Source organism: Nicotiana tabacum, chromosome 1 (genome assembly GCF_000715075.1).
Source record: "Nicotiana tabacum cultivar K326 chromosome 1, ASM71507v2, whole genome shotgun sequence".
Taxonomy (NCBI): domain Eukaryota; kingdom Viridiplantae; phylum Streptophyta; class Magnoliopsida; order Solanales; family Solanaceae; genus Nicotiana; species Nicotiana tabacum.
Genome location: NC_134080.1, coordinates 126,574,775 through 126,646,863, shown reverse-complemented (window position 1 = coordinate 126,646,863; position 72,089 = coordinate 126,574,775). Strand labels below are relative to the sequence as shown.

The following is a 72,089-nucleotide window of genomic DNA, read 5'->3' as shown; positions in this document are numbered from 1 at the left end:
TAGGGAGAGAGCTTAGCTAGGGAAGAAGAAGGAAGATGATTAATAAGATGAACAACAGTAAGAAAAGCTTCAACCCATAAAGAAAGAAGGGAATGAGCATGAAAAAGTATAGTGCGAGCAACATTAGTGATGTGACAGTGCTGACGCTCAGCTACACCATTTTGCTGAGGTGTGTGAGGATAAGATAATTGATGATGAATGTCATGCGAGCGGAGAAAAGAGATAAAGGAAGAACTTTGATACTCGCCCCCGCCATCTAAACGAAATGTCTTAATAGACCCACCAAATTGATTTTCAAGAAGAAGTTTAAAATGGGTATAACAAGATATGACATTACTTTTATGACGAAGAGGATAAATCCATGTGTAACGAGTGAAATCATCAATAAAAAAAACATAATCATGAAAACCACTAACTGAGGGCACATGGGACTGCCAAACATCAGAATGAATTAACTCTAAAACATAAGAAGTAGTTGAAGTACTTAAAGAAAACGACAAAGCCGAATGTTTAGGGCTTAAAAAACAAGAATTACCAAAAAAAAAGAACTAGAAAAAGGCCTAGACGATGAAATTAACTTTCTAGATCTAAGTAAATCTGAGACAACATGACTTGGATGCCCCAAACGCGCATGCTAAATAGAACTAGATCCATGTAGAGCAGCAAAGGTTGATGGCTGAGCAGACGATGACAATGCAGAGGAAGACTGAAAAGGATAGAGAGGCCCATCAGTACGGGAGTGATGCAGAACTTTCTCCGTCGCCAAATCCTTAACATCAAAACCCCAAGGAAGAAAGTTAATACCACAATTATTTTCTTTGATAAATTGATGAACAGATAATAAATTCTTGCAAAGATGCAGAACATACAAAATAGGGGGACAAAGTAAAGGATCAAGAAGGAGTAGAAAGAGAAGAACACCGTTAACAGGAATACGAGTACCATTACCAACCAAGATGGAATCATTTGAAACAGGAGAAAAGGAAGAGAGATTACCCAAATCATTAGTCATGTGTGTGGTTGCACCAGAATCCAAGTACCAATTCTTGTCTGGAGGGGACTGCAATGAGAGTGCTTTCATATTCGCCTGAAGACTAGGAGTAGTATAAACATGGTTATGGTGCTGGACAAGCAAGTGCCGTATGACCAGAAAGATCACAAATCTGACAAATCATAGTAGTAGAAGTAGGAGTAGGAGCCACAAATGAAGGCAAGTGATAAGGTGAAGGAGCCAAGACACCACGACCAGAGGTAGAATGTTAGAAAGGACCACCACAAGAAACTGGGGAAAGTGACGGACTATAATGAATTTGTGAAATATTGCCACGACCATAATCTTGAGCGCGACCTCGGCCACGACCACGACCACCTCTACAATATCCCGAGGAAGCGGAGGAAAGAGGATTAGCTACTGTAGCAACCAACGCCGTAGTAGGTGATACTAGATCAGAAGAAGGGAAAGTACGAGCCTCATGAGTAAGAAGCGTCGTCCATAACTTAAAAAATCGAGGAGCAGGACGCATGTGCGAGGCCATGATCACAAAAGAGTCATAAGACAACGAAAGCCCATTCAGAGAAGACATAAGTAACAGAGAAGGAAAAAACGTGGAGAACACAAGAGATGCTTCAGCTGTGAATTTTATCCACGGTCGGTGCTAAGTAGGGTTAGGGTAGGATCTTTAGGCTTCTGATACCATGAAATAATAATGCCCCATAGTAATGTTTGGGGTTATCATTATATTTATAAAGCAGTACATAAGTATAAGAGACAAGAATACCTTTATTTAGAAGGGTAGTATACAACAATTTCTAGGCTAACATGGTAAAAGATACATGTAGATTATTAATCACATCATATATAAATAGTATCAACTTTTAACTCAAACACTAATCCCGAGATACAATCTTAAAATTGTAGTAAAGAAATCATAATTACTGAAAATCTCTAATGATAGGTTAAGACTTTGTAAATATTCGCATCATTTATTCAAAACATGTAGAGCATATTCGGAAAACTACCTAAGTATTGGATTTTGGGTGCAATTATACAGTTTGATATGTTGTCTGGCCAAGTAATTACTTGGTCAGTATGAAATTGGGTGTAATTGAAGGGGTGTAATCACACTCTCTAATTTTCAAGAGGAGGTAAGAATTGGTGGTAATTACACTGTGTAATTACAAGCTAATGGAACTTTTAGTATTTCTCGTTTTTTTTAAAAACTATATTAAGTATTATTCTTTTTAAACTATTTCTCCTTCATTTATCTTATCCTCCTTTTCCAACATTCCAGTATTGTTTCTTATGGGGTGCTTTCATATAATTTTGCATCTTCTCAGATTTTGCTTTATTTTTCTTAGTTAATAAACACAATTTTCTATTTTACTAGCTTTATTTTTTACTATTCATTAATATAAATAATTAATAAAAAATACCTTCTAAACTCATATCTATCTTTTGTTATTTTAAAAAGGCAAAAAATCTTAAATTTCATATTATATTCATATGAGTTGGTAACAAATTTAAATTCACCATTGAAGCTTTTATTGATTACTTTAAATTAAGATATTGATTATTTAGTCAAGTTACCTATTCTTCTTTACTGTATTAGTTACCAACTAATAATTATTTAATACTTTTATTTTAAAGAAAAGTAATTTAAATACCTAGTTTATATATATATATATACATACTCTTTTGTATTTACTAGTTTAATAGCATTAGTATAAATATTTGTTATAAAAATTACTTTCTAAGCTAATGTCTAATTTTCCTATATTAACATGAATTGGTGAAAAAATTAGATTTGATATTGAAATTTTAATTAATTTACTTAAATAACAATATTAATTATTTGTAAGATACCAACTATTATTATAATATTATTTATCAATTTATAATTATCTAATATATTTTTATAGGAAAATATTAATTTTAAATACCTATTAGTTAAGTAAGTGTTGATATATATTTACAGGAAAATATTAATTTTAAAATACCTCTTAGTTAAATAATTGTTGATATATATATAAATATATATGTCATGCGGTAAAACTATTCACATGTTAATTTGATTTTTTTTATTTAACTATGCAATTACACTTATTCAACTAAACTTGACACTGAAAATTATATTATAATTATGTTGTGACAAACGAACAGATCATTATAATTACTATATTGTGAAATTTACACTATCAGGGAATTACACATGGTTGTTCAAATAAATCCGCATTTCAATAATATACCCATGGAAGACAATAGATATGACGGATTCAAGGATGAAGAATCTAGGGATGACAATGGGGCAGTGCAGGAGGGTGTGTGTTATTAGTGTTGGCTAAGGATACTGTGTAATTACCAGAGAAATTGGGATATGTCATTAGTGTTGGCTAAGGATAACGAATGTATTTGTGTATTGGCTAGGGCGACTCAACGATTTTTGTGGCTTAAAAGTGTTGGCTAAGGATACTGTGTAATTACGAGAGAAACTGGGATGTGTCATTAATGTTGGCTAAGGATAATGAATGTATTTGTGTATTGGCAAGGGCGGAGCTCAATAATTTTTGTGGCCTAAAGCCAAATTTCAATGAGGGGCCTTAAGATTTTTGTTACAAGAAGAAGATAATATAATTTTATTTAAAATTTATTTTTCTAGCTTTTAGAATGTAAATAATTAATAATTTATTTATAACCAATTTCTATTAATTTATTTAAAGTTCATTGACTAGGATCATATGTTTCTAAGAATACAAGTATTCAATTTATTTAGAATTTCCGGATGTTCTTGAGGATCTATATTAGATTTATCGCCAACTTGTTCTCCTTTGATTTTATTGTCGTCTAGCTCAATATATATTGGTGATTTATTCATCCACCATAAATTCTTCCATAGTTTTGATTTAGAATTTTTACCGATCCGCGAGACTCTACTAAATTGGCTCTCACGACTCCAAATCCCCCGGTCGTGATGGCGCCTACCACAGTACTAGGCAAGCCAACCCAACAAGTAACCACAATAAATTCTTTTTATAAAATCATTTTCTAGAACTGATTAAGTCTCAAATTCTCATAAGAAATATATAAATCAACTGACATGTGCGGAGACAATACGAAGTATACCAACACAGCCCAACAATCCAGTGTCACAAGTCAAGAGCCTCTAAATACATCCCAAACTGACTGAATAATACATCATAAGTCTATAAATAGCATAAAACTAAGATAGGAAGGAGGAAAGCAGGGTTGCGAACGTCGTGCAACTACCTTGCAGCCTACGGTAAGCTCTGAGAGTGCTGATAATCCTCACTCTGCTGCTCGGGCACATGGATCTACACACAAGGTGTAGGGAGTAACGTGAGTACGCCAACTCAGTAAGTAACTAAAGTAAATAAGGTCTAAGTGCAGTGATGAGTAATTAAAAAAATCATATAAGAGTGTTCAACATAATATCAAGTCAAATTCAACAGTTTAATAGCCAGTTACTTCGTAAAAACTTTAGTTTCAATTGAAATACTTGAAATCATTTATTCAATATCTTTCAACAGAGGCTCAGTATAAAAGAAGAGTGAAAACAACAAAAATGTCATAAACGGACCCCTCGGGCAAGGTATCACTCACAGTATAGCCTCTCGGGCAAGCCTCTCAGTCACTCATGACTCAGCTCTCATCACATCTTACTAACACTCAGTAGTCCAACTCAATAATATCTCATAATAATAGTAATCATAATAACCGCTGCGACATGCAGCCCGATCCATAGTTTATAGTCGACTACGCTCACTGGGGGTGTACAGACTCCGAAGGGGCTCCTACAGCCAAAGTGCCATAATCCGCACGGACAACACACGTGCTGCACGGATAACTCACCTGCTGCACGGAAAACTCACGTGCCATAATATCAATATCTGAAATCGCACGGACAACTCACGTGCTATAGTAAGGCAATCTGACCCGCTGCGGCGTGCAGCCCGATCCCATAATCATCCTCAGTCATTAACCTCACGGCTACTCGTGCGTATCAGTAAAATTAGGGAAACTCAGCCCAAACAGTTTCATATATAGTGATTGAGTGATAAAACCGGTTTTAAATAAATAACAGGTAAAACATGACTGAGGATATGTTTTCAAATCAAACAGAGTGAGAAAAATAGTAAAAATACCCTTAAAGGCCTAAGCAGGTCGGCACAAGGCCCCAAACATGGCATACAACCCAAAATACAGTATCATTCTCTAAAATACGGGATATCATACGATTTCAATTCAAATACGCGGCTTAATAGTCGCTATGAGACGGACCAAGTCACCATCCCTACCGGTGTACGCCCACACGCTTGTCACCTAGCATGTGTGTCACCTCATTTATCAAAACAATATAAAATACCGGGGTTTCATACCCTCAGGTCCAGATTTACAATGGTTACTTACCTCAAACTGGATGAATCACTACTCCACAACGCCCTTGCCTCTCGATTCGGCCTTAACTTGCGTCGAATCTACTCAAAATCAGAATCATAACATTAGAATATGCTAAGGGAACGAAGCCCATACAAAAATAATCATTTTACAAAACAAATCCCGAAATTGACCAAACCCGACCCCCGGGTCCACGTCTCGGAATCCGACAAAATTTACATCAATGGAATCCTTATTCTCCCACGAGTTCATTCATACTAAAAATACAAAAATCCGACCACAAATAACCCTCAAATCCCCAAGTTTAGGTCTCCAATTTTCCAAGCCCTAACCCCCGATTAGCTACTGATTTTCCCATAGATTTCAAGCTTACAACCTTAAAAATCATCATAGAAATAAGTTTAGGGTCCAAAAACCTTACCTCCACGAAATTCCCTTGAAATCTCTCTTCAATTTGCTCCCTCAAGCTCAAACCCGTATGATAAAAATAATGAAATAACCAAAAATTCATGAAGGAAACCTTATATACTTTCTGCGGTCCCTACACCACACCTGCGGTACCGCTTCTATGGCCAAAGCACCGCATCTGCGGTTTTCACCTAAAATCAAAACTCCACACCTGCGCCTCACCATCCGCACCTACGGTCTCGCAGGTGCGACCAATCATCCGAACCTACACTTCAGCCCTTCACGACAACTTCAGTATATGCGGGTAGCCTTCCGCTTCTGCGGTCCCGCACCTGTGGTCCTCAAGCCACAGGTGCGGTTATGACAGTGGTTCAGCAGCTTCAGCTGCAAATCTAAAACTCCAAATCTCCCGTCAACCATACGATATCACCCCGAGGACCCCGGGACCTCAACCAAAAGTAAGAACAAGCCATATACTACTATCCGAACTTATACCAAACTTCGAATCACCTAAAACAACAACAAATCAACAAAATAACATCGAATTCAAGCCTAAAGTTCCAAAAACTTCCGAATTTCGCTTTTGATCAAAAAGTCTATCAAACCTCATCCGAATGACCTGAAATTTTTCACACACATCACAAATGACACAACAGACCTACTACAACTTCTGGAATTCCATTCCGACTCCTACATCAAAATCTTACCTATCCACCAGAAAATGCCAAAATTCCACTTTCGCCAATTTAAGCCTAAATCTACTCCGGACCTCCAAAAAATATTCCGATCATGCTCCTAAGTCTTAAATCACCTCCCGAAGCTATCCGAATCATAAAAGCCAAATTTCGAGGTTGAATGCTCACAAGTCAACTTCCAGTTGACTTTCTAACTCAAAGGCTAACTTTAGAGACTAAGTGTCTCAAACCTTACCAAAACCATTTTGGATTCGAACTGACTAACCCGATACTATATAAAATAGATAAACAAAGCAATAAGAAGCAGAAATGAGGGAAAACAGAGCGGTAACTCATGAAACGACCGGCCGGGTCGTTACATCCTCCCCCTCTTAAACAAGCGTTCGTCCTCGAACGAGTCAAGAAACATACCTGAAGCCTCAAACAAGTGAGGATATCTGCTCAGCAGCTCCCGCTCGGTCTCCCAGGTAGCCTCCTCCACGGGCCGACCTCTCCACTACACTTTCACTAAAGCTATATCCTTTGATCTCAACTTTTGAACCTGACCCTCCAAAATAGCCACTGGCTCCACATCGTAAGTCAAATCATCATCTAGCTGAACCGTGCTGAAATCCAAAATATGAGACGGATCACCAATGTCTTCTGGAGCATAGAAACATGAAATACCGGATGCACACTCGATAAGCTGGGTGGCAAAACAAGCTTATAAGCCACATCCCCAATCCGCCGAAGCACCTCAAAATGCCCAATGAACTAAGGACTCAATTTACCCTTCTTCCCAAATCTCATAACACCCTTCATGGGTGAAACCTTCAATAGAACCTTCTCACCAACCATGTAGAATACATCCCGAACCTTCATGTCAGCATAACTCTTTTGTCTCGACTGTGTTGTACGAAGCCGCTCCTGGATCACCTTCACCTTGTCTAAAGCATCCTGCACCAAGTCTGTACCCAATAGCCTAGCCTCACCCGGCTCAAATCAACCAACTGGAGATCTGCACCGCCTCCCGTACAAAGCCTCATATAGAGCCATCTGAATACTCGACTGATAACTGTTGTTATAAGCAAACTCTGCGAGCGGTAGAAACTGATCCCATGACCCTCTAAAATCAATGACACAAGCGCGCAACATGTCCTCCAATATCTGAATAGTGCGCTCGGACTGCCCGTCCATCTAAGGGTGAAAAGCTATGCTTAACTCAACCTGAGTACCTAACTCTCTCTGCACAGCTCTCTAAAACTACGATGTAAACTGAGTACCCCTATCTAAAATGATGGAAACCGGGACATTATGCAAACGAACAATATCCTGGATATAGATCCCTACCAACCGCTCTGAAGAATAGGTAGTACAAACAGGAATGAAGTGCGCGGACTTGGTCAGCCGATCCACAATCACCCAAATAGCATCGAACTTCTTCAAAGTCCGTGGAAGCCCAACTACGAAGTCCATGGTAATTCTCTCCCACTTCCACTCTGGAATATCCATCTGCTGAAACAAGCCACCCGGTCTCTGATGCTCATATCCACCTGCTGACAATTGAGACACCGAGCTACAAATCCCACAATATCCTTCTTCATTCTTCTCCACCAATAATGCTGTCTCAGATCCTGATACATCTTTGCGGCACCCGGATGGATGGAATATCGCGAGATGTGGGCTTCCTCCAAGATCAACTCCCGAAGCCCATCCACTTTGGGCACACATATCCGGCCCTGCATCCTCAATACCCCATCATCACCAATAATCACATCTATGGCTGTAAGCACGTGATTTTTGCCCTATATGAGAATTACTCCCAAAAAATTCAAAAATAAAATAATTTTTCTTGGTGTGCAATTTTTGTGATATTTTGTGTAACTTTTTGTATGTTTGTCTATGCATGTTTATTTGTTAAATTAATAAAAAATACAAAATATATCGCATTTTGCATGTAGGATTTAATTCTACAATTGTTAGTAATTAAATTTGTTTACAAAAATTAAAAATTACAAAAATAGGCATCTTTTGCATTTTTAGCATTTAATGTCCAAATGAACAATTTTATTCTTAATTATTACTTAATTGTGCGTTAATTGTTATTGGAAGTTAATTTACACTTTTATAACTTAATTTAGTTCTTAATAATAATTTAAGTACTTTTATAATTTAGTTTTAGAAAAATAAAAGAAGAAAAGAGAACAAAAATACAAAGAAAAATCGAATTGGGCCACTTCTTCAATTTCAAACCACAGGCCCAAATAATTGCCCAACTTTCCCCCATGACCCGGTCCACTTCAAACCGGGTCGACCCGGTCCGCTCCATTAACCCAACACCCCTTCTTCATTTTTGTCCAACACAAAACAAAACCAAAAAAATAAAAAAATAAAAGGTGAATTATCACTATTAATAGTTTTATTTTTTGTTTTTTTATATATAAAAAATCCGAAAATATTTTATTTTATTTTTATTTTTATTTTATTTTTTTTGAAAAAAAATATAATAATTTCGGGAATGATTTTAAAAAAAAATAAGAAAAAGGGAAGTACTGAATAAAAAAATATATAAAAGTAAAAATAGGTGAAATTCTTTTTTTTTAAAAGTAAAAGAATGTAGAAAATTTAAAAAAATAAAAAGTTTTGTGGAAATTTTTAAAAAATTTAAAAGTAAAAGAAGGTTGGAATTAAAAAATAAATATAAAGGTATCTGAAAATTTAAAAAATTTAAAGTAATTGAAAGTAGCATTTTTGAAAGAAAAAGAAAAGATAGTGGTTTGTTTTTTAAAGAAAAGTTAAATAAAGTGAGATTCTCTTTTAAAAAAAATAAAAAGTGGGATTTTAAATAAGATAAAGTAATTAAAGTTGGAATTTTAAAAATAGAAGTAAATAAAAGTGGGATTTCTTTTTCTAAAAAAATAAAAGCAATTTGTAAGTGGGATTTCTTTTAATTAAAAAAATAATAAAATAATAAAAAACAAATCTGAAAATTTCGAAAACTTTGCTATAAATAGAAGAGAAAATTTAGGAAGAAGGGAGTTGAAAAAAGAGGAAAAACTAGATAGAGAGAAGAAGAAAAGAGGGGGCGGAGAGAGCAGTATACACTCGATATACACTCTGGATACATATAATATACAAGGACAGAGTTTATTTTTGAGAGAGTAAAAAAGATAGAAACAAATTTTCTGAAATATTGAGAGCGGAAGAACACCATAGAGAGTTCAAATCTAGAAAGAAAAAAATAAAGAGAGATTTTCGCACTATTTGTCTTCTCCATTTTTACTAGTTTTCTCCGTGTTGCTGGGATTTCTGGACTGAGGTGTTGAAGCTACTGTGTTGGGCTTTCTGCTGCTCTATGTTGCTGTGTTATATACTACTTTGCTGATCTTCTTCTTCTTGTACTGTCATTTCCAGGTACACATTTGTACACTCTCGGCTTGAAGCGAAATGAAATATTAATCAGGCTTTGTTCCTGTTGAATCCCTCCTGTTTAGATTTGTGTTTGAATATAATTTTCCTTTCTTTGTATAAAAATGTAGTCGATTAATTAATGAGTAATGGGCTTGCATATGTATGACTTCTTCATCTAATAATTTTAGTTTAAATTAATCAAATACTAGTTAATTTGTTTTTGATATTATGGTGTGTCAATCTCATGTTCCAGTATTATTGAATAATAGAATATAGAATGAAAGCAATTTTTCTTTGTACAAACTCGATCGCAATTTTCCATTCACATTAGCCGTAAACTAATAACTAATAAGTTATTTTTTTTCCAGCATGTAATTAATTGAGAAATTTTCTTTTATTTTTAGAGACAAACTTAATAGAAGAAATGTAGTCACTATAGGTTTATCTTTAAAAATAAGAATGAGATGAGCCTCGCCAAATAAAAATATAAAATTGCGGGGCCCTCAGTAAATATTTGCTTTATATTGCTTAGACTTCGGGATGGACCGTTTAGCAAAATTCCACGGCCCTACCCAAAGTAGATGATACGCTAGTCGCTTTAGGCGCGCCTTTAATAATTTAATTTTCTTAAACTCGGGTGCACATTGATGTGACCCAAATCCAAATCTCAACGGAGTCAAAGTGTGTCGACGACCACAGGTACATTGATTGTAACGCGGTTCGAGATACATTTTCATAACATTGCAATTCCTTGTAAAAAATAAAAATAATAATTATGAAAGCGGTAAAAAGTTAAAATTTGCACATAAGTTCATATTTGTATTAAATCAGATAATCAAGCCAAATATGACAGTTGAGCGACCGTGCTAGAACCACGGAACTCGGGAATGCCTAACACCTTCTCCCGGGTTAACAGAATTCCTTATCTGGATTTCTGGTGTGCAGACTGTAATATGGAGTCATTCTTTTCCTCGATTCGTGATTAAAATTGGTGACTTGGGACACCCTAAATCTCCCAAGTGGCGATTCTGAAATAAATAAACAAATCCCGTTTCGATTGTCCTTTAATTGGAAAAAACTCCCTTGTACCCTCACGGGGACGGAAAAAGGAGGTGCATCAAAAGAAAAGGAATTTTTACAAGTCTTTCTTTCTTTCAAAAAGAAATCAATCAAAAAAAATATATATACTTCCTTTCTTCTTTTGAAGCAGTTCTTTCACAAATTCCAATTAAAAAAAATGTTAGTTCATTTACTTATTCACGAGGCCCGAACTACGCGGGTTTGATTCTCACCGGATGTGAGATACGTAGGCAACCCTCATCGGGTCCAACTCTCCTTTTGCTAAAAAAGCCAAAAACAAATAAATAAATAAAAAAACATGTCAAAATTTTAACTCTGTCATAAAGAAGTCGAGTGACGCTGTTTTATCAAGTCATAGCCGAATGTTCCCGAAAGGGACGCCGGAAGGCTGACTTTGCATAAACAGCCACCTTTGGGTCATTTCTTAAGATTTGGTCCAGTTGACCCACACAGCCTTAAAAATCTTCGTCCCCGAGACGTTGAAAGGCCGTGTTTGCAATATTGAGTTTTCTAATTTGAAAAACGATAAAAAGAGTCATAAATAAGTCAGGTGATGTTGTTTTGTCATAAATAGCCGAATATTCCCGAAAGGACGCCGGAAGGCTGACTTTGCATAAACAGCCACCTTTTGGGTCATGTTTAGGATTTTTGGTCTAGTTGACCCACACAGCCCTATAAATCTTCGTCCCCGAGGCGCTGAAGGCCCGTGTTTGCAACACCAGGGTTTTATTGTAATTTGAAAAGAAGAAAAAAACAAAGAGTCGGCATTCAGGTGAATACCGTTTGAATGTTGTCATAATAAGCCGAGCCAACTTCGGCCGCGTCTTAAACCGTTCTTGCCGAAATAACCTTAGAGTATCTTTCAGTTGTCGAGAGGTTATTTTCGTAAAAGAATGGACAAGTTCGTAAAGTGTCAAAATAATCCTCCCCGGCCTCAAAATTCATGTGAGATTTGGAAGGGGCCACATTTGCAAAAATAGCCGTTTGGTTGCATTTGTCAAACGAGGAAAGAAACTGGCCATTTGTAAACCTTTTGATTAGAATATGTGGGTTGTTTGATTTTCCAGTTTGTAGGTCATCTTCAAACCTTTGAAACCCAGTTTATTTTAATATGAAAATTGAAAAAAAAATGTTTAGTATTGTTTATCTTTTATTGGGTCCGAACTACGCAGGGTCTGATTCATGCGGGGTCATGATACGTAGGCAATCTCCATAAGATTCGACCACAAAAAAAAAATGAAAAACAGAAAAATGAAAAAAGAGAGAAAAATGAAAAGAAAAAAAAGAAAAAAAAATCGAGAAAGGAAAAAAAAGAAAAAAAAAAGAAAGAAAGGATGTTGTTAATAATGGGGACCGACTGAGTCCATTCTAACCTGTTTGTTTTGCAAGAAAAGTTAAGGTGGTTGGTTTGTGGTAAGCCAGACAATGACACCCAGAATCCTTTACTTGCACCTCATGATACACACTCTGTTGGGATCAGGCCTGATAACAGAAGAACTCGAATCCTATTAGGGACTTGTTGACTAAGGTTGATGATATTGAAGTTGGTAATGGTCTAGGCAATACTGATGCGAAACTCGGTGGCTACGATGCCAAGTTTGATAAAATGGGAGGACGCTCCGTTCCTTGGTTAGCAAAAGAGAAGCTGGTGGTGGCTTATTTTGTTGTCATTTCTGTTGTCCGGATTATTCTTAGGGTTGTAATCCGAATATTTTCTTGTGTCAAACCTTCCTATCTTTCCATTTTGTTATATCAGTTTGTTTAAGTTTTGTCCAGGTTGTTTAGGATTTTATTCCGGTTTGTTTTGTTTTTTCGAACCATTTCACCGGTAGTCTAATACAAAATCCGGTCTTTTATTGTTTCCAGTCATCTTTTTGTTTAGTCCTTTTATCATTTTTGTTCAGCGCCGATTCTAGTGACATGACATGCGCACACAGTTTGGGCCTAACCTTAAAAGTTAATCATAAAACCCTGGAAAGGCGATCAGACCATTTAAAGGAAATAAGGACGGTTGAGATTATTCAGAGCTCGAGTCATATGGAACTGGGGCAAGTAAAATATAAAGAAAACTGTTAAAAGAAAGATTCGCCAAATTGGCATGAGAATGAGAGTGTAACCCAACGGTGCTTTAGAAATGACAAAGGAAAAATAAAATGTTTAACATAATTGTCAAAGTCCAGCACCATCGGAAGAGACTATAAATCTATTGTTTAATTGTGTTGTTTGCACTTGGCATGTTTTGAAGACTGGAATGACGAAGGCATTTTGTTCTGCTACCTAAACACTTTATCCTTCGTTACCCCTTTTGAGCCTTATTTATTTTCTTTCATACCCCTCGTTCGGAATCAGTAGCAACGAAAAAAAAGAGAAAGAAAGAAAACAACAAAACGAAGAAAAAAAATGGAAAAGAAAAGAAAAGAAAAATGATAAAAAAAAACAAAGGAAAGTCAAATGAAAACAGAGGAATTGGGAACTACGTTTGACCTGATTCCTCAAAGAGGATACGTAGGCGCTTCACAGCTCGGTCATAATTTTGAAAAATGAAAAAAAGATCAATCAATTAAAAAATCCCCAAGCAAGAAATTGGGGCAGATGTTGCGTTTGTTGTAAATAAATCTAGTTCCGAAGGTTGTAATTAACAACCCGAAATCGATGAATTTTTTAGCCTTCAATACCCTTTCTTTCTAACCCTATCCAAAACCCACATTACGGTCCCAAGAAAGACCTTCTGATCAGTCTTCAAAAGATGTCAAGTCAGACAAATGAAGAGTTTTACCGGCGAACATAACATTCTGTTCCACAGCAGAAAGGACTCTAATCTCCAGCAGAGAGAGTCATACCGGCAACACTCCAAATCCCCAGCTGGGAAGTGATACAAATGAGAGAAGTCTTATCGGTGAAAACCTTCACAGGCACCATAAGGCGATGAAAGCTGAGAGAAAACCAAAATGAGAGAGGCTTGATAGTGAAAACCCTTCGGGCACTACAAGTCGAAAAAGATTGGGAATCAGATAGGTAATCGTCAAGGGAAGGTCTTGAAAGACGATTGACGGCAGAAGATAGGCCACATGTGCATGTCATGACCAATAGAGTCGGTATCTGCGTTTGATAGATTTTTATTTATAGTTTCTTTTGTTAAAGAGTCATCATTTCCTTTGTCTTTTATTTTGTTTCTTTTATCTTTCTCCTTTCATAGAAAAATTCCCTAGTAGAGTCTGTTTGGTCAGAACAAGTGAGAATTGACTTCAAAATATGCCATAAGCTTTCCAATTATGCCAGATGAGATCTGACTAGTACATCCAAATGGTATAGTCAGCAAGGAACAAGCGCGAGACCAATGTCAAGAAAGATATCCCCAACAAAAGGGAATTGACAAAGGAGTGACGAGTGTCAAGAGGGATCCTTGCCAAAACCAAGGTTATAAACCTCAAGGCCAAGGCCCATGAACAGAGCAAGGAGAGTAGTGAGCATGATTTGGCGAAATCCATACTAGACTAAAAGGTCGGGGAAATGCCAGTTTCCGAGCTATGCCACAAAAGAAGAGGGATATCCCCAGCAGAAAGGGATTATCCCCAGCAAATAATATCATCCCCAACAAGTTGTGCAACGCAGAGCAAGGAAGGAAAAAGGGAAAACCATCCCAGCAGGAGTATCACAACCAACCACCATGTTTTAAACTAACAAATTCTGTTTGATTTGAAGCAGGTAAAGGAAATGACATTGAGGCCAGAAATGCATGCCACAAGGGATATTATCAAACTGGGCCAGAAAATTTTCCTTCCATTTAGAAGATTTTCTGGAAGTCAGGTACCCATTCGGGGAAGAATAAAGATAACGCCAGTCTCAAGGGAAGTGGTCTTTAAACCAATGTTGCCCCCAACATAATAAGTTTCAATGGAGGAAGTCGTTCCCCAGCAAATGGATGAAACTTGAGCTTAGAAAAAGAAAGAGGCCCGCATCATTCCTAACAGCCTTCCGAAGAGTGAAGCACTAGTTCTGAAGGAATCAGAATCCCCCAACAGTGTTATCCTCAACAGCGCTATCCCCAGCTGATAACATTTTATCCCCCAACAGGTAAGTAAATAATTCCTCAGCAGTGTTATCTCCAACAAGTTTTCGAGGTAAGACATTTTTCAAGTTTTTTTCTTTGGGTTCATCTGCCCTCGAATAGGATATGTCGGGTTCATCCGCCCTCGAACAGGATATGTCGGGTTCATCCGCCCTCAAATAGGATATGCCGGGTTCATCCGCCCTCAAATAGGATATGTCGGGTTCATCCGCCCTCAAATAGGATAGTTTGGGTTCATCCGCCCTCAAATAGGATAGTTTGGGTTCATCCGCCCTCAAATAGGATGTTATTTTCAAAGTTATTGATGAAGACAGGCGCCCACCTGAATAACGAGAGGAATACATTTATGTCTTTTCATTTCTGTTCTAGGTCACCCACCAGTATAATGCGGGCATATCATTTTTCATGTCTTTACCATTAGGCGCTCACCTGCATAACAAGGGAATACATTTCATGTCTTTACCAACAGGCGTCCACCTGAATAACGAGAGGAATATTTTTATGTCTTAGTTTAGACAGGCACCCACCTGAATAACGAGAGGAATACTTTTTGTCTGTGCATTTCATATTTTAGGCGCCCACCTGTATAACAAGGGAATACATTTTGTGTCTTTACCATTAGGCGCCCACCTGTATAACAAGGGAATACATTCCACGTCTTTACCCATAAGAGATGCATTTCCTCCTAAGTTTGTTTTAGTTTCACCCATAGGAGAAACATTTCCTCCTAAGTTTGTTTTTTACCCATAGGAAATGTATTTCCTCCTAAGTTATTTTTACCCATAGGAGAGGCATTTCCTCCTAAGTTTAGTTTTACCCATAGGAGATGCATTTCCTCCTAAGTTTGTTTTTTACCCATAGGAGATGTATTTCCTCCTAAAGTTTATTTTTACCCATAGGAGACGTACTTCCTAAGTTTAGTTTCACCCATAGGAGAGGCATTTCCTCCTAAGTTTAGTTTCAACCAATAGGAGACGCACTTCCTAAGTTAAGTTTCACCAATAGGAGACGCACTTCCTAAGTTAAGTTTCACCAATAGGAGACGCACTTCCTAAGTTAAGTTTCACCAACAGGAGACGCACATCCTAAGTTAGTTTCACCAACAGGAGACGCACTTCCTAAGTTAGCTTCACCAACAGGAGACGCACATCCTAAGTAAGTTTCACCAAGAGGAGACGCACATCCTAAGTTAGTTTCACCAACAGGAGACGCACATCCTAAGTAAGTTTCACCAACAGGAGACGCACATCCTAAGCAAGTTTCACCAACAGGAGACGCACATCCTAAGTTAAGTTTCACCAACAGGAGACGCACATCCTAAGTTAAGTTTCACCAACAGTAGACGCACATCCTAAGTTAGTTTCACCAACAGGAGACGCACTTCCTAAGTAAGTTTCACCAAGAGGAGACGCACATCTTAAGTAAGTTTCACCAAGAGGAGACGCACATCCTAAGTTAGTTTCACCAACAGGAGACGCACATCCTAAGTTAGTTTCACCAACAGGAGACGCACATCCTAAGTTAGTTTCACCAACAGGAAACACACATCCTAAGTAAGTTTCACCAACAGGAGACGCACATCCTAAGTTAAGTTTCACCAACAGGAGACGCACATCCTAAGTTAGTTTCACCAACAGGAGACGCACATCCTAAGTAAGTTTCACCAACAGGAGACGCACATCCTAAGTTAAGTTTCACCAAGAGGAGACGCACATCCTAAGTAAGTTTCACTAAGAGGAGACGCACTTCCTAAGTTAGTTTCCCCAAGAGGAGACGCACGTCCTAAGTAAGTTTTACCAATAGGAGACGCACTTCCTAAGAATAGTTTTACCAATAGGAGACACACTTCCTAAGTTTAGTTTTTCCCAATAGGAGACGCACTTCCTAAAGTTATTGTACCCAATAGGAGACGCACTTCCTTAAGTTTAGTTTTGCCCATAGGAGACGCACTTCCTAAGTTTACTTTTACCCCATAGGAGACGCACTTCCTAAATTAAGATTTCACGCATAGGAGACGCACTTCCTAAATTATTTTCATTCATAGGAGACGCACTTCCTAGTTCAAAATAATTAAGGTTTCACCCATAGGAGACGCACTTCCTAAGACTATTTTACCCCTAGGAGACGCACTTCCTAAGTTTAATTTCATGCATAGGAAACACACTTCCTGAATTAAGTTTTCATTATTAGGAGATGCACTTCCTAGTCTGGTTCACTCAGGTTATACTTTTGCTTTAGGAGACGCACTTCCTAGTCTGGTTCATTTAAGATTTCATTCGTAGGAGACGCATTTCCTAGTTTGAGTCATTGAGATTTTACCCATAAGAGGCACACTTCCTAATATTGATAGTCCATTTATAGGAGACGCACTTCCTAGTTTGGCTTTTTCAGATTATATTTTATTTCAGGAGACGCACTTCCGGAATTGAGATTTCACCCTTAGGAGATACACCTCCTAGTTTGATTCATTTTAAGTTCGACCATAGGAGACACACTTCCTAGTCTAGTTTATTGAACTTTTACCTGTAGGAGACGCACTTCCTAATCAAGGTCTTTCAAGTTTTTTTAGGAGATGCACTTCCTAAAATCGAGATTTTATTCATAGGAGACGCACTTCCTAGTTCTAGTCACTGAAGTTTTCACCCCAAGGAGACGCACTTCCTAGTTTAGTTCATTCCGATTCAACCATATAAGAAGCACTTTCTAGTTTGAGTCATCGAGGTTTTTATTTTAGCAGACACATTTGCTAGCAAGAGTTTTTGGTTTTACTCGTAGGAGATGCACATCCTAGTCTAGTCTTTAGTTTACTCTCATCATTGCATCAGTAGTATAAATAGGTTACAATTTTGCTAACGACTCACAAATCTTCCCAGTGCAAACTGAGGTTAGGAAATTTTCGTTTGTTTTGTTTGTTTTGGTGGTAGGATCCCGCCTGGAAAATAGAGGTTGTTAAATTCAAGATGATGAAGCCAAGCGCCCACCTGTATAACGAGAGGAATACTTTTCAGTCTTCACATTTCATGCGAGGCGCCCACCTGTATAACGGGAGGAATACATTCAGTCTTTACATTTCAAGCGTTGAAGTTAGGAGCCCGCCCAGATAACAGAGGCATACATTTCAGCATTAATTTTCAAGTATTGAAGTTGGGAGCCCGCCCATACAACAGTGGCACACATTTCAAGATCAAGTCAGACGACAATAAAACAGAGGGTTACAACAGGAATCCCCAGCAGGAAACAATAAAAATCCCCAGCACCGGGAAGCAAAAGGATGCAACAAGAGGTCCCAGCACAAACTCAAGTGCATGTGTCAAAAGGAAGAAAAACATATGAAGAAAAGCACCGGAGGAAACACAAGCCGACAAGAAAGCAAGGCAACAAGAACAAATTTTAGTCTATCCTAGCTTCTTGTTTTCTTTTAAACACGGTGTAACAAGGAGATCGGTAAGCAGTGATAACAGCATGCAACAGCAGTAACATTGCAGTCTCACGGTAGTCCCAGCTACCAAAACTTCCCGAACTACATTGACCTGATTCCTGTTTAGCCCAGAATATGTAGGAAACCTTTGAAGCAAAGGTTCGGTCAAATCTTTTTCAAAAAAAATGCTTCACACGGAGTACTCGGATGGGCAAAAATCGCTCGCTTTATCTTTGCACGAAAACCCTTCGTGTCTTCGGGCAAAGAGGGGCAACTGTAAGCACGTGATTTTTGCCCTATATGAGAATTACTCCCAAAAAATTCAAAAATAAAATAATTTTTCTTGGTGTGCAATTTTTGTGATATTTTGTGTAACTATTTGTATGTTTGTCTATGCATGTTTATTTGTTAAATTAATAAAAAATACAAAATATGTCGCATTTTGCATGTAGGATTTAATTCTACAATTGTTAGTAATTAAATTTGTTTACAAAAATTAAAAATTACAAAAATAGGCATCTTTTGCATTTTTAGCATTTAATGTCCAAATGAACAATTTTATGCTTAATTGTGCGTTAATTATTATTGGAAGTTAATTTGCGCTTTTATAACTTAATTTAGTTCTTAATAATAATTTAAGTACTTTTATAATTTAGTTTTAGAAAAATAAAAGAAGAAAAGAGAACAAAAATACAAAGAAAAATCGGATTGGGCCACTTCTTCAATTTCAAACCACAGGCCCAAATAATTGCCCAACTTTTCCCATGACCCGGTCCACTTCAAACCGGGTCGACCCGGTCCGCTCCATTAACCCAACACCCCTTCTTCATTTTTGTCCAACACAAAACAAAAACCAAAAAAATAAAAAAATAAAAGGTGAATTATCACTATTAATAGTTTTATTTTTTGTTTTTTTTATATATAAAAAAACCGAAAATATTTTTTTTTTATTTTTATTTTTATTTTTTTTTTAAAAAAATATAATAATTTCGGGAATGATTTTAAAAAAAAAATAAGAAAAAGGGAAGTACTGAATAAAAAAAATATATATAAAAGTAAAAATAGGTGAAATTCTTTTTCTTTTTTTTAAAAGTAAAAGAATGTAGAAAATTTAAAAAAATAAAAATTTTGTGGAAGTTTTTAAAAAATTTAAAAGTAAAAGAAGGTTGGAATTAAAAAATAAATATAAAGGTATCTGAAAATTTAAAAAATTTAAAGTAATTGAAAGTAGCATTTTTGAAAGAAAAAGAAAAGATAGTGGTTTGTTTTTTTAAAGAAAAGTTAAATAAAGTGAGATTCTCTTTTAAAAAAAATAAAAAGTAGGATATTAAATAAGATAAAGTAATTAAAGTTGGAATTTTAAAAATAAAAGTAAATAAAGGTGGGATTTCTTTTTCTAAAAAAATAAAAGCAATTTGTAAGTGAGATTTCTTTTAATTAAAAAAATAATAAAATAATAAAAAACAAATCTGAAAATTTCGAAAACTTTGCTATAAATAGAAGAGAAAATTTAGGAAGAAGGGAGTTGAAAAAAGAGGAAAAACTAGATAGAGAGAAGAAGAAAAGAGGGGGCGGAGAGGGCAGTATACACTCGTTATACCCTCTGGATACTAAGAATATACAAGGACAGAGTTCATTTTTGAGAGAGTAAAAAAGATAGAAACAAATTTTCTGAAATATTGAGAGCGGAAGAACACCATAGAGAGTTCAAATCTAGAAAGAAAAAAATAAAGAGAGATTTCCGCACTATTTGTCTTCTCCATTTTTACTAGTTTTCTCCGTGTTGCTGGGATTTCTGGACTGAGGTGTTGAAGCTACTGTGTTGGGCTTTCTGCTGCTGTATGTTGCTGTGTTACATACTACTTTGCTGATCTTCTTCTTCTTGTACTGTCATTTCCAGGTACACATTTGTACACTCTCGGCTTGAAGCGAAATGAAATATTAATCAGGCTTTGTTCCTGTTGAATCCCTCCTGTTTAGATTTGTGTTTGAATATAATTTTCCTTTCTTTGTATAAAAATGTAGTCGATTAATTAATGAGTAATGGGCTTGCATATGTATAACTTCTTCATCTAATAATTTTAGTTTAAATTAATCAAATACTAGTTAATTTGTTTTTGATATTATGGTGTGTCAATCTCATGTCCCAGTATTATTGAATAATAGAATATAGAATGAAAGCAATTTTTCTTTGTACAAACTCGATCGCAATTTTCCATTCACATTAGCCGTAAACTAATAACTAATAAGTTTTTTTTCAGCATGTAATTAATTGAGAAATTTTCTTTTATTTTTAGAGACAAACTTAATAGAAGAAATGTAGTCACTATAGGTTTATCTTTAAAAATAAGAATGAGATGAGCCTCGCCAAATAAAAATACAAAATTGCGGGGCCCTCAGTAAATATTTGCTTTATATTGCTTAGACTTCGGGATGGACCACTTAGCAAAATTCCACGGCCCTACCCAAAGTAGATGATACGCTAGTCGCTTTAGGCGCGCCTTTAATAATTTAATTTTCTTAAACTCGGGTGCACATTGATGTGACCCAAATCCAAATCTCAACGGAGTCAAAGTGTGTCGACGACCACGGGTACATTGATTGTAACGCGGTTCGAGATACATTTTCACAACGTTGCAATTCCTTGTAAAAAATAATAATAATAATTATGAAAGCGGTAAAAAGTTAAAATTTGCACATAAGTTCATATTTGTATTAAATCAGATAATCAAGCCAAATATGACAGTTGAGCGACCGTGCTAGAACCACGGAACTCGGGAATGCCTAACACCTTCTCCCGGGTTAACAGAATTCCTTATCCGGATTTCTGGTGCGCAGACTGTAATATGGAGTCATTCTTTTCCTCGATTCGGGATTAAAATTGGTGACTTGGGACACCCTAAATCTCCCAAGTGGCAACTCTGAAATAAATAAACAAATCCCGTTTCGATTGTCCTTTAATTGGAAAAAACTCCCTTGTACCCTCGTGGGGACGGAAAAAGGAGGTGCGACAATGGCATCATCGTGCTAAACTCTATCCTTAAGGACAAGCAAATGAGGATCATCATACTGGCGCTCTCTGATGCGATCAAATAAGGAAGACCGAGAAATCACACAAGCCAATACTCGACTAGGCTTTGAAATATCCATCCTCACGAACCGATTGGCCAAGGCCTGAACATCAACTACAAAAGGTCTCTCCCCAACAGGAATATACGCCAAACCCCCCATACTCACCGCCTTCCTACTCAAGGCATCGGCCACCACATTGGCCTTTCCCGGATGGTATAAGATAGTAATATTATAATCCTTTAGCAGCTCCAACCATCTCCGCTGCCTCAAATTGAGATCCTTCTATTTGAACAAGTGCTGGAGGCTACGATGATCAGTAAACACCTCACAAGACACACCATACAATAATGCCTCTGGATCTTCAACGCGTGTGGCATCCAACTCTAGATCATGAACGGGGTAGTTTTTCTCATGGGGCTTCAACTAACGAGAAGCATAAGCAATAACTCTACCATTTTTCATCAACACATACCCAATACCAACTCTCGAAGCATCACAATACACTGTATATGAACCTAAAGCTAATGGAAAAACCAATACTGGAGCTGTGGTCAAGGCAGTCTTGAGCTTCTGAAAGCTCGCCTCACACTCATCCGATCACCTGAATAAAGCACCCTTCTAAGTTAACTTGGTCAAGGGTGATGCTATAGATGAAAATCCCTAAATGAAACGGCGGTAATAACCCGCCAAACTAAGAAAACTGCAAATCTCTGTGCCTGAGGATAGTTTGGGCCAACTCTAAACCGCCTCTATCTTCTTCGGATCAACCTGAATACCCTCACTGGACACCACGTGACCTAAGAAAGCCACTGAACTAAGTCAAAACTCACATTTGGAGAACTTTGCATAAAGCTTCTCCTCTCTCAACCTCTGCAATACAACTCTCAAATGCTCCGCATACTCCTCTTGACTACACGAGTATACCAGAATATCATCAATGAAAACAATCACGAACGAGTCAAGATAACGCCGAAACACACTGTTCATTAAATGCATGAACACTGCTAGGGCATTGGTCAGCCCAAAAGACATAACAAGGAACTCATAATGACCATATCTAGTCCTGAAGGCTGTCTTAAGAATATCTGAGTCCCTGATCTTCAATTAGTGATAACCTGAACGGAGATCAAACTTGGAGAACACTCTCGCTCCCTGAAGCTGGTTAAATAAATTATCGATACGATGCAAAGGATATTTGTTCTTGATTGTTACTTTGTTCAACTGCCTGTAATCAATGCACATCTTCATCGTGCCATCCTTCTTGTTCACAAATAGAACAAGCGCACCCCAAGGTGACACACTAGGCCGAATGAACCCCTTATCAAGGAGTTCCTGAAGCTGCTCCTTCAACTCCTTCAGCTTTGCTGGTACCATACGATACGGTGGAATAGAAATGGACTGAGTGACCAACACCAGATCAATACCAAAATCAATATCCCTGTACTGTGGCATGCCTGACAGGTCTGCAGGAAAAACATTGGGAAAATCCCTCACAACAGGAACAAAATCAATACTAGGAGTCTCTACACTGAGATCCCTCACAAAGGCTAAGTATGAAAGACAACCCTTCCCAACCATCCGCTGGGCCTTCAAGAACGAAATCACCCTACTAGGAAAAAATTAGTAGAACCTTGCCACTTAATCCGTGGCAACCCTAGCATAGCCAATGTCACTATCTTAGCATGATCGTCCAATATAGCACGATACAGACATAACCAATCCATGCCCAATATCACATCAAAGTCCACCATACGAAGCAACAATAGATCCACTCGGGTCTCCAAACCCCCAATAGTCACCACACACAACCAGTATACACGCTCCACAACAATAGTATCGTCCACCGGAGTAGATACATGAATAGATAAAACAAAAAACTCACAAGGCGTATCCAAATAACGAGCAAAGTATGATGACACATATGAAAAAGTGGAACTAGGATCAAATAATACAGAGGCATATCTGTGGCAGACTGAGACAATACCTGTAATCACAGCATTTGAAGCAATAACATCTGGTCTGGCTGAAAGTGAATAGAAACGGGCCTGACCACCACCTGATCGACCTCCCCCTCTGGGGCGACCCCTAATTGATTAACCTCCACCCCTAGCTACCTGAGCGGGTGGTGAAATAACTGGAGCTGAAGTCGAGGGCTGACTCCTCTTCTAAGATGAACCCTGAAGAAGACGAGGACAAAGCCTCCTCATATGCCCAAACTCTGCATACTCGTAACAACTCATTAGTGCTGGAGATGGGGACTGAAGGGAACCCCTGACACCGGAATAACTAGTAGAAGGACCTGTCATGGAAGAACCCTGAATTGATGGAGCACAGGACGAACTCTAGGATGGAAGGGCACTAAGTGATGAATGGCCCTGATGAGAACTGTGAGAACCATGACACGATGATACCCCACGATAACCTAAGCGAGCTGACTGAGCATGCCTGAATAGACGACCTCTGCTGTGCTGAAACTAACCCCTCGAAGGAGCACCACCAAAACTACTAGATACCCGAGGCCTCTTGGCCTCCCTCTTATCTCTTTCCTGGTGACGAACTGACTCAATCTCGCGAGCGATATCAACAACCTGCTCCAAGAATAGCACCTGACACCCTCTCCCTGGTCATGAGAATCTGAAGCTGATATGTGAGGCCATCAACGAACCTCCTGATCATCTCTCAATCTCCGCATCTCATACTATGTCATAATCATATCTCCCTGATGCAACTGCTCGAACTGCCTGTGGAGCTTCTCTCTGCAAGACTATGGGGCATACATCTCCAAGAAGAGAGTGGAGAACTACTGCCAGGTAAGAGGCGCTGCATCAATAGGCCTACGCTTCTCATAAGCCTCCCACCAAGTAAAGGCAACTCCAAAAAACTGAAAAGTTTTAAATGCTACCCAGTAGTCTCCAGAATACTTGTTGTACGAAGAATCCTCTAACACTTATCCAAGAAACCCTAGGCATCATTGCCCTCTGTACTATTGAAAGTTGGAGGCTAAAGTCTACCAAACCACTCCAATCGACGTTGCTCATCGTTAGGCATAACTGGTACCACATAATCCTAGACTGGTGCAACCGACTGGGCTGGAGGTGCCCCCGGTGTCTGAAGTCCCTGCACAACCTGCTCAGGTGTGCGAGCAGGGGGAGTCTGAGTACCTCCCCTAGCCTAAGAAGTAGCTGCGGCCATAGTAACTAAGACTGCCTGAGCCAACCCAGTGCACACTGATAAAATCTGAGCTAGAGCCTCCTAAAGGCCTTGAATCACAATAGGCACAGTCGGTGCCTGAGCTGGTGCTGCTGGAGCATTCACAACTAGGACCTGATCCTGAACTGGGGCGGCTAGTGGACCCGCAGGTGCTGCTCTGGCTGTTGTGCGGGATACACCCCTGCCCCTACCATGACCTCGACCGCGTCCTCGGCCGATAGTGGCCCCAATTGGTGGTACTGGTGGTCGTCCGTCCTGACCAGTAGCACGTGTCCTCACCATCTGTGAGATAATAGAATAACAGAAGTTTAGTACTAGAATCAATAGGTTCGCACAAAAGGAATTCAAGAATGTGGAGTTTTTTATAAAGGTTATGCAACCTCCCGAGGTTAAATACAGACGTATCCGTGCCGATCTGCGAGACTCTACTAAACCGGCTCATGACTCGCGAGACCTATGTACCTAGGCTCTGATACCAACTTGTCACGACCCTAAATCCCCCGGCCGTGATGACGCCTATCACAATACTAGGAAACCCAACAAGTAACCACAATAAATTCTTTTTATAAAACCATTTTATAGAACTGATTAAGTCTCAAATTCTCATAAGAAATATATAAATCAACTGAAATGTGCGGAAACAATACGAAGTATACCAACACAGCCCAACAATACGGTGTCACAAGTCAAGAACCTCTAAATACATCCCAAACTGATTGAATAATACATCATAAGTCTAAAATAGCAGAAAACTAAGATAGGAAGGAGGAAAGCAGGGTTGCGAACATCGTACAACTACCTTGTAGTCTACGGTAAGCTCTGAGAGTGCTGGGAACCCTCACTTTGCTGCTCGAGCACATGGATCTACACACAAGGTGTAGGGAGTAACGTGAGTATGCCAACTCAGTAAGTAACTAAAGTAAATAAGGTCTGAGTGCAGTGATAAGCAGTTAAAAAAATCATATAAGAGTGTTCAACAGAATATCAAGTCAAATTCAATAGTTTAATAGCATTTACTTCATAAAAACTTTAGTTTCAATTGAAATACTTGAAATCATTTATTCAATATCTTTCGACAGAGGCTCTGTATAAAAGAAGAGTGAAAACAACAAAAATATCATAAACGGCCCCCTCGGGCAAGGTATCACTCACAGTATAGCCTCTCGGGCAAGCCTCTCAGTCACTCGTGACTCAGCTCTCATCATATCTTACTAACACTCAGCACTCCGACTCAATAATATCTCATAATAATAGTAATCATAATAATCGCTACGGCGTAAAGCCCGATCCATAGTTTATAGTCGACTACGCTCACTAGGGGTGTACAGACTCCGGAAGGGCTCCTACAGCCCAAGCGTCATATCGTTGCGGCGCGCAGCCTGATCCAATATATATCGCTGCGGCGTGCAGCCCGATCCATATATATATATATATATATATATATATATATATATATATACGGCATGCAACCCGATCCATAATAGATATATAATCCTCACCATTAGGTCCTAAACCTCTCTTAGTCATTAACCTCGCGGCTACTCTTGCATATCAGTAAAATTAGGGAAACTCAGCCCAAATAGTTTCATATATAGAGATAGAGTGATAAAACTGGTTGTAAACAAATAACAGGTAAAACATGACTGAGTATATGTTTTCAAATCAAACAGAGTGAGGAAAATAGTAAAAATACCCCTAAAGGTCTAAGCAGGTCGGCATAAGGCCCCAAATATGGCATACAACCCAAAATATAGTATCATTCTCTAAAATACGGGATATCATACGATTTCAAATCAAATACGCGGCTTAATAGTCGTTACGGGATGGACCAAGTCACAATCACTACCGGTGTACACCCACACGCTCGTCACCTAGCATGTGCGTCACCTCATTTATTAAAACAATATGAAATACAGGGGTTTCATACCCTCAGGTCCAGATTTACAATGGTTACTTACCTCAAACCGGATGAATCACTACTCCACAATGCCCTTGCCTCTCGATTCGGCCTCAACTCGCATCGAATCTACCCAAAACTAGAATCATAACATTAGAATATGCTAAGGGAATGAATCCCATGCGAAAATAATCAATTACAACACAAATCCCGAAATTGACCAAACCCGACCCCCGAGCACATGTTTCGGAATTCGACAAAATTTACATCAATGGAATCCTTATTCCCCTAGGAGTTCATTCATACCAAAAGTACCCAAATCCGACCACAAATGGTCCCTCAAATCCCTAATTTTGGGTCTCCAATTTTTCAAGCCCTAACCCCCGATTAACTACTGATTTTCCCATAGATTTCAAGCTTACAACCTTAAAAATCAGCATAGAAATAAGTTTAGGGTCCAAAAACCTTACATCCACGAAATCCCCTTGAAATCCCTCTTCAATTTGCTCCATCAAGCTCAAACCCGTATGAGAAAAATGATGAAATAACCAAAAATTTGCGAAGGAAATCTTATATACTTTCTGACCCAGGCTTTTCGCACCTGCAGTCCCTACACCGCACCTACGGTACTGCATCTGCGGCCAAAGCACCGCATCTGCGGTTTTCACTTAAAACCAAAACTCCGCACCTGCGCCTCACCATCCGCACCTGCGGTCTCGCAGGTGCGGCCAATCATTTGCACCTGCGCTTTAGCCCTTCACGCCAACTTCCGCATCTGCGGCTAGCCTTCCACTTGTACGGTCCCCAAGTCGCAAGTGCGGTTATGACAGTGGTTCATCAGCTTCAGTTGCAAATCTCAAACTCCAAATCTCCCGTCAACCATCCGAAATCACCCCGAGGCCCTCGGGACCTCAACCAAAAGTACTAACAAGCCATATACTATTATCCAAACTTATACTAAACTTCGAATCACCTAAAACAACATTAAATCAATGAAATAACATCGAATTCAAGCCTAAAGTTCCAAAAACTTTCGAATTTTGCTTTTTGATCAAAAAGTATATCAAACCTTGTCCGAATGACCTGAAATTTTGCACACAATACAGATGACACAACAGACCTACTCCAACTTCCGGAATTCCATTCCGACCCCTACATCAAAATCTCACCTATCCACTGGAAAACGCCAAAATTCCACTTTCGCCAATTTAAGCCTAAATCTACTCCGGACCTCCAAAACACATTCCGATCACGCTCCTAAGTCCCAAATCACCTCACGAAACTATCCGAATCATAAAAACCAAATTCTAAGTTCGAATGCTCACAAGTCAATTTCTAGTTGACTTTCCAACTCAAAAGCTAACTGTAGAGACTAAGTGTCTCAAACCTTACCAAAACCATTATGGATTCGACCCGACTAACTTGATATCATATAACACAGATAAACAAAGCAATAAGAAGCAGAAATAGGGAAAACGGAGCGGTAACTCATGAAACGATCAGCCGGATCGTTACAGGGTTCCTTTTTGAGATTATATTAAAGTTTCAACCCTTCTCCTTTTTGGCGTTGTAAACACCCAAATTTATTTTTTCTAGTTGATATATTAAAATTTTAATACAATAATTAAAAAGATAATCTATGCTCACAACGAAAAAGTATCAAAAAAGTAACTAATTTTAGATGTAAAATAATAATAATATAAAACAATCAAACCTAGTTCACCAAATAGATAACCAAAACGCATATACACTATCAATGCTTCAATACTCTTGATGCAACTCTAGAAAACTGGAAAACAAACAAAAGAGTTTGATAATTAATTTTTTACTCTCTTACATTTGAGAATAGTTTATGAGATAATGACTTAGTGTGACTTGAAATTTTCAGGTCAAATGAAATACAGGAGAGTAAAGTGATTATACTTTTGAAGGGAAAGGTAATACAAGATAAAATAATATGAGCCTATTAATAATGACGATTGTATATAAATAATAAATTTGCAACATAACTAAGAAAAAATAGAATATGGAGTAGAATTATTATATAAAGAAGTAAAATAAAGAATAAAATATAATTATTTAATAATAAAGAAGGACAAGATGAGAGGAAAAAAGCAAAGAAACGATGCCACCACACCAAATTCGTCATTTTATAAAATGTCACTTTTCGTCGTTACATAACGATACGATACAATAAAATTAAAGTAACAATCAAAACAAATATTATATTTAAAGTAACAATACGATACAATACGATACGTAACAACAATCCAAACAAGCTGTTAGTGAGACTTGGAATCTTCAGGTCAAATGAAATATAGGAGAGTAAAGTGATTATATTTTTGAAGAAAAAGGTAATAAGAAATAAAATTATGTGGGCCCATTAATAATGATGATTGTATATATAAATAAAGCAATGGTATGCTCACACGGGAGTGAATCCCAAAAATATTGTTCTTCTATCAATTTTTCTCCTATAGTCCCATCATTCCTCTCTTTTTTTTTCATGAAAATTGCACTCCTTTTTCCCAAACACTTAATATTCTTAAAGAAAAATTAATATTCACTTCGTTTCAGTTTATGTGAATCTATTATTTTTCGGTTCGTTCCAAAAAGAATGAACCCTTTCTAAATTTGGAAACAATTTAGTATAAACTTACAACTCTACCCTTAGTGAGAAACTTTTATAACCACACAAATACTCTGGGACCCTTTTTAACTTGTTTAAGACTACAAATTCCAAAAATCTTTATTTTTTCTTAAATTCCGTGTCCAGTCAAATAAGTTCACATAAATTGAAACGAAGGGAGTACTCAATATAGAAAATTTCGGGGTCCCATAGAATTGGGGCCCAAAACAGTGGCTTTAGCTACTTAATCATTGGGCGGCCCCTGTGTATCGGTGGGAATTTTGTTTTATAGAAGGAACAAATGCGTGTAAGATGAGGACTTAGGATCAAGATAAGAAGAATTTAAATGTTGACAAGACCGAATAATACCGTGAAGAAGAAGAGAAGCTTGTTGGGAGGAAAAAATCAATCATGTTGGGAAATTTGAAGAGATAGGCGGAGGATGAGTTGGAAACTTTTGATGAAATTGCATACGTATAAGGAAATAATCTCTAATCAAATAGTACACGGTGTGAGAAAGGAATTTGTTACTTGTCAGATCAAAACATTGAAAACCCTTGTAATTTTTTTTAAAGCGGTACTGTTGCATTCCTTCATGTAAAATTGCCACTTGGACCTAACCCTTCGTTGCAGTTGAGAACTTGTATTCAAGCTCTATGGATGTTTGTCAAAGAAGCTCTAACAGATTCCTACTGCAGTTACTAGCTACAAACATCATGGTGGCTCAAAGTGAATTTATGATGCTTTCATCTAAATGAAGCCACTTCCAGCTTATCCAGTTGAAGTAACCCTCTTATTTCCCTTGGTAATCCAGAAAAGTCATAGAAGATTGTTTGTTGCTTGTGAATGTGGTTGATGTTGCGGAAGCCAAATGTATATAGTGTGATCAAATGTATATAGTGTGAATGCGTCACAACTACTATATCAAAAATTATGATAGCCACCAAATAATAAATAAGACAATAAAACAATAATAAAAGGAAGACCAGAATTTACGAGGTTCGGCCAATTTAGTCTACTTCCTCGGACACAACCAATATTTTATTCCATTCCAAAATACAAGTGAAATAATACTAAAGAGAGAAGATACAAATGCCTTAAGAAGATAAGAAGGCAAATGAGAGGTGTGTTTAAATCCTAAACATTAGGCCTCATTTTATAGGGAAAAAATCCCAACCAAATATGTCACCCACCGATGTGGGACTTTTGACATTTTCAACAAATCTCCACCTTGGCAAAATTCCACATCTTCAATTTTCTCTCAATAACAAATTTTGGTTGTGTCTTCATCTTCAATCTTCAGTGTTCAACAATGTTGATCAAATCCAAACAATGTTGAAACTTGACCGCAGTCACCACCTTTGTCAACATATCAGCAGGATTCTCCATAGTATGAATTTTCTTCACTGTGACTCCACCTTCTTCTATGATTTCTCGTACGAAATGATACCGAACATCAATGTGCTTCGTCCTTGCATGATAAACTTGGTTATTCACTAATTGAATAGCACTTCGACTATTACAAAAAATTGTGATACTTTTTTGTCCAATGCCAAGCTCTTTTAGCAACCCCTGAAGCCAAATTGCCTCCTTTACAGCCTCTGTAATAGCCATGTACTCTGCCTCTGTTGCAGACAAAGAAACTATTGACTGCAAAGTAGACTTCCAACTAACTGGTGCCTTTGCAAAAGTAAAACATAACCAGTAGTTGATCTTTGTTTGTCAAGATCACCCGCAAAATCTGAGTCACAATATCCAACTACAGATTTGCCTTCCTGCTCAAAAACTAACCCAACATCTACAGTATTATGAATATACCGTAGAATCCACTTCATAGCTTGCCAATGCTCAGGTCTCGTACAGACCATTGCATACATCAAGCTACCAATAACATTTGCGTATGGTACCCTTGACATATACTCATGTTCAGCTTCATCTTTTGGCGACATAGTAGTACTTAGCTTAAAATGGGGAGCACGTGGAGTACTAACTGGCTTAGTCTTCTCATCTATGCCAAAACGTTGTAGTACTCTCTTCAAATATTCCTTTTGAGATAAACAGAGTTTCTTTGAACGTCTATCTCTTATTATCTCCATGCCAAGAATTTTCTTTGCCTCACCCAGATCCTTTATCTCGAACTCCTTCTTCAGTTGAATCTTCAACTTATCAATTTCTTCCGAATTCTTGGAAGCTATCAACATATCATCAACATATAGGAGAAGATATATAAAGGAACCATCTTTAAGCTTGCGCAAATACACACAATGATCGAACTTGCTTCTCTTGTACCCTTGCCGCAACATAAACTTGTAAAATTGTTTGTACCATTGTCTAGAAGATTGTTTCAATCCGTACAATGATTTTTCAAGTTTGCACATCATATTTTCCTTTTCAGCAACTTTGAATCCTTCTGGCTGAGTCATGTAGATTTTCTCCTCCAAGTTTCCATGTAAAAGCGTAGTTTTTACATCCATCTGAACTAGTTCTAAATCCAACTGTGCTATCAAAGCCAACATAATTCTAATGGAGGAATGTTTTACAACTGGAGAAAATACTTCATTGTAATCAATTCCCTCCTTTTGAGCATATCCTTTGGCCACCAATCTTGCTTTGTAGCGAACATCTTCTTGGTTAGGAAATCCTTCTTTCTTTGCAAATACCCATTTGCACCCAATTGCTTTCTTTCCCTTCGGGAGATTGGCCAATCTCCATGTATGATTCTGATGAAGGGACTGTATTTCATCATTCATGGCAATCCTCTACTTATCTTCTTCTGAACTTTGGACTGCGTCTTTATAAGTGGTAGGAACATCATCAGCTACAATTGAAGCGGCACACACAACCCTCTCTATAAGACAAACATGTTTTGTTATTGTCCTTTTTGGCCTGCTGATTGCTATTGATTCAAGTTGTTGATGAGGTTCCTGAGTTGAAATTTCCCTCTCTACCGGCTCTTCTTCCAGAGGATAATCTTCATTTATTTCCTCCTCTGCTTCTTGTGTAGGAAAAATAAATTTTCCCTCAAACTCCACCTGCTTAGAAGCACCCTCATTTTGTTTGGTATCTTCTGTTACCTTATTTACCATAGCAGATTCATCAAAGGTGACATCCCTACTGAATATTACTTTCTTTGTCATAGGACACTATAAGCGATATCCTTTGACTCCAGAAGTAATCCCTATAAAAATATTCTTCTTTGCCCTTGGATCCAATTTTGACTCTGTCATATGATAATATGCAGTTGAGCCAAATACATGCAAACAGTCATAATCTACAACATGTTTTCCATACAATTTTTCAAATGGTGTCTTGCCATCAATAGCAGCAGATGGTAAGCGATTAATGAGGTGGCATGCATATGTAATTGCCTCAGCCCAAAATTCTTTGTCCAAGCCAGCACTGGACAACATACATCGTACCTTTTCCAGCAAGGTCCGGTTCATACGTTCTACCACTCCATTCTGTTGTGGTGTACGTCTAACAGTGAAGTGTCGGACGATGCCATCATTTTCACAAACTTTATTGAAATGATCATTTTTGTATTCACCTCCATTGTCTGTACGAATACACTTGATCCTCCTGCCTGTTTGATTCTCCACCATCGTCTTCCATTTGAGAAAAATTCCCAACACTTCATCTTTGATCTTCATTGTATACACCCACACTCTTCGGTAAAAATCATCAACAAAGGTTACAAAATAGTGCTTCCCACCCAATGAAGGTGTTTTGGAAGGACCTCAAACATCAGAGTGTACATAATCCAAAATGTTTTTAGTATTTTGGTTCGCTGTACCAAATTTGACCCTTGTTTATTTCCCTTTGACACAATGCTCGCAAAACTCCAAGTTACAAACCTTTACTCCCTATAACAATCCTTGATCTGATAGAGTTTTCAAGGATTTTCCTCCAGCATGTCCCAAGCGCATGTGTCATAGCTTGGTTGCTTCTGCTTCTTTGTCGTCACTATATGTTACTGTCGCTGTCCCAATAACTGTACTACCACAATAGCGGTACATATTATTGTTCTTCCGATTAGCCTTCATTACCACTAGTGCACCGGAGCATACTCTCATCACTCCATTTTATGCAATGATTTTGAACCCTTTTGATTCTAGGGGTCCCACTGAGATGAGATTCTTCTTCAAATCCGGTACATATCGAACATCTGTTAATGTTCTGATCATTCCATCATGGTTCCTTCATCGTATTGAACCAATGCCATATGAGGTAAGAGGGTTGTTATCCGTTGTGTGGATGACTCCATATTGTCATTCTTAAAAATCCACGAACTAATCCCTGTTGGGACACATATGATAGCTACAAGCCGAGTCCATCAACCATATGTCTGATAATATTGATGGCTCTGTTGTAACTAATGAGAAGTCTGAATCATCACCATCAACTACATTTGAATCCATAATGACCTTTCCATTGTTATATTTGGCCTTATTCTTCAACTTCAGACAGTCTTTCTTCCAGTGCCCCTTTTCTCGACAAAAGGCACATTCATCTTTGCTGGGTCTAGATCTTGACTTGGATCTTCCCTTCTTTATCCTCGTTTGATTTTGAGGACGACCCCTCACAACCAGTGCTTCTCCTTCTCCGCCTTTCTGTTTTTCTCCCTTTCTTTGTTCATAGATGTACAAAGCCGAACAAACTTCTCTAAGAGAAATTTTGTCATTTCCATGGAGTAGAGTAGTTTCAAGGTGCTCGTACTCATCATGAAGTGACTCCAACAACATCAAGGCCAAGTCACCATCATCAAAAGTTGTATCCATATTTTCAAATCTGTGACCAACTTATTGAAACTGGTGATATGTTCATTCATCGTGATACCAGGAACATAGGTGAAGCGAAACAGTCTCTTCTTCATGTACAATTTATTTTGACTGTTTTTCCTCAAAAATTTATCCTCCAGTGCTTTCCATAATTTACTTGCAGAAGTTTCCTTTGTGTATGGATATTTATGCTCTCTAGCAAGGTCGGATCGAATGGTACCGCAAGCAACACGGTTGATAATTCTCCAATCTTCTTCTCCAATAATATCTGGTCTCTTTTCTTTAATAGCAAGATCTAGCCCTTGTTGAAAAAGGACATCTAGAACCTCGCCTTGCCACATCCTAAAATGTCCTGACCCGTCAAAAATATCTACTGCAAATTTCGCATTTGACACAATTCTTGTCATAAGCGAAGATGCCAATGATGACGTATTGTTGACACTTGATGTAGATTCTTCTTGTTTATTGTCTCCTATCTTTGACACAAATATTATTTAATAGCTGACGACACAAATCAAGATTATTTCCTTTCTGGTGTGGAAGATCAGACTATAAGCTGCAACCACAGAGCATACTCAGACAGAACCTTGACTTAGTTACCAAGATAAATCTTTTCTGATGTGGAAGATCGGACTATGCTGCAACCACAGAGCATACTTAGACAGTACATTGGCTCTGATACCAATTGTTGCGGAGGCCAAATGTATATAGTGTAAATGAGTCACAACTACTATACCAAAAATTATGACAGTCATCAAATAATAAATAAGACAATAAAGCAACAACAAAAGGAACACCAGAATTTACGAGGTTCGGCCAATTTAGCCTACTTTCTCGGACACAACCAATATTTTATTCCACTCCAAAATACAAGTGAAATAATACTAAAGAGAGAACATACAAATACCTTAGGAAGATAAGAAGGCAAATGAGAGGTGTGTTTAAATCCTAAACATTAGACTTCCTTTTATAGGAAAAAATCCCAACCAAATATGTTACCCACCGACGTGTGACTTTTGACATTTTCAACAGCTGAGCGCTGCTAACTTGTCTGCGACTTTGTTAGCTTCTCTGTAGCAATGTCTAGCTTTTATTCCTCGTTCCTTCAGCACTTGTTTAATTTTCTCAGCCGTTTGAAGTAGCTAGCTTTCATGGTGAATTTGATTCTTCATTGACGGCTGACACTAATACTTTCGAATCTGCTTCAACCTCAATATTATCTATTCCTTTTGCTGTGCACAGTTGTAATCCAATGAGCATGGTCTGTCCTTCTGCCAGTTACTAGTGCCTTTATCCATATAAAAGGAGTATGCCATTATAAAGTTTCCACAATGATCTCTAATCACCGCTCCTGCACCACACGACCTTTCCATGCAACTTCCATCACTGTTTAGTTTGTAAAAAGGCATGGGTCTAGACCATCTCACTATATTGACCATTCTGAAGTTGATTGATTGATCAATGATATTTTGCAACTTTTCCCATGTTGACTCCATCTGCAGCTATCCAAACCTTTGCTTTACTATGCCGGAAAGATTGGATCCAATCAACTCTCATAGGCGGATCCAGGATTTAAATCCTATGGGTTCAGTTTTAATGTTTTTAACATTGAACCCATTATATTTTTAAAGTTATGGGTTCATATCTATTATTTTTGCAATTTTAAAGAATTTTTACATATAAATTTTTACTACGCGTCGAAAATTATAGGTTCAGTTGAACCCGTAGTTCATACACTACATCCGCCTCTGTCAACTCTACAGATCGCTCTGCTCCATATTTGCTGGCACATCTGGACCTCCATATTCCTATATTATGATTTGTGGCAGCACCTTGGTAATGAAAGATGCTAATATATTCATAGTTCTCAGGTTCCACCACGAATATAGTAGTTGTATCAGTTGAGTGTTCCTGCAATTAATGCCAAAAGGTGCACAAAAATCAGACCAGATTGTTAATGCAAATGTGCTTGAGTAAAATAAATGCTTTATGGTCTCCGGTGATGGTGTCCTACAGCAATAGCACTTAGGAATTAACACAATCCCAATCATCGAGACTCTATCATCCGTAGGTAATCGATTATGTACTGCTCGCCAAGTGAGCAAGCCCATCTTGAAAGGGACTGACTTATGCCATATCCTTGTGTCTGTTGCGGATATGCTTCTTCTCTGTCTAAATATTTCCCAATACTGAGAATTGTCCTCTACTATATCAGGTGTCAATATTGGTCTGTCGGGCTTTTCAGTGTCCAACTCAACTACAATATTTTGCAGCAGAGTTGTCAATATGGGCCGGGCTGGAGTGTCCAACTCGACTACAATATTTTGCAGTAGAGCTGTCAATATAGGCCGGGTTGGGCTAGCCCAGCCCAGCCCACGTGGCTTTAGCAATTGACGGGCTGGGCTGGGCTAGCCCACCATTTTGATGTGCCTTATAATGGTCAACTCACCCCAGCCTTATGTGGGCCGCGGCCCCCACGGGCCGGCTCATCATTTTTAAAAATATAATTTTATATTTTTTCTTTAAGTTCTGACCTAAAAAAAGATAATTATTTAAAAGTTAAAAAATATCTTATTGAAAAAAATTCGCAAAGCTTAATAACTTTTTATATTGTTCCAATTTATCACAATAAATACTAAAAAAAATAAAAGACAGGACTATATTTCATTCACTAAAAGTTAAAACTTAAAACAAACTATTCAAGAGAACGTTCATGATGCTTATGAGATATCCAACACATCATCTTCATCAAACACATTTGAATCCGCTTGTGACAAGGTTGTCTTAACATCTTCACTTTCATCTACAATTCATATGCAATATTAATTAGTTAAATATTAAAAATAATTAAATTTTAAAAATTAATAATATTTAAATTCACATAAAAAAATATTACCAGTTTGAGTTCGGGAAAACCTGTGCAACCAATTTCAAGTAGTAACAGGTGTTTGGACATTTTCATAATAAATGCAACTTCTGTACTTTGTAAGAACACGCCATCAATGCTAAATGTTGATTCCGATGGTACAATGGTAATAAGAATGCTAAGTACATCACGCACCATCATTGAAAGATCGGGATATTTTCTAGAATGGTCCTTCCAATACATGACAACATCATCTCTTGAAACTTCTCAAAATCAAGTTTTGGTTCCTCTTAGTAAAGATCCAATTTTGATTTTCCATCTCTAAAGACAATATACTTTTTATTTTTTATATATTTTAAATAAATATTTTATTAGGCCCACGGGCTGGCCCGACCCAGCCTCAGTCAAGCCTCACGGGCCACGAGCTTACTCGGGCTGGGCTTAAAAGCCTCGTTTTTAAACGGGCTCTAAAAATTCTAGCCCATCCCTGCTAAATCACGGGTTGGGCTGGGCTGGCCCAATGGGCCAATCCCATGTTGACGGCTCTATTTTGCAGTGCATTTCTGAGTGATTTTAGCTTATTTTAAGTGACTTTTAAGCCAAAATAGCTTTTAAGTCATAAGTTAGAAATTCTAGCTTTTAGCTTTTGACTTTTGGCTTGTTTTTGTCATTTTAGCTTACAAATAAGTTCTTAAAAATACTTTTTTACTTTATCCAAACACTATAAAATGACTTAAAACTATTTTGGCTTAAAAACACTTAAAATAAGCAATCCAAACGGGCTCTACTTTGTATTGACAAAAGTCACCTATATTTATTTAGGATAACAAGAATAGCCCAAAAACACGTAAATGACGGTAACTTATACAATTTTTGAAGTGTATTAACGGGGACATGGATAACCATCTTTACAAATTTCAGGGAAATAGCACGGGCTAGCCAGTTTTCGGACTGGTAATTCAAAAATATCCAGTGTTTATAAAGTCATTTAAAAATAATCACTATTTTGCTGCAACACGGAAAGTTCCAGCATAATATACTGGAGATCGGTGCACTTGTGTATGAATTTCCAGCATATTATGCTGGTCCGGTATATTATACTGGAACTCCAGTATAATATGCTGGAGTTCCAATATACTTTGCTGGAACTCCAGTATATTATGCTGGAGTATTTTCCGGATTTTGAACAGTATTTTCATTTAGATTTATCTTTACATGAAAAGTGGCTAAATTTCGATTACTTTTGAAACTGTGTTATTTTTGAATGATCACTTGTAAATCTGGCTATATTTGAATTTTTTCCATATTTGACTCTAGGGGTGTTCGTCGGTCAGTACGCTACGGTATTTAGACATTTTGGTTCGGTATTTTCGGTATTCGATTTCTTAAAATGCTATATCAATACCATACCTAATTAAATTCGGTATAGTTCAGTTTTTCTCCTTTCGGTTTCGGTTTATTCGATTTGAATACTAACTAGTGCATAGAATTATAGACTGTAATATTCTTAATTAAAGTACTCAAAAGTACAAACTAAAAAAGTTTGTTGACAAAAGTTTTGTCCAAAACTTACAAATATCAACCTAGAGAGAGAAAATTGCATATAAAGGATTAAATTTGATCATTTCTAATTACTTGCTTAGAGTTAATTGATGAACTTGGAGAATAAAGGAAAGTGAAATTTTAGATTTTTATATTTATGTTATAATTAATAATATGTGTTTTGTGTAATATAATATATATTTCGGTACAGTATCACTATTTCGGTATTTTATTTTAAAATACCAAATACCATACCTAATATCAATCTTTTTTAAACTTAAACCAAATACCATACCGAATACCAAAATATTCGATTTCGGTACGATAATTCGGTATTTACCAAATTATGCACAACCCTATTTGACTATTTTCCCTTCGTAGAAACCCTTTATCCAAATCAATGTTGTGTTCTTGATTGACAGTGACAACACGTTTTAATTAATCCTAGTTAAATATTGTGTTTCTGTAATTGTAGAGATTAGCTTAAATGGTTTGTCTGTTTTCTGGATGTGGTACATTTTGTAACATCCTTTACATCGGTTAAAGATTGAGTAGTTGATTTGGATTGTCAAGAGTAACAACATCTATATCATAAAAAGCTAGACAATTCTCTTTGAACCATGGTTCAACACTAGGCATTCAATTTGCCATATCTACTATTTAGAGTTAGATTTCTCGTACTAATTGAAAGGTCATTCAGTTTTCCTCTTTGTAACTGAAAAGTCACTCTATATTTTTAGGGGCCGTTTGGTTGAAATACAATTTATACCGGTATAAGTTATGTCGGTAAAGTTATATTGGGATAAGTTATGTTGGGATTAGTTATGCTAAAATTGTTGTTTATTCATTGTTTGGTATATTGTATTAAGAATGATAATTGCATAATTTCTAAGAAGAAGGTATAAGTTATGCCGGTGTTAATAACCCTACCTTCTATAAGGTATAAGTTATTCCTATGTTAAAATTAATACCGGGATAACTTATATCTGGTTTGCTAACCAAACAGAGTATTAAGGTTGTATTAAATTTTTATACCACCCTTATACCTTCTTGTACCTCATATCAAACGACCCTTTAGAGGATATTTGACATTTTTCTTTTCAACCCAATCATTTAAGTCTACATCATTTAATTATTGAAAAGATGTATTCAACAATATTGACCTCCACCCATTTATGAGAGATTCAAGGATGATAGGATCCGTGCATGGTTTAAACTAAAATAATCGGTCAGCTTGCAGGTAATTATATGATGGATCTTAGGATAAGGCAAAAGTATTTCGGATAATAAAAGATAGAAGAAATAGAAACTGAGACGTGTCATTAATTATTTGGCTAAAGATAACGAATGTATTTGTGTATTAGTAGCTAGGAATATGTTTTATACAAGGAATAGATTAATGGTTAAGAGATTGAGTCTAATCAAGTAGGTGTTAGGATGAAGATAAGAAGAATTTAAGTGTTGACAAGACCGAATAGTACCGTGAACAAGAAGAAGCTACACATCTACATCATAAAACGCCAGATAATTCTTTTTCAACTATGGTTTAGCAAAACTCATTCAATTTGCCATCGACTTTGTAATGTGATGTATAATTTTGTTAGCCAAGAGGAGGATATATTAATACTTTTTTTCTAAAGGAAGGAGATAATCGCGCGAGTTTACTTATTTCTCAAGTCCCCAATTTCTTCATTCTATTAATTGTGGCTAGCTAATTGGGATAAGTTTGATTATAGTCACTGAAAAAATCAGACGAAATAAGTCACGAAAACAACCACATACATTGGATTGCTCATTATAATTATGATCATACATTACGCTTTTCTCTCTAGTACAGAGTAAATCAAAGAATTATCCTTCTTCCTGTATCATTATAATCCCCTCTATAAATCTATAGCTTCTGACCTAATTACTGCTATCTTCAACACAAGTTTTGTCACAAGGATACGGGCAATCAATCTCTTGAAACTGATTTCTTTCCCAAAACCAATCCCCTGTTGCTTCAGCAATTGTCTGAAATATCATTCAAGTCCGGTATGTCAAATGATTAAACAGCAATTTACAGGATTTTTTTTGGATATAACTATAGTTAGAGAGCTTAAGAATTTTTACCTTGTTGAATAATCTAGGTGAATTGGGACCAAACCAATAGGCTTGTTGTTGAGTTTGGCAATGGGAAAAGCAAGAGTTGATGTAATATCCTCTTGTTGAAGAAGGGCCTAACCCTTCCAATACCTTTAAAAAGTTTAATCTGAAACCTAAAATAATTGTTCCAAAATTACTTAAACAGAATTTTCATATACTCAGAAAATGACACAAAAAATATACAAATAAAAATAAATAATTTGTCAATTTTTTTTTTAAGATCATTACTGACCTTGAAGAACTTGGAGTTCACTTAGTGTGCAATTCCTCATATCAGCCTTGCAATTTGTCCAGGCTCCAGTAGGATCAGCAGTAGAAGGGACCAAAATGTTCCTTACCTAAATTTAAATGTAAATATTCAAAATTCAGGAGACAAAAGCAATTAAAAAGTGAAAAAGAATTTATTAGTAATATAATAAAACTGACCTGCCAATGATCATAGGCTGCATTTATAATGAAAAGTGGCGTTTGAATTTGATGAGCCACATTTTGAGGGAAAAAGCACTGCAACATATTCAAGTAAAAAAAAAAAAAAAATAGATTTGGAATTTCATTACTTAGTTCTTGAGATTGTATTGCTCTTACCAAACTTGGATTCAATTTTGAAGTACATGATGGAGGCAAATTCTTGGCGGACCCCTAAATTTAACACAAAAATGTAATAACAAAAATACATTTCCAAAATAATTAATTATATTTAACTAAAAACGATCTGAAAAAGAGTTAAATGAAGCATACATGTAAAGTGACAACATCATTGAAATACTCTTCGATATATGCTTCCCCCGAAATATCCTTGCTGCGATAAAACGCACACTAAATTATTATAGCAAGAAACAAATCGAAGAGAATAAAGCAATGTTTTGAACATAAATTGCCAAAAGGAAAATAAAAAAGTTAAATATGTGAATTGAAATATCATCATATAACGCTTACAGATTAACGAAATAACCCGCATCTGAAAAGCATTTAACTCTAGCAGTCTTTGGTAGTAGAGCTCTGAAATTGTCACAATGCAAGATTGATGCTAATCCCCCAGCTGAACATCCAGAGAGTATAGCCTACCATTTCAATAAATTAATATTTTTTGAGACTCTTAAAAAGTAGAGAGTTAAAAATGAGAAGGAAATCTTGCTTTTTTTTTTTTCTTTGATGGGAAGGAAAGGAAGAAGGGGAAATAACTTACTAATGTATGGTGTTTACATAAAATTATACAAAACTACTAGTAGTTTACTATGGTTAGTGAAACAATTTGATGTGAGAATATGTATTAACTACAGTTAAAAGATAACAATGCAATAATGTATGTGAAGATACATGTTATATATTCATTGAGTTGGTGTAAACATCGAATATAAACATACATTTTCAACTGTACTCATTCCTTGGGCCAATAAATCAGCCATAATAGCTTCGAATATCCTTGCCCCTCTGTAATGGAGTCCAGTAGCCTGTCAAATTTGGAGTTTTATTTAGGAAAAAGAACCCTTTAAATACTGTAATTAAAACATTAGGAGTTCAATTTAAGGAAAATATACTTAATGAGACTTACAGGATCAACTGCTTCCACATCTCCCGTAAACGATCCTCCGTCACAATATCTGACACTAACTCTATTCCAATTATAAAATTCTACAAATTTCCAAAAATGTATAGTTGTATTAATTATACTAAGCTCTATATATAAACAAAACATAGCACGCACATTTTAAGAATTAAAAAATGGAAGTTTACCTGGATTAAACTTGGGATCATTACTCATAATCCCTGAGAAAGCAACTTGCTTACCCATTTTTGCAGAAGATCCCAAGCGACTATTCTTCCTCTGAAGACAATGAGTAATATTTTGGCACCATCCACCTCCCTTAATATCCATATTAACAAATTTATATAATTAATAAGGAAATTAACTAATACTAGACTGACAGATAAGATAATTAATGTCATCAAAGCTAGGGGTGTCAATGGTTCGGTTCGGCCGGTTATTTTATAAAATTTATACCATACCAATTTTTCGGTTATTTTATTATGTATAACCAAAACTAGACTTTTCGAAACCGTCCCAATCATGTCGGTTTCACTTCGGTATCGGTACGGTTCGGTTAATTTTCGGTATTTTTTAAATGTCATATAAAATTCACCAGTAAAAATAGAATGCAATAACGTACATTCTTTTATAGGACTTAGCGAAACTCTCTAGACATTTTTACTGTTTAAAGGATAATGAATTAAAAAACATGAAAGATGGCTAGAGTATAGATACACAACTATTCGACACCAACGTAAAAGAAACCAAGTAAAAGCAAAGAAAATATAAATCACACGAGTTGAAAGATATTAACCAAGTTGGGACTCAAGAATAAAGTCTATATTAAATATTTAAAAAGATAAATCTAAATTATATAAAAGGAAACATATTCAAACATTGTAGTTTGCTACTCATAATCGTTAAAATACTTTGTGTCTTGCTAATAAAGATACTTGAAATAGCTTAGTTTAAGTATACGTAGCAGAGTATGTTTTAGGAATTAGTATTTTGAGTTTAATTACTTATTGGCTTATAACAGTTTTCATAATTCCAAGACCCAATGAAAAATTTAATACTTTATTAGTTTTAAACTTACTATATGAATATATTTTTCACATGTAAAATTTATTCGGTACAGTTTGGTATTTTTTCGGTTTATTTTTATAAAATAAAAAACCTACCCTAATTATCGGTACGGTTATAGATTTATATAAAAACCTACGGTTTCTTTAAAAGAAACCTAAAAATTGGTTCGGTGCGGTACGGTTCGGTCGGTTTAGTCGGTTTTCTAATATCCATTGACACCCCTAATTAACGGTACTTCTCAAAATTCTTAATAATTCAATTTCAAGGATGGGCATTCAGTTTTGGATTTTTTTTGAGTTTTTCTGCATCTTCTTATTAATAACGAAGACAGAATTTTATAGTAGCTAATATTGAAACAAAACTAACCTCAATTGATATTACCCAATTATCCAGTCCTGTGCCAGATCCTCTATCAAGATGGTATGCTGGTGGAGTTCCATCCAAGCAAACTATAAACACAACATTATATTAACAACAGATAAATAAACGAAAAAAATGAAAACATAAATAAATAATAGATGCGCACATTGAAATTAGAACCATGTCTCTCTATGTACACGCGCAACATAAATTAGAGTTTAGATTACGGGTCGAACCCACTAAATTTGTATTTGTAATCTTTTAAATATGTACAAAGTATTAATTTAAAAGAACTAGAATCCCTAACTCATAAGCTTCAATCTAGCAAACATATACACTATCAAACATGGAGAAAAATTCTGAACAGTTAAGAATATTAAAAAACAAGATGTTTTGTGAATATATATAACCAAAAAAGAAAAAAGAAGAAACTAAAGGAATTGAAGAAGAGAAAAAGAAAAAAAGGTTACCTGCTCCTTTTGCTACGGCACTTTCAAGTATAGTGATATTAACAAGGAGACTTTCTGTTCTACAAATAATCAGCAAAGAAATAAAAAAGAACAAACAATGGGTCACCATTCTTCTACTTTTCTTAATTAATATTGCTATCTGCTAATTGTGGGCACACGATACAAGTATATATATACAACTTTTAATTCAATAAAAAGGAGCCGCAATAAAGAAGCTGGTTTTATTGAGAAATCAAGTGTGAACTAAGCCATATTTAGAATTATTGTAATATGGTGTAATAATTGCAAGTAATTGAATACCAAAATACCATTATAGGGAAGTTTTGAAAAATAATTTGTTATTTTACCTTATTTTCAGGCAGATAATCTGCTATATCAGATATCATTAACTAACAAGGTATTATCAAGATCACACATATATAGGGAAGCTATTTAATTATTGTTATTTCAAATAGATATATTGCAACTTTAAAGTTTGAAAATATAAGATTATGCAAATCAGAATTGGATTAAATGTGTGAAATATAACTGCTTATTTAATTAGTTGGAGAATGGCTCAATGTCACAGTGAATTCGCTTCTGTCCTTTTCATTAAGCATGCCCACAATTTACTATCATGAATTCAATATTCAGATATTTAGACGCTATTTCGAATTGAGATTGCGACCAAACGTGGTGGTCAACATATTTGGTCTTTCTCTCTTAAGCCTTGACTGGCGTTGTGGGATCAAAATCCTTTTAAGAAAGAATATAATAGGCCTCTTTGCGTTTGAAAATAGAATTCAAATTAAACCACCTCCTTTCTTTCCCATCTTCAATTCACCATCAGACTACTTTGATAAGTGAATAGCGATATTGTTCTAATTTGCCCAATTGCCAACTTGGTTATTCTGATTTTATTATTATAGATAACTTTTTGTGTTATATTCAAGAATTAGGAAATCGAAATTTTTACGTGTTGATTTAGTTCTAAAATTTGAAAATTTAGTTTTCTTATTTTCTTTCCTCATAAGATAATACGAAGAATTTTATTCTAAGGTTGTATCATGAAACGAAAAAATCTACAATTGTATCATGAAACGGAAAAATCTACAACGGCAAAAAACAAGCTTATCGTGTTAGGTACTGACCAACTTGCCCTCACTGTTAGCTACAACTGTAGACAAGCCTCTGTCACCGGCAAAATCTCGTTCCACAAGATTCTTAGCTTAAAGAAATGCAAGAATATCTTGATAGACACTTGTACTTATTCGCGTTTGTCATCTTTGTCTCTGTACTCAACAAAGATTCATCCACACACTTATAGTTGTTTAAAATTATTATTTTAAATCCCTCTCGTTTCGCGTGCTCTTCAAATCTCTGACATGAATGACACATTTGATGGATTATTATATGCAGCGGAAGCAATCTTAGTATCAAAATCACATGTAATTTAGACAACTAGCATAAACGGGATTTCACGGGTTACCTCTTGAAGCGTGAACATATCTCTTCTACCACGTGAGCCTTCAGTTCCATAACTTCTCAATGGAATCTCCATCACCCGCACAATCGTGATCCTCGAACGTTCCACGGTCTTCTACTGTGTTACCCAAATAATACCCAAAAATAGCAATTTCGTGTGGGCGAAATTTCTAGAAAAACTTGGCTAAAAATTTCAGTCACCATGTACTCATCCCTCTAGGTGGAAACCTTATGTATTTATAGCACAAGTTTTAAGGGTTAAGACCCTTTTCCAAAACCTGTTAGGTTTTCTTTTCCACCAGAAAAAGGATTCCTTTATTTCCTATTATTTAGGCACAGTAGGGACCACAGAATTTAATTAACAAGGCTTCCAATTATGGAATTAATTTGTAATTTTCGAAATTAATATCCACCATAATTAATTACGAATTATTCCACTAAAAATTCGTAATTACACTCCTTATTCAATTTCGAAATTCATCCATTAAATCTTATTTAACTCCTCATGTTAAGATTCAGATACGAATCAATTAAATTAAATTACTGGCGATTTAATTTATTGATTATTTCCTTTAGACTTTCGCTTAACTTATTTCATGTGTCGGATACAAAATCCACCGGCCGGGTTTACACGTGAAAACTTATAAGCTTTCATAAAGGTATATCATCAATCTCTAAACTGAGACATGGATTCCATCAACTAACTATTACTTCGCCAATATATATTTTTATTATCCAATTTACCAGGCATATTGACCCACGAAAGAATCTCGCCTTTTAATAAATCAAAACAGTAATAATATACACAACTAATAATAATTATATCAAGATTAAGAGTATAAGTACATTTAATGGCTAGAGAGTTTATTTTATTAAGTCAGTATAAAATACTTATCTCTACCTGATCCGTTCAATACATACAAAATGTACTAGCACAAGAAGTTGGAATGAAACCATTCCCATAATCAAGATTAATTATATTTAATCTTGTGCTACAATCATTCCTGATGGTTTGTCCAATTCCATCATTAGATTGTGAACTCAAACTTTATACTTATAAGAACCGATGATTTAATCTTCCGTGTATAAGCTAAACTCTATACACTAAATCATCTACTATATAAGCAAAGGACACAGACTATTATATGATCTATTTAAAACTTTATTAAAACTGAATAAACAATTATTTCATAATAAATACTATATCTAAACCAAACTCATGGTTAATAGTATATATCCCAACAATCTCCCACTTAGACTTTTAACCATGATAATTATTAGAATATACTATATCCAAATGCATGGTTAATAGTATATGCCCCAACAATCTCCCACTTAGACTCATAACCATGCATCTACAACTTTCTCAGGCATTCTTTTACATGACTATTAAAAGTCTTCACCAAATAATGTTTTGTTAAAGAATCTTGCCAAGTTATATCTGATGCAATATTTGTCCAGTAGTACTTTGTCGTAATTATCTAGTTTGGTATTAAACTCTTCAGAGATCCTGTTACCGAAACTATCCCAAGAATGAACACCGAACTATAATTTTCTTTAGCTTTCTCCCACTAAGACGAAGTACCACTAATATTACCTTCGTTACCTCACAACATTGAAATATTAGTGACTTCTTACTATAGTGTTCAATGTTCAAACATCACTCCCACTCGATAAAGGCATATTATGTCTATTAACGTTCTCCCACTACTTAAATGCAATGGAACGTCAATTCTGATGTGTGGGTTTTGATGTTCTTGAACATCTAGTTATTTCTTTGCCCAGTTCCTGTAAAAATAGTTTACTTCTAGGAACATGTTTTATTAAACAGTCCTTATCTAGAAAAATGCATTTGTTTTAACAATTGCCTTATTTTCTTTAGGACAATAAAATAAAGCTTCATTCGTTTTCTTGGATATTCGATAAACATGCACCTATCCATCCTTAGTTCCAACTTACATATCTGCTTTCCCTTTCAGCACATATGCGGGATAATCCTATATCTGAAGATGCCACAGACCAAGCTTACATTCAGTCGACAGTTCTATAGATGTCGCAGGTACTAGCTTAGAATGAACTAAATTCAGAATGTAATTTGAAGTTTCCAGGAAATATTCCAAAAATAAATAAGGCAAATCTGAATAACACGTCATTAGTCTATCCATATCCAAAAGAGACTTATTTCTTCTTTCTACTACACGACTCTATTATGGAGTTTATGGTGTAGTCAATTGAGATGTAATCCCTATTCTGATATGTAACTAAAAAACTCTTTAGAGAGATGCTCGCCACTACAATCAAATTGTAGTAACTTAATATATTTCTTTGGTGCTTCTCTATTTCAAGTCTTAAAAACCTTGAATTACTTAATTCATTAAGACTTATCCAGATTAATATGACTTAGATAAAAGTGCACAGATAAGTTTTACTCAATTTTGAAGAACATATTCTCTTATGAGGTAGACTAATATTGTTCTGTTCAGGAGAGACATCAATATATAATAACAAGGTCATGCATTCATGTACCACAAGAGATAAAGTGTTTATTAAGCTTAATAACTCAAGAGTTATTCGAAAAATAAAACAAATATCCATCTCTTATTTTGCCCAGAAACCGGAATTAAATTCCTTCTAACAAAAGTACATATATTGCATCCTTAAAATTAATGCCTTATCACTAAAAGAAAATTTTAACAAGTAATACGACAAATTGCATAAAATCATTGTGGAGTTGAGATAAAAATATTAAATAGATCATAATAAGTCAAAACACTGAATAGTAAAATTCAGACTGCATTCAATATTTATATACATACATGCATCTGGAATAATAAATTTCGATGGGAAAAAAATTATTCATGCAAAGTATATTATATAATGCAAGAATTATACAATCCAAAAATAAATAGAACCAACTCAGATGGAGAGCATACTATTATTTTCAGTCAATTGTATATAACTTTTTAATACAAAAATTTTAAAACACACTACACATATATGTCATGCATCTTGAATAGCAATTTCGATGGGAAAGAACTACTCATGCAACATACATATGCAATGCCAGATTATTCACTCCAATAATTAAAACAGACCCAACTCAGATGGAGAGTATACTGTTAATTTAAGTCAAGTGAACATCATTTTTAATAGCTCTAGTTTCATTGATCCAACATGTATACTCAGATGGAGAGTAAGTACACGATATCAATTACTAGTATTTCACCTAGTGAGCTTACAATAAATTTATCCGATATGGAGGAAGACCTAAAGTCAACGCATAAATTTATTACTCACTTGAAATTAATAGTGGAAGACCATAGAAATATATTTCTATCACCACTTAATCATGATTGTATTGTAGTTACAAAATTGATTCAACCCTTTAAGCTCAGATGGAGAGTTAATACTGGTTATCAATAACTAGTAACTATAGCCAGTGAGTTCATAATAAATTTATCCGATATGAAAGAAGACCTAATGTCAACGCATAAATTTATTATCTCACTATAAATAAAAAAAAATGAAGACCATAGGGGTTTATTCCCATCACCACTTTATCACAACCACGAACTTTTCTCTAAGGATTAAGTTCCATATTAAAAAAATGCTCAATACCCATTTAAACAGTCTTAAGATACTAAAATTAATATTTCACACTGTATAGTGGTGATTATTGTTGACTGGACTATTTCTGATAAATCTACCAAATTTCATATCAATCAAAAAATTGCGACCAAATTTGAAAAATTATCATTTTAAGCATTTTTTTAAGAATTTAAAATATGACCTACATTTTTTTTATCATATACCAATTCATGTCAAATCAACATGTGTTATCATGTTCCAGATTAGACATATAAAATGATAGAAAGAATGACTTTTCGTATGTAAATCACATTTTAATCCGTCAAACCTCCAAAAAACTCACTTAAACGATCCCAAATCGTCAAAATACGATGTGATTCACTGCATAGCAGTGAGTTCTTCTTAAATGATCGTTTCCAATGATCCTACCGAATTTCTGGTCATTCGGTGATCGTGAAATTCATGATCGCCAAAAACTAGACCAAATTCGAATAAATTATTTTTTTTGGCGTAGTCAGGATTAAATCCATGTGATTTGCATTCTTGCTATATATAATATCAAGTTAAATCATCATGTTTCAGATTTAACACAAATATAGCCGATATATAAAGAATAATTTTTCATATTTATAACAAATTCAATTTAATAAACTGCTTGAAAACCCATCTAGACGACCTCAAAATGCCAAAAAAACAACATGATTCACTGCATAGCAAGGAGTTTTTTTTCACTAGATCGTTTTCAATGAACCCACCAAGTTTCAGGTTAATCGGAGTCCGTCAAATTCATGACCACTAGCCTGTAACCAAACTCGGAGAATAACCGTTTTAAGTAGTTTCATGAATTAAAATAAATATGATATTGATTTCCATTCTCCTTATAATTACACTATGAGCTCAAGGCATATATTATTTTCTTCCTATTTCTAGGATATATAATATCTCCTTTTGCAATAAATTATCCTTTTATTAAATACATAAGAACCTGAGATATTATATTTTCTCCCGTTCAGTGAAAACCCCAATATCTCTTCTCATGGGTGGAGTTAGTTTCACTAGTACCAAAAGATAAATACTCTTTTTCTAGTTATGAACCTCCACCATTAATGTAGATTTCTCAAGGATAATTTTCACATGGTATATTAAACATATTTCAATGACTCAAATAAATAGACCATTTTGTGGATCCTACTTATTAATCATATTGCTCAATCCATGAATAGATATAATTTCACATGTACAAATTTACTAAGAATTTTTCATGAGTTCAAATAAACAAACCACTTCAGTGGTAACTATTTATTACTCATAAAATTCTCAATTTACAAGTGAATATATATTTAGCTCATAAAATATGGTAGACCATAGCTTAAAAGTCATACCAACATTATAAAACTCATACAACATAGAACAAAATTCTTCATCGAAAATCCAAACTAGTAATCACGTAGGTGTCACACCTTCTTTTTCCGGCACCGCGAGGTGCGTAGGGAGTTTTTTCCAATTAAAGGACAATCGAAACGGGATTAGTTTAATTATTTCAGAGTCGCCACTTGGGAGATTTAGGGTGTCCCAAGTCACCAATTTTAATCCCGAATCGAGGAAAAGAATGACTCTATATTACAGTCTGCGTACCAGAAATCCGGATAAGAAATTCTGTTAACCCGGGAGAAGGTGTTAGGCATTCCCGAGTTCCGTGGTTCTAGCACGGTCGCTCAACTATTATATTCGGCTTATTTATACAATTATGAACCATGTGCAAATTTTATCTTTTACCGCTTTATTATTATAATTATTATTTTTTTAGGAATGTGAACATCGCTTAAAACATATCTTTGGACTGTGTCACATGAAATGCACCCACAATACGAAACATATTTTATTTGATGTTTTAGGATTTAGATTTGGGTCGCATGAAATGCGCATCCGACTTTAAGAAGGTAAAATTAATTAAATCGCGCCTAAAGAGTCTAGCGCGTCATTATCTTTGGGGAAGGAAGTGAAATTCACTAAACAATCCATCCCAAATTCTAAGTAATTTTTTTTAAAATAATTAAATAAATAAATGAGATTGGAGAATCCTGTAAATTTGTATTATTTACATCTATTTATTTTTAGCGAAATCCTTCCTTATTTTAAGAATATCCCTTAATGACTACCTTTTTATTATTACCAAGTTTATCTATAAATATAAAATCAATATCTACATTCTTGAAAATAACATATTAAATAGAAGAGAAAAACAAATATTAACAGAAAGTAATAAAATTATAATCATAAATACAACATGGAATTGTCGAAAAATAAAATAAAAAATAAAATAAAAAAATTATCCCATAGTTGGATTAAAATTCAAATTGTTAGTAAGACTTAAGCTTATTGAAACTAATTATTTACAAATACTGAAAATTGAAAGAAAGAAAAAAAAACTTGATTACTAAACCATATTTCTAAAAAATTTAAACCATTTAACCTTAACTAACTTTGTTTTAATTCACATCATGTCCTAATACTTGTTCGCAAACTAATTCATGTTTTAACTGAAATTGACTACATGATTCCGATTAACTTATCGTTGACGAAAAACCTTATGAATAAGGAATTTAGTTAATTTTTGCAAAACTGATTCAATAACGCCATTTTTACGTTATTTCTTCTATTTTTTTTATTAAACAGTTTTAATTAATAATCAGGCTTAAATATATTTCCTAATAATCTGGTAAAGGCGTTATTTAATATGTCGCTATAATATGCCTAGTTATGCCGATGACAGTGATTTACAGAATAATAATACATGAATAACCTAAATACAATACAAAAAATTAAATTAAACTAAATTAAAAATTTAACACTCCATTCTTCATTTCAGCTTACAAAATGCCAAAATTACAGTTGTGTACCTGATATTGTCAATATAAGAAGAAGAAAGTCAGCAACGTAATACGTAACACAGCAACATCAACAATAACCAGCAATAACCAGTCAACGAAAATCCCAGTGACAGCTTTGAAAAATTCAAAATAAAATCCAGGAATGCCGAAAATAATGGACAGAAACCAAGGGAAATTTTCAGATTTTTGAAAGGCTAGTTAATCTTCAACCCTTAATTTCTACACCTGTATACCAGAATATTTATCAGGTGTGTACTACTTTCTCTTCTAATTTTCAACTTTTTTTTCTTTGTATGTTTTTCTTTTCTTGAGAGTTTCAATGTTTTTTTTTTCGGAATAAATGTTCAGCTTTTTTTTTCAATCTCTTTTTTTTTTCTGTCTGTATTTCTTCCCCCTTCTATCATTTTTCAGACCTCTATATATAATCCCCACCCTTTAATCAATTAAAATCAATCCCTTTCTCTACCAAACCCATTATCTTCCCACTCATCCCCATTACATTAAATAAATATATCACACCACCCCATTATATTTTGTCCCCTATGCCTAACATAAAATAATGCAAGATTCCCCTTTAAATTAAATCTTGTCCCCCTTTATATTAAATAATCATATCACAACCCACCCCATTATATTTTGTCCCCCATGCTTCAAATAAACAATTACAAAATGTACAATTCCTAAACTACCCCTTCCGACCTTACTGAAATTACCAAACCACCCCTGAACGTATTACAAATTTACCAAACTACCCATCAACTATAACACATCAATTAATCAAACTTAACCAAAATATAGACAATATGATCAATTTCTAACAATGTTCAAACAACAATATGAACACGGATGAACATCATAACAACAATATCACATGAACATGATTTTAACAACATTTCAACAACAAATCACATGAACACAAATTGAACAACCAAGAACAACTAAAATTTGATTGAACAATATTTTAGCAACAAACAATCCTATTTTCTGATTCAACACCAACAACAAACAAAGTATGAAGATTTCTAAATTCAATCATATTGAACTTAAAATCCACTCTAACAACATTACAACAAACAATTCTTATATTAAACTTTAAACAAGATTATGAGAACAATTCAAGAAATAATCATAAATGGTAAACAAGAAATTAAACTATACAAAATTCGGATTCAAGATCATCCAAACAAAGTATGAACATGAATTAAATCTATATTAAACAACAAACGTGACGGATTCAAACGATTAAATCAATATATTTCCTTCAACACAACTAAAATTTTTTAGACAAATAACAAGATTTGTTGTTAGAAACAATTATGAACTTAAACTTGAACTTAACAATATTAACAATTTCTAAAAATACATAAACACATGAAACAAATTGAAGAAATAATCAATTAAACTTCAATTTGAATCTAACAAACATCAAACTAACAAATATTTATTCTAACAATAAAACAAACATGAAATAAACATGAAAAAACCACTAATTAACTTTCCATTTGAAATCTGAAAATTAATTCAATCAAAACATATGAACAAACTAGAAAATTATTTCAATGAAGAACAAACCAAACAAGAATTGAATTATTTATCGATTTTGGATCCGAAAAATACCAAACAAAATATGGACGATAAATGAGATTCAAAAGACCAACTAACCGGAAATGAAACAACGAACAACGACCAACCAACGACGAACTCGAACAGTGATCGACGACATCGACCAAAACTCAATCAGGTATGCGAACTCAACTGGACCGAAGCAGCTGCAATGGGATTTGTTTGGATGACGAAGAAGAAAGCCGAAGAAGCTGGCCACGGCGAGCTGTAGCATCGCAGAGCAGCAGTGACAGCTGCCATGGCGAGCTGTGGGAAGAAGAAACAGTGTGAAGTAGAAACGTGCAGCCATGGTGATGAGGCAGAAGTGGTCGCGGGCATGGCGAGTTTTCCGGCGACTTAGGGTGAGCTAGGACGAAGAAGAAACTGGCAGCATCCATGGCGACGTGAAGCTGGCAGCAGTGACGCAACCATGGTAGTAACAATAGTGGAGAAGAAGAATAAGAAGCAGGCGACGTAGTTGGGGAAGCCATGGATGAGCTTTGAGCTCACCATGGATGACGAAGCTCGATGGAGGAGGGCAGCTATGGAGTTGTTGGTGCGTGTGTGTGTGAGTGTGATGGGGTGGTCGTGGTGGAGGGTGGTCGACGTTGGTGAGGGAAGCCATGGTTGTGCTTTGGAGTTTTGAGGAAGAAGAAGGAGAAATGGGGGGGGGGGGGGCGGATGCTTAGGCATTTTTAGGGTTTACTATTCTTTTTTTTTTGTTTTTCTTTGTTTTATTTTTTTGAAATGCAAGATAATAGGGTGTTGGGTTATGGACCGGGTTGACCCAGTTCAAAATGGACCGGGTTGACCCATTTCAAAATGGACTGGGTCGTAGGGAAGATTGGGCCATTTTTTGGGCCTGTGGCTTGAAATTGAAGAAAAGGCCCAATTCCGACTTTATTTATATTTTCGCTCTTTTTTCTTCTTTTATTTTTCTAAAACTAAATTATAAAAATACTTAAACTATTATTAAGAACTAAATTAAGTTATAAAAGCGCAAATTAACTCCCAATAACAATTAACGCACAATTAAGTATTAATTAAGTATAAAATTGTATATTTGGACATTAAATGCTAAAAATGCACACGATGCCTATTTTTGTAATTTTTATATTTTTGTATAACAAATTTAATTATTATCAATTGTAGAATTAAATCCTACATGCAAAATGCGACATATTTTTGTATTTTTTATTAATTTAGCAAATAAACATGCACAGACAAATACAAATAATTATTCAAAATATCACAAAATATCACAAAATTGCACACCAAAGAAAAATCATTTTATTTTTGAATTTTTTTGGGAGTAATTCTCATATTGGGCAAAAATCACGTGCTTACAGCTGCCCCTCTTTGCCCGAAGACACGAAGGGTTTTCGTGCAAAGATAAAACGAGCGATTTTTGCCCATCCGAGTACTCCGTGTGAAGCATTTTTTGAAAAAGATTTGACCGAACCTTTGCTTCAAAGGTTTCCTACATATCCTGCGCTAAACAGGAATCAGGTCAATGTAGTTCGGGAAGTCTTGGTAGCTGGGACTACCATGGGACTGCAATGTTACTGCTGTTACATGCTACTTTTACTATTTGCTGACCTCCTTATTACACCATGCTTAAAAAATAAGAAGCTGGACTAAGCTAGAAATTACAGAATCTTATCTGTTTTCCCCCTTGCTCCGGTTGCCTTGCTTTTTGTCGGTTTGTGTTTCCTCTAGTGCCTTTTTACCAAGACTTCTAGCCCTTGACTTTTTTTTTTTTTTGAATACTAGTTTTCATCATTTTGTTCGGTCCGCTGGGGACATGGCTTTCTTCATTTAGCTTTTTGGCGGTTCCTCTGGGGACACGATTATCTTCATCAGATTCATTAGGTTGGACATGATTTAATGTTCACACACCATTTTTCAAGACGCGTCTTTTCTTTCTTTTGACTCATGCGCTTGAATTTGCGCTGGGACTTCTTGTTGCCACCTTATGCCTTCCGGTGTTGGGATTTTTATTGTTTCCTGCTGGGGATTCTTGTTGTAACCTTCTGCCTTCCGGTGGGGTTACTGATTTCAAAATCTGCAGTATAAGACTGAAAAGTATTCCTCTCGTTATACAGGTGGGCGCCTGGACATGAAATGAAAATGTATACCCGCATTATACTGGTGGGCGACCTGGAAATGAAAAACTGAAATGTATGCCCGCATTATACTGGTGGGCGACCTGGAAATGGAAAACTGAAATGTATGCCCGCATTATACTGGTGGGCAACCTAGAATATGGAATGAACAGACAAAATGTATTCCCTCATTATACTGGTGGGCGACCTAGAACTGAAATGTATTCCCGCATTTTACTGGTGGGCGACCTAGAACTTAAAAGTATTCCCGCATTATACTGGCGGGCGACCTAGAACTGAAAAGTATTCCCGCATTATACTGGCGGGCGACCTAGAACTGAAATGTATTCTCGCATTATACTGGTGGGCGACCTAGAACTGAAATGTATTCCCGCATTATACTGGTGGGCGACCTAGAAATGGAAAACTGAAATGTATACCCGCATTATACTGGTGGGCGACCTAGAATATAAAAACATAAATGCATACCCGCATTATACTGGTGGGCGACCTAGAACATGAAATGAAAACATAAATGTATACCCGCATTATACTGGTGGGTGACCTAGAACTTAAATGAAAAGACAGAAATGTATTCCCGCATTATACTGGTGGGTGACCTAGAACTTAAATGAAAAGACAGAAATGTATTCCTTCATTATACTGGGGGGCGACCTAGAACATGAAATGAAAACATAAATGCATACCCGCATTATACTGGTGGGCGACCTAGAACATGAAATGAAAAGATAAATGCATGCCCGCATTATACTGGTGGGCGACCTAGAACATGAAATGAAAACATAAATGCATTCCCGCATTATACTGGTGGGCGCCTAATTGGTAAAGAATAATTTGAATTTGTTTCCTCGATTCTCCGAGAAAATTTCCACTTGTGGCGGAAAACTTTCTGCCCCAATTCTGGCGATCTTTCTTATGGCGTATCTTTAGGCCATCATCAACACTTTATTTTCCTGTTCAAATCAAAGAAAATTTAGTTAGTTTTTTTTTTTTTGAAATATGGCGAGTGGTCATGTCACTCCTGATGGGGATGATTGTTCCCTTTCCCTTATTCCTGTTCGGCGTTCTCAAAACTTGTTGGGGATGATGTTATTTGCTGGGGATAACATTCTGCTGGGGATGGTTTTTCCATTTATCCCTTCACCATTTTGTATCTCAAAAATTTCTGGAGGTTATTTTGCCGAAGATGGATTTTCCTTTCTTCCCTTCCACTTCTGTGTTGTCCGACCACCTCGGAGCTTGGTCGATATTCGGTCGGAGTACTCTAGGGATCGTCTTGGAACTTGGCTTACAATTTCCTCAACATGTAAGCCATGTTGGGGATCGTCTTGGGGATCGTTTTTCTGCTTGTTCGTTTTTTTTTTCCGGCTCTTCCCCGTACTTTCCTTGCCATTTTAGGACAATATTATTCGGCCTGGCAATCAACGTCTTTTGTCTTATTGCCTTGTCTCTGGATTGCCCTTTTCACCTTTTATGTTGTACCATTTTGGCAACTGGTAGTAAGCTCTGAAAGACCTTTCTTAAAACATAAATTTCTAGAAAAATTCTTTTAAACAAAGAAATGAAAAGATAGAAAAATGAGAAAATCTTTCTGAACAAATGATGGAAAAAATGAACTTATCTGGGTGATACAACCGATTCCAATGATCATGTTGTGCATTCCGGATTAATCAACCCAGTCTATTTTGTGTCGATCAAACTTTCTGATGTCTTCACTTGCTGGGGATAAATAGGTGCCCAATTCTTCGCAAAATACGGATCTTTTCCGTCAATCTATCTTGTCGCCTTATAGTGCCCTTCGCGGGGTTTTCACTAACAAGACTCTCTCATTTCTCACAACTCCCGTCGCCTTATGGTGCCTGTGAAGGTTTTCACCGATAAGACTCTCTCATTTTGTATTTCTCAGCTTACGTCGCCTTATGGCGCCTGTGAAGGTTTTCGCCGATAAGACTCTCTCATCTTATTTTCTCAGCTTGGGATTGGAGTGTTGCCGATAAGATTTTTCTCTGCCGGGAATTCTTTTGGCTATCAATTCTTTCAATTCATGATCCTCATTCAGTCAGGGACCGACGTTTTATTCTTGGTTTTCATTTGCTTATCTTAACACCTCTCGGATATTGATCGGAAGGTCTTTTTTTTGGATGTCAATATAGGTTTTAGAAGAAAATGATATAAAATTCAAAATAACTTTAATGGGTAAAGTATTACAACCTCTGGAATCAACCTTTTTTTTTCAAAATTTAGAAACATAATTTCTGCCCCAGTTTTCTTACTTGGGGATTTTTCTTTTGATTTTTTTTTTACCCTATGACCGAACCGTGAGGCGCCTACGTATCCTCTTTGAGGAATCAGGTCAAACGTAGTTCACTTCTCCTTTGTTTTCTTGCGACCTTCAAAAAGTTTTTTTTTCATACATTTTTCATTAATGATTCCAAGAGAGGGGTATAAAAAGATAAGTATGGCTCAAAGGGGTAAAGCAAAGGTTAAAAGTGTTTGGATAGAAGAAAGAATTGCCTCCGTCATTTCATTATCCGATAAGCACTAAGTACAAACAAAAGAAATTACACATAATATCTTTTGACTGCCTCAGAATTGATAGCCATGTCGACGCATCTTCCTTCAACATCTGTCAGACGTAAAGCGCCGTTGGATAATACTCTGGTCACAATATACGGCCCTTGCCAATTCGGGGCGAACTTGCCTTTTGCCTCAATCTGATGTGGGAGGATCCGTTTCAATACTTGTTGCCCTACTTCAAATTTTCTGGGGCGCACCTTCTTATTGTATGCTCTTGCCATTCTCTTTTGATATAACTGGCCATGACATACTGCTGCCAATCTTTTTTCATCCATTAAACTCAGCTGCTCTAGTCGAGCTTTGACACATTCATCATCGTCAATCCCGGCCTCAGCGATAATTCGAAGGGAAGGAATTTCAACTTCTACTGGTATTACTGCTTCAGTTCCGTATACCAACAAATAAGGAGTCGCACCTATTGAAGTACGAACAGTAGTGCGGTATCCTAACAACGCAAATGGTAGCTTTTCATGCCATTGTCTGGATCCTTCAATCATTTTCCTCAATATCTTCTTTATATTTTTGTTGGCTGCCTCAACTGCTCCATTCGCCTTGGGCCGATACGGGGTGGAATTACGGTGTGTAATCTTAAACTGTTCACATACTTCTCTCATCAAGTTGCTATTAAGATTAGCACCATTATCCGTGATTATTATTTTTGGGATCCCAAATCTACAAATGATATGGGAATGGACGAAATCCACCACTGCCTTCTTGGTTACAGACTTGAAAGTTTTGGCTTCAACCCACTTAGTGAAATAATCGATGGCTACCAGAATGAACCTGTGACCGTTCGAAGCTGCCGGCTCGATAGGCCCAATGACATCCATGCCCCATGCTACAAATGGCCATGGTGCGGACATTGTGTGCAATTCCGTTGGTGGAGAATGAATCAGATCTCCGTGTATCTGACACTGATGGCATTTTCGTACGAAACTGATACAATCATGCTCCATAGTGAGCCAATAATATCCCGCTCGCAGAATCTTCTTTGCCAACACATATCCGCTCATATGGGGCCCACATACTCCAGCATGTACCTCTGTCATCACTATCGTGGCTTGACCTGCATCAATACATCTCAGCAATCCCAGATCTGGGGTTCTTTTGTACAACATTCCTCCACTGAGGAAAAATCCATTTGCCAGTCGTCGAATGGCTCTCTTTTGATCTCCGGTTGCCTGCTCCGGGTATATCCCCATCCTGAGGTATTCCTTGATATCATAAAACCATGGCTCGCCATCCATTTCTTCTTCTATTATGTTGCAGTAGGCATGCTGATCACGAACCTGAATATACAATAGGTCAACATGGATTTTGTCTGGATGGTGAAACATCGATGCTAAAGTGGCCAAAGCATCGGCAACCTCATTGTGAACTCTCGGGATGTGTCTGAACTCCACTGATCGAAATCGCTTGCTCAGATCGTGCAAACATTGTCGATATGGTATAAGCTTCAAATCCCGTGTTTCCCATTCACCCTGGATCTGATGTACTAGGAGGTCCGAGTCTCCCAAGACCAAGACGTCCTGAACATCCATGTCTGCAGCCAATCGTAGGCCCAAAATGCATGCCTCATATTCAGCCATGTTGTTGGTACAATAGAAACGTAGCTGAGCTGTAACAGGATAGTGATGTCCTGTTTCTGAAATAAGTACTGCTCCTACTCCAACTCCTTTTGCATTAGCAGCCCCGTCAAAGAAAAGCTTCCACCCTGGTTCCTCATTCAGTTCTAACTCCTCTATATGTATCACTTCTTCATCTGGAAAATACGTCCTCAAAGGTTCGTATTCTTCATCAATAGGATTCTCAGCCAAGTGATCGGCCAATGCTTGGGCTTTCATGGCCGTCCTCGTCACATAGACAATGTCAAATTCTGTGAGTAATATCTGCCATTTTGCCAATCTTCCTGTGGGCATAGGCTTCTGGAAAATATACTTTAATGGATCCAGACGTGAAATAAGGTATGTAGTATGTGACGACAGATAATGCTTAAACTTCTGTGCTACCCAAGTTAGAGCACAACATAGCTTCTCAAGTTGAGTGTACTTATTCTCATAGACTGTAAACTTTTTGCTGAGATAATAGATGGCTTGCTCTTTTCTTCCTGTGATGTCGTGTTGACCCAACACGCAACCAAACGAATGATCCAGGACCGTTAGATAAAGGATTAATGGCCTCCCCGACTCAGGTGGAACCAATACAGGTGGATTGGATAAATAACCTTTGATCTGGTCAAATGCCTCCTGACATTCTGCCGTCCATTCTATCGCGGCATCTTTCCTCAGCAATCGAAAGATGGGTTCACAAGTTGTTGTGAGCTGAGCGATGAATCTGCTGATATAGTTCAACCTTCCCAACAGACTCATTACTTCTGTTTTGTTCCTCGGTGGCGGCAATTCCTGGATGGATTTGATCTTTGACGGATCCAATTCAATGCCTCGCCGATTGACGATAAATCCTAACAGCTTTCCAGATGGAACACCAAATGCACATTTGGCTGGGTTGAGCTTAATGTCGTACCTTCGAAGTCTTTGAAAAAACTTCCTAAGGTCTGCTACGTGGTCTTCCTGACGCTTGGATTTGATGATCACATCATCTACGTACACTTCGATCTCTTTGTGTATCATATCATGGAACACAGTAGTCATTGCTCTCATGTACGTTGCCCCAGCGTTCTTCAAACCGAATGGCATTACCCGATAACAATAAGTCCCCCATGGCGTAATGAAAGCTGTTTTCTCTGCATCTTCTTCATCCATCAAAATCTGATGATACCCAGCGTAGCAATCCACAAAGGAGCCGATTTCTCGCCCGGTGCAATTGTCGATCAAGATATGGAAATTGGGCAATGGAAAGTTATCCTTTGGGCTTGCCCTGTTCAGATTACGGTAGTCGACGCATACCCTGATTCTCCCATCTTTCTTTGGTACTGGCACCACATTAGCCAACCAATCAGGATACCGAGAGACCCGAATAACCTTTGCTTGCAGCTGCTTGGTTACTTCTTCTTTAATCTTCACACTCATATCTGTCTTGAACTTCCTCAGTTTCTGCTTGACGGGAAGGCATGCCGGGTCAATGGGCAATTTGTGAACCACTAGCTTGGTGCTTAAACCCGGCATGTCGTCATACGACCATGCAAAAACATCTTTAAACTCAATGAGTGCTTTGATTAATTCTTCCCTGATGCCAGGCTCAATGTGGATGCTGATTTTGGTTTCTCGGACATTATCTGCATCCCCTAGATTTACAGCCTCGGTATCATTCAAATTAGGCTTGGGTTTCTCTTCAAATTGGCATAGTTCTCGGTTTATTTCTTCGAAGGCTTTATCCTCATCATATTCAGACTCATCGTCATAATCGATCTCTTGTATCATTAAATCAGAGTCAGATTGATTTATTAGACTAGGTCGAAGATCCGTCGTGCATGCCATGTCATTAGAACCAGTAAAAAGAGAACTGTTCAGAAAGAGAAAAGAATAAAACAAAATTAAAATGAGACAAGAAAAGAATTTTATTAAAATGCGGGGTAATAGGGTTCACACTTTTACAAGAAAAAATAAGATTTGGATTACACCCTGAATAATCCGAATAATAAGAAAGCAAAAATCAAAGCCTACTACCAGGACTCTCCCCGAATAGGAAGAGGAGTAACCGTCCAATTGTTGGCTTTGGCCTCAGGCCCCATAGACTGTATGTCTGTTCCGCTGGAACCCTCTCCGACTTCTACCATATTGACATCAGTGAACAATCTTTCGAAGCTCTGATTCAGATCCCCGTCAATCCCAATCAATGGCCCGAGAACTTTCGGGACCGGTGACCCCTTGGCGCTTGCTCTAACAAAAGATCTTGAGAGACGTGGCACAGGTTTGGGAAGAAACCAAACTTTCTTCTTCATTTTCCGCGCTCGTTTTACATCTGCCGCAGTCGGTTTGAACCCCAACCCAAAGGTCTCCAAATTCTTGGGCAAGGAAACAGGTTGAACAATTCCCTGAAGTTCAGCTCCCAAGCCTTTTCCTGGCATAAACCCATTACCCAGCATTTCTGAAACCATCATAACTGTTGCGGAAGCTATCCTAGGATGCTGAATGATTTCACCCTCGGGGATCTTGTTTGCCGACACTGCATCAAAAATCTGGTAGACCCAGGGACCTTTGTCATCATTGGTCTCTATGAAGGGTACAATGGCGCCTCCTACGGTGCACGCAGTGTCCTCGCCGTGCAACACGACCTCTTGTCTATCCCACTCGAACTTGACCATCTGATGCAAGGTGGATGGCACTGCTTTGGCTGCATGGATCCACGGTCGTCCCAACAGAAGGTTATAAGATACCGTAGCATCTAATACCTGGAATTCCATGGTAAACTGGACTGGACCGATGGTCAACTCAAGTACAATATCCCCCACGGTGGCTGTTCCATTTCCGTCAAATCCTCGGACGCAAATGCTATTCTTTTGGATTCTTCTGTGGTCGATCATCAATTGGTTCAGGGTGGATAATGGACAAAAATTGGCATTCGAGCCGTTATCCACCAATGCCCGAGTAACTACCGAATCTTCACATTTGACAGTTAGGTAGAGAGCTTTATTATGCTCCGTGCCCTCCACTGGCAGATCATCATCTGAAAATGTTACCCTGTTCACCTCGAAAATTTTGTTGGCAATCGTTTCCAGGTGATTTACAGAAATCTCATTGGGCGCATGAGCTTCATTCAGTATCTTCATCAGGGCCCGACGATGTTCATCCGAATGGATTAATAATGATAGCAGTGAGATCTGGGCAGGTGTTTTCTTTAACTGTTCGACCACGGAGTAATCCTGCACTTTCATATTCTTTAAGAAATCCTCAGCTTCTTCTTCTGACACAGGTTTCTTTGTTGCAGCTGGATTGGGTCTTCTCAACTCCGCCGGAGCAAAACACCATCCTGATCGAGTCAGTCCCTGCGCCTCACAACTATTCTCCTCCACTTGTTGTCCCTTGTACATCACTACTGCCTTCTCATACTTCCAAGGCACAGCCTTGCTATCAATCACTGGTGTTTGGACTACTGGTTTTATGATGACCGGTTCCCTGCAGACCCCCTTCACAACAACCACGGGTGCAGATGATGCTCCCGTTATTACCAACTTGGCTGGTTCTGGTTTCCTTGTAGCGGCAGATGGATTCTTCCCCAATATCACCACTGGCTTGACATCTTCCCCCTTCAACTGTACCCCTGCTTCCTCATTGATCGATTTTTCTTTCGGAGTGGCACGGATCATCATCACTGTTTGTGAGGGTTTCTTCGGCTCCCCTCCTTCGTGCACAAGTTCGATCATGTGGGCTTCAGGGTGCTTTGGCAATGGGTTCTGGTTAATGTTGGGTGCCTCCGGTGCTTGTACCTCGATCTTGTTGGTATCAATAAGATCTTGTATTGCATGTTTCAGCCTCCAACATTTCTCGGTATCATGTCCGGGAGCTCCCGAACAATATTCACATCTTACCGAGTGATCCATATTTTAGGGTAAGGGATTTGGTAATCTAGGCTCAACAGGATTTAATAAACCCAACTGCCTCAATTTGTGGAACAAGGCAATATAAGTTTCCCCCAACTCAGTAAAAGTTCTTTGCCTCTGCAATCTTTCATTTCTGGCGGCCGGATTTCCCCTGAAACCCATCCCTGGAGGGTTCCTGTAGGCTCTTGGTGGTGGATAGGTGTTTTGTGGTGGTGGGTATGTGTTATGTGGAGGTGGGTATGTATTGTGGGGAACCGACGCGCGCCATTGTGGGCGAACCGGAGGTTGGGTGTATGTCTGGGCTTGATGGACGGTGAAATGTTGTTCTTGTGGTTGGTAGTAGGGTTGTGGAGGGTAATTTGGAATGTGTGGGTAGTTTAGACGATGGGGTCTGGGTTGGTAATGAGGGGAAGGACCTCTAGATCTGGACCAATTGTCGGCCTCTAATGTCGTGACCTCCTCTCTCCTTTTCTTCCCTAGCGCACCTCCCGTGCCGCTCTGAATGGCCTGAGTTGTTGCCTTAATTGCCGAATAACTCAGGATCTTATTGGACTTAAGTCCCTCTTCTATCATACCTCCCATTTTCACCACTTCATTAAATGATTTGCCAACTGACGTCACCAAGTGACCAAAGTAAGTTGGCTCGAGAGTTTATAAGAAGTAATCCACCATTTCCCCTTCTCTCATTGGGGGATCAACTCTGGCTGCCTGTTCTCTCCATCGGAACCCAAATTCCCGGAAGCTCTCTCCGGGTTTCTTCTCGAGCTTTAGCAATGTGAGACGGTCTGGGACTATCTCAAGGTTGTATTGGAAATGTCCTGCGAAAGCCTATGCCAAGTCATCCCAGGTGTACCACCTGCTCGGATCTTGTCTGGTATACCACTCTAATGCCGACCCGCTCAAACTCTAGCCAAAGTAAGCTATTAATAGCTCATCTTTTCCCCCTGCTCCCCTCATTTTGCTACAAAAACCCCGTAGATGTGCCATAGGATCACCATGCCCTTCGTATAAATCGAACTTGGGCATCTTGAACCCTGCTGGTAATTGAACGTCAGGGAAAGGGCATAGATCCTTGTAAGCCACGCTGACCTGGTTACCTAACCCGTGTATGTTCCTGAAGGATTGCTCCAGGCTTTTAAATTTCCGCATCACCTCGTCCTGCTCTGGGCTCTTAGCCGGCTTTTCAATCTCCGCCGGGACCTCAAAGTGGGGATTATAGGTATGTGGCTCGGGTGCTTTGAATGTGAGTTCAGGGGGTAATATTGTGTATCGTGAGCCTGAAACAGTGGCTCACTAGATGATCTGTGCAATGGGGCTGGGGGAGGTGCCACAAAGACGGGAACATTTGGTGGAGGAGGGTTTTGAGTGGGTGGTGGAGCTTGGGAATCATAAGCCTCTCTTCCCTGATAATAGTGATGGCTTGGGAAACTTGTTGAAGGACCGGGAGAGGGGTATTCCGGTGTGTGTGTTGGTTGGAGGGTAGGAGTAACGGGTAGTTCTTGCCCCTTCTGGGCTCTAGCTAAGGCTATCTGCATTTCATTCATTTCTAGCCTCATTTTTTCCATTTTCTCCAGGGCTTCCTTCAGCATCTGATTGGCCGTTTTTTCTGACTCAACGCTGTTGTCTGACCCAGTCATGCTTTCTGGTATAGGACCTTTTGATCTTGTCTGATAATGGTACGGTGCCAGTACGCTCTAACAACTAACTGATATTGATTGGAAAAACAACAAACTTGTCAGTGTTAGAGTCTTAACAGATATTGTAATTGCACGTTAGGGGGATGCAATGCTCCTAGGCAGTTAATCATTTCTAACATGCTTTTGCTCTGACCGCATGCATCATCCCGACTTATTTTTGCTCTGACAAATATATATTCTCTTTTTTTTTAATTACACCTCTCTTTTTTATTCTCTCTTTTTCTTTTTTTTTAATTACGGTCGAATCTTATAGAGATTGCCTACGTATCGTGACCCCGCACGAATCAGACCAAGCGTAGTTCGTGCCATAAGACCAAATATTTTTTTTATTACTCAAAATAATGCTATTACAAGCCATCACAAAAAAAAATACAGACTTTATATATATATATATTGAGAATGTTTGAATAAAAAAAAACATATGGGTAGATAACAGACTCGAAAAACAAACAAGTGCAAGATTGAACTAGGGATACATTAAAGCTTTGAATTTTGGTGCCCGCGAGGCATCATTCGGCCTTTCCGCGGGCTTGGGGGCCAGGCTTCTTTGCAAGCTTTTTAGTTCCTCCATGATCTGATGGACATAACCCATGATTGAGGCAAATAGGACATCACGAGGCATCTCTTCACATGTTAGGCACTTCGTGGTGATATAGCGCCCTATATCATTGATCCTACCCCTGATTCTATCCCTCTCTATGCACAGCTGTTCTATCCGTTGATTTTTTAGTCCCAATATTCAAGTATTGTCAATGAGCTGCTCTTGGAACCTCTCCATTTGTTCTTCCATCCGGGCTATCGACTCATAGCAATGTTCTCTATATGTTCTAGCATCCTGGGCTTGTTTGAGGACCCGATTATTGAGAATGGAGTTTATATCTGTCAATGTCGCAACACTCATTTCGTAGTCCCTTTTTACTTGCCATAGGTGCTCTCTCCGTGATGTTGTAACTGTAGCCCACCTGACCCGCATTCTTGTTATACAAGCCTGGGATCTCTCCAAGTCTTCTCGGCTTTGGCTGACTTGATTTCTCAATTCCGCTATCAACCTTTCATCAGAGCGACGTTTCTGTTGGTCGCTATCACTCTTACTGACTTGGCGAATTCGGGCTTTCAGTGCCTGGTTTTCTTTGGCTAATTTGTTCTTATCACCCTGCTCTGAGGCTACTTGAACGTTGTTTTCAAACATAAGCCTTTCAATTTGTCGCTTCAGCTTCCCGATTTCAACCCGGTAGCCTTCCTCTCTCACTAACCAGCCCCACTGTTCCTGCGAATCATCCATAAATTGTTGGACGTGAGCTCTTTTGGCAGGCCTCTGACGAATCTGGAACCTTTTCCCGAACCAAACATCGTATTTTGGGTCTACCTCACCCTTAGCCAGCTCTCGAACCATAGTCTTGGGTTCAAGGAATCTACATTCGTGCCACAGCTTTCTAATTTTTCCTTCGGGGAACATGACTCCTGGACTCAACTCAATGGCGTGCTTGCTTAGATCCTCATCAGTGGGAATTACCTAAAATCTTCCTAGTTGGCGCAGTACCCGATGAGGAGCATATGGTTGGATGCTACGAAGTCCCATCAAAAGAACATGACATTCCTCGGCCGCCATGTATATTACCTCAGTATCATTCAACCACCCAAATGCCCATTCAACTTGGTCGGCTGTTGTTGACCTCAATTGTGCAAGCCATGCTTCGACGCCTTCGGGAAATATGACGCCTGTCATTCGTTTCTCAAAGCCGCTAATGCAGTTTCTCTCAGTCAACCCGTGGTTCATGTATCCCACTCGGTGATGGAGGTGTTCTTGCATCCACAGCTGGAGTAACAGATTGCATCCCTGAAAGAACTTGCCTCCTTCTCGGCATATAGTTAAAGCTCGGTAGATTTCAGACAAAATCAAAGGAACCAGAGTACTGTCGGTTCTTTTGATTGCAACATCGGCTATCCCTACAAGGCCTATCTCTATTTTTTTATCTTTGCGGGGACAGACCACAACTCCCAGAAATGCTGTGATAAATGCCAAAGTACGTCTTGCTTCCCACTTGATTCTGTTCCCAGTGTGAATTAAGCCGAGGTTTGGTTCTTCCAAACCCTGAGGAATTCCGTACCGTTGATACAAGAATTGGAGAGTACAACATCCCTTTGACAAATCATCATTCTGCACCTTCCGACTAATGCTTAGCAAATCCAAGAATGCGTGCGGAGATACTGGTCTTGGTGAAAGTAAATACTGCCCTCTTAGTTTCCCATTCAACCCTGCATATCCGGCGACTTCCTCTAGTGTAGATGAAAGTTCAAAGTCAGCAAAACGAAACACGTCGCGTGTTGGGTCCCAGAACGGTATTAGAGCCTCGATGATATCTGTCCTTGGCTTGATATTCAACAGATCGACAAAACCTCCCAAAACTCTTTCCACTATCTTTATACTATCCTTTCCCATATCATTCCACCACATGTGGAGTTGCGAAGGGACCTCGCTACACACTGAGAATGGTTCATTTTGACTTGTGCTCATCCTGCACATTTATTATAGTGATTAAAGAAGGAAAAACTTTTATTTGACTTAAAAACTATCTATATTCTAAAGAAATATTTTTTGGATTTTAATTTTTTTTTTTTTTTTTGAAAAAACCTTTAAGGAGAAAGGAAATATTTTTGAACTAATATTCTGAATTTATGAAAGAAATACTACAGAAAAATATTTTTGAATTTTATTTTGAATATTTTTTAAACAAATAATTGGGATTTTGAGATTAAAAGGAAATATTTTTTTTTTATTTTTTTTAAGAAAAAAATTGAGGTCTAAAAGAAAAACTTTCTAAAGAAGTGAGTAATGTTAAATATTTTTGGATTTTTTTTTTGAATACGGTGAGCCGAAGCCAAAGAGGTTTGCCTCTGATCTCACATCCGGTGAGAATCAGACCCGCGTAGTTCATGCTATAAATTAACTAATTTTTGAAAACAATTTTTTTTTGAAAATAAAGCAAATTAAAATAAAAGATTTATTCCTACACACTTTCTGCTTTCTAGGCAAACAAACAATTCTAAAAGTAAAAATATATATGTTTTTTTAAAAAAAAAAATTCGGCAGCATTTCGACAGTACTTGGACACTGATTTTTCTAAATTAATCATCTAACTTTCCACTTGCTATTTTTATTTTATTTTATTTTTTACACTCCCGAGACTCAGAAGCCGGTCAACATGCAAGACCGAGCAAATAAATGCACATAAAACAAATAAGATGCATCAGGATGGTCATTTTCATTTTTGGTGCACCTGTCCTAGACAGACCCAACCCCTGTGTTGAGCCTCCAAAGTCAGATGCACGTGATGCAAACAAACGTTCCTACTAGGGATCCGGCATGCGGCTTTGTTATACTAGGTTCAGAACCTGGGTGTTTGTTCTAGACCTGGCTTACCCGAGCGGACAGCTCGAGCCGAGGGGGTAGCGTACCGGGAATACAGAAGCTTCACCGGCTTAGCAACTTGTCCGAACCTCGTTCTAAATTGGGATTTTACACTATACAGAAAAGAAGTCGTACGAAGTACACCCTTCTTCATGATTTAGAAGACTCAGAGAGGAGATGGGTTTCGGCACAGTTTATACACAGTTCACGTAATATCAAAGCGGTAAAAGCAACATTTAGCACATTAGGCTCAAACATGTAAAAATCAGATAAAACCAAATATGACAATTTATATGAGCTCAAATTTCTAACCCTGAACCACTGGTTCTGGGTTAAGAATTCCCCAGCGGAGTCGCCAGAGCTGTCACACCTCCTTTTTCCGGCACCGCGAGGTGCATAGGGAGTTTTTCCAATTAAAGGACAGTCGAAACGGGATTGGTTTAATTATTTCAGAGTCGCCACTTGGGAGATTTAGGGTGTCCCAAGTCACCAATTTTAATCCCGAATCGAGGAAAAGAATGACTCTATATTACAGTCTGCGTACCAGAAATCCGGATAAGGAATTCTGTTAACCCGGGAGAAGGTGTTAGGCATTCCCGAGTTCCGTGGTTCTAGCACGGTCGCTCAACTGTTATATTCGGCTTATTTATACAATTATGAACCATGTGCAAATTTTATCTTTTACCGCTTTATTATTATAATTATTATTTTTTTAGGAATGTAAACATCGCTTAAAACATATCTTTGGACTGTGTCACATGAAATGCACCCACAATACGAAACATATTTTATTTGATGTTTTAGGATTTAGATTTGGGTCGCATGAAATGCGCATCCGACTTTAAGAAGGTAAAATTAATTAAATCGCGCCTAAAGAGTCTAGCGCGTCATTATCTTTGGGGAAGGAAGTGAAATTCACTAAACAATCCATCCCAAATTCTAAGTAATTTTTTTTAAATAATTAAATAAATAAATGAGATTGGAGAATCCTGTAAATTTGTATTATTTACATCTATTTATTTTTAGCGAAATCCTTCCTTATTTTAAGAATATCCCTTAATGACTACCTTTTTATTATTACCAAGTTTATCTATAAATATAAAATCAATATCTACATTCTTGAAAATAGCATATTAAATAGAAGAGAAAAACAAATATTAACAGAAAGTAATAAAATTATAATCATAAATACAACATGGAATTGTCGAAAAATAAAATAAAAAATAAAATAAAAAAATTATCCCATAGTTGGATTAAAATTCAAATTGTTAGTAAGACTTAAGCTTATTGAAACTAATTATTTACAAATACTGAAAATTGAAAGAAAGAAAAAAAAAACTTGATTACTAAACCATATTTCTAAAAAATTTAAACCATTTAACCTTAACTAACTTTTTTTAATTCACATCATGTCCTAATACTTGTTCGCAAACTAATTATTTAACTGAAATTGACTACATGATTCCGATTAACTTATCGTTGACGAAAAACCTTATGAATAAGGAATTTAGTTAATTTTTGCAAAACTGATTCAATAACGCCATTTTTACGTTATTTCTTCTATTTTTTTTATTAAACAGTTTTAATTAATAATCAGGCTTAAATATATTTCCTAATAATCTGGTAAAGGCGTTATTTAATATGTCGCTATAATATGCCTAGTTATGCCGATGACAGTGATTTACAGAATAATAATACATGAATAACCTAAATACAATACAAAAAATTAAATTAAACTAAATTAAAAATTTAACACTCCATTCTTCATTTCAGCTTACAAAATGCCAAAATTACAGTTGTGTACCTGATATTGTCAATATAAGAAGAAGAAAGTCAGCAACGTAATACGTAACACAGCAACAGCAACAATAACCAGCAATAACCAGTCAACGAAAATCCCAGTGACAGCTTTGAAAAATTCAAAATAAAATCCAGGAATGCCGAAAATAATGGACAGAAACCAAGGGAAATTTTCAGATTTTTGAAAGGCTAGTTAATCTTCAACCCTTAATTTCTACACCTGTATACCAGAATATTTATCAGGTGTGTACTACTTTCTCTTCTAATTTTCAACTTTTTTTTTCTTTGTATGTTTTTCTTTTCTTGAGAGTTTCAATATTTTTTTTCGGAATAAATGTTCAGCTTTTTTTTTTCAATCTCTTTTTTTTTTCTGTCTGTATTTCTTGTCCTTCTTCTTGTGTTCAAGACTTCACATATATATATCTCATCCCATAAATCCTTTAATCAATTAAATAAATACTTTTTCTCTACCCAACCCATTATCTTCCCACTCATCCCCATTACATTAAATAAACATATCACACCACCCCATTATATTTTGTCCCCCATGCTTTATTTAAAATAATGCAAGATTCCCCTTTAATTTAAATCTTGTCCCCCCTTTATATTAAATAATCATATCACAACCCACCCCATTTCATTTTGTCCCCCATGCTTCAAATAAACAATTTCAAAATGTACAATTCCTAAACTACCCCTTCAGACCTTACTGAAATTACCAAACTACCCCTGAACGTATTACAAATTTACCAAACTACCCATCAGCTATAACACATTAATTAATCAAACTTAACCAAAATATAGACAATATGATCAATTTCTAACAATGTTCAAACAATAATATGAACATGGATGAACATCATAACAACAATATCACATGAACACGATTTTAACAACATTTCAACAAAAAATCACATGAACACGAATTGAACAACAAAGAACAACTAAAATTTTGATTGAACAATATTTTAGCAACAAACAATCCTATTTTTGGATTCAACAACAACAACAAACAAAGTATGAAGATTTCTAAATTCAATCATATTGAACTTAAAATCAACTCTAACAATATTACAACAAACAATTCTTATATTAAACTTTAAACAAGATTATGAGAACAATTCAAGCAATAATCATAAATGGTAAACAAGAAATCAAACTATACAAAATTCGGATTCAAGATCATCCAAACAAAGTATGAACATGAATGAATCTATTTTAAGACAACAAACATGACAGATTAAACGATTAAAACAATATATTCCTTTAATACAACTAAATTCTTTAAACAAATAACAAGATCGACGAAGAAACAATTATGAACTTAAACTTGAACTTAACAATATTAACAATTTCTAACAATACATAAACACATGAAA

The 72,089-nt window shown here is 36.8% G+C and overlaps 1 protein-coding gene across 1 annotated transcript; it reads right to left on the bottom strand.

Moving 5' to 3' along the window:
• Positions 1-40,229: 40,229 nt before the first annotated feature.
• On the bottom strand, positions 40,230-44,311 carry LOC107805144 (pectin acetylesterase 8-like). Its single transcript, XM_016629138.2, has 12 exons — positions 44,057-44,311; positions 43,593-43,675; positions 42,347-42,476; positions 42,165-42,244; positions 41,977-42,063; positions 41,549-41,673; positions 41,351-41,411; positions 41,198-41,251; positions 41,039-41,116; positions 40,845-40,950; positions 40,580-40,725; positions 40,230-40,480 (listed from the first exon to the last, which is right to left on the bottom strand). The coding sequence occupies exons 1-12, from the start codon at positions 44,163-44,165 to the stop codon at positions 40,373-40,375; spliced, it is 1,167 nt and encodes a 388-aa protein (XP_016484624.1). The 5' UTR covers positions 44,166-44,311; the 3' UTR covers positions 40,230-40,372.
• Positions 44,312-72,089: the final 27,778 nt, after the last annotated feature.

What these genes read in the sequence shown, in the direction of transcription:
- LOC107805144 (XM_016629138.2), bottom strand. Translation starts at nt 44,165, where the DNA reads ATGGTGACCCATTGTTTGTTCTTTTTTATTTCTTTGCTGATTATTTGT. An exon ending in TGCCGTAGCAAAAGGAGCAG is followed by an intron (nt 43,676 to 44,056) that starts GTAACCTTTTTT and finishes TTGTGTTTATAG; the next exon opens with TTTGCTTGGATGGAACTCCA. An exon ending in CACCTAGATTATTCAACAAG is followed by an intron (nt 40,481 to 40,579) that starts GTAAAAATTCTT and finishes ATGATATTTCAG; the next exon opens with ACAATTGCTGAAGCAACAGG.